The sequence below is a fragment of the Mycena indigotica genome (genome assembly GCF_014461135.1).
Source record: "Mycena indigotica strain 171206Taipei chromosome Unknown Mind.scaff0003, whole genome shotgun sequence".
NCBI lineage: Eukaryota > Fungi > Basidiomycota > Agaricomycetes > Agaricales > Mycenaceae > Mycena > Mycena indigotica.
In genome coordinates, this window is record NW_023503002.1 from 4,420,798 (window position 1) to 4,483,414 (window position 62,617).

The 62,617-nt window shown below is 51.7% G+C and overlaps 6 protein-coding genes across 6 annotated transcripts; 3 read left to right on the forward strand and 3 right to left on the reverse strand.

Annotated features, from left to right (window-relative positions):
* Nucleotides 1-2,100: 2,100 nt before the first annotated feature.
* Nucleotides 2,101-3,844, forward strand: MIND_00391300 (uncharacterized protein; the record flags this gene model as incomplete). Its single annotated transcript, XM_037360742.1, has 2 exons — nucleotides 2,101-2,329; nucleotides 2,379-3,844. The coding sequence occupies 2 exons, from the start codon at nucleotides 2,101-2,103 to the stop codon at nucleotides 3,842-3,844; spliced, it is 1,695 nt and encodes a 564-aa protein (XP_037223627.1).
* A 31,772-nt stretch (nucleotides 3,845-35,616) lies between these two features.
* On the reverse strand, nucleotides 35,617-37,652 carry MIND_00391400 (uncharacterized protein; the record flags this gene model as incomplete). The annotated part of the gene is made up of 9 exons (XM_037360743.1): nucleotides 35,617-36,070; nucleotides 36,122-36,262; nucleotides 36,309-36,418; nucleotides 36,475-36,625; nucleotides 36,677-36,754; nucleotides 36,801-37,053; nucleotides 37,099-37,176; nucleotides 37,224-37,548; nucleotides 37,593-37,652. 9 exons carry the CDS (start codon nucleotides 37,650-37,652, stop codon nucleotides 35,617-35,619), a joined length of 1,650 nt encoding a protein of 549 aa, XP_037223628.1.
* A 7,660-nt stretch (nucleotides 37,653-45,312) lies between these two features.
* MIND_00391500 (uncharacterized protein) lies at nucleotides 45,313-47,681 on the forward strand (the record flags this gene model as incomplete). Its single annotated transcript, XM_037360744.1, has 13 exons — nucleotides 45,313-45,401; nucleotides 45,448-45,492; nucleotides 45,543-45,695; nucleotides 45,754-46,135; nucleotides 46,187-46,304; nucleotides 46,367-46,420; nucleotides 46,472-46,646; nucleotides 46,700-46,790; nucleotides 46,844-46,950; nucleotides 46,999-47,203; nucleotides 47,255-47,399; nucleotides 47,447-47,610; nucleotides 47,664-47,681. The coding sequence occupies 13 exons, from the start codon at nucleotides 45,313-45,315 to the stop codon at nucleotides 47,679-47,681; spliced, it is 1,746 nt and encodes a 581-aa protein (XP_037223629.1).
* Nucleotides 47,682-48,688: 1,007 nt separating this feature from the next.
* Nucleotides 48,689-49,371, forward strand: MIND_00391600 (Zn(2)-C6 fungal-type domain-containing protein; the record flags this gene model as incomplete). Its single annotated transcript, XM_037360745.1, has 2 exons — nucleotides 48,689-48,862; nucleotides 48,916-49,371. Exons 1-2 carry the CDS (start codon nucleotides 48,734-48,736, stop codon nucleotides 49,369-49,371), a joined length of 585 nt encoding a protein of 194 aa, XP_037223630.1. The 5' UTR covers nucleotides 48,689-48,733.
* Nucleotides 49,372-53,834: 4,463 nt separating this feature from the next.
* MIND_00391700 (FAD-binding-3 domain-containing protein) lies at nucleotides 53,835-56,429 on the reverse strand (the record flags this gene model as incomplete). The annotated part of the gene is made up of 1 exon (XM_037360746.1): nucleotides 53,835-56,429. The coding sequence occupies one exon, from the start codon at nucleotides 56,427-56,429 to the stop codon at nucleotides 53,835-53,837; it is 2,595 nt and encodes an 864-aa protein (XP_037223631.1).
* A 21-nt stretch (nucleotides 56,430-56,450) lies between these two features.
* On the reverse strand, nucleotides 56,451-57,749 carry MIND_00391800 (uncharacterized protein; the record flags this gene model as incomplete). The annotated part of the gene is made up of 3 exons (XM_037360747.1): nucleotides 56,451-57,014; nucleotides 57,064-57,668; nucleotides 57,719-57,749. 3 exons carry the CDS (start codon nucleotides 57,747-57,749, stop codon nucleotides 56,451-56,453), a joined length of 1,200 nt encoding a protein of 399 aa, XP_037223632.1.
* Between the last annotated feature and the right edge of the window lie 4,868 nt (nucleotides 57,750-62,617).

Here is a 62,617-nt window from a genome sequence, read left to right on the forward strand (position 1 = left end):
GCTGCCGACATAGCTCGATGTGTTGGTAGAGGTAATTACGGCGAATGTCGCGGGTTAGCAGCCCAGGATAGCGGCAAGTCCCAAGATAACGGCGCAAGCAGACCCAGGTAGCTCCGCGCCAGTGAGCAAGTGTGAGCTTAGCGGAGGGCGCGAGTGTTCTGCAGCAATGTGATAGATGGTGGTGGAGCGGAAGAGAGAGGGAAGAATCCTGCCACGTGTCACCATCACTGTCGCCGCCGGCGAGCGTTGATGGCGACGATCAACGGCATGAATTCACAAGAAGAGGCTGGCCATGGCGAAGGAAGCCGAGGACAGTGGCGGTTGAGTTGGAAGAGAGCTGCAGCTGCCGCGTACTGGGGTTGCGGCTATGGTATATCGCCGCTCTCCTAGTTTGGCTGGGAGCCGCCACCTGTCACACCAGAGCCGCTACCACCATGTGGGAGAGCCGATACCAGCCGCCTCACCGCCGCTATCCAGCGCCGCTACCCGAAAGAAAGCGGCGAAACACAGTGTCACTTCCGCCTGCCGCCGCTACCAGCCGCTACCCCAACATTTGTCAAGACAAGTGCTCGCCAACGCAGGCACCGTTCGAGCCGCTAAGTAGTGCATTCGAAGGGGCTCGTCGAGCTCTATGGAACGGCCCATAGATCATGGTAATAAGGCTACTACTGACACAGATATTGTCTACATAAATTCTGGTAGCGCCGCCTCCCGCCGATTTCGCGCCGCTACCTGGGTTTCGGCGAATTCTTTTGGCCCGTTTTCGCCGGACTCACACACCTCGAGCTGTTCGCAATGATCCCCGGTGCCGCCGAGTTCTGCGCCGCTCTCCCGGGGCTGACACACCTCGCGCTAAACACGATGAAGGAGGCGGTAATCACGCAACTGCTCGCCGCGTGTCCCCAATTGGAGCTCCTCGTGATTCTACAGGACGAGGAGAACCCGATGGGCGTCCTGCCCGGCGCCCCCGAGGCACTCACACACGACCAGCGGCTGGTGATTACCACATACTTACATCGACTGGGACGAAGGCGCCCTCGACAGCTGGAACTACTGGGCCGTCGCGGAAGAATTCCTGGCGCAAAAGCGGAGTGGGGCTACTCCAAGTGTGTACTAGCGATATTCTCCTTCACGCAGTGGCTGATCGACAACAGAAACTCAATTCGTCGCGGACAGAGATGAGATATGAAATAATTATCCCCATCGACCATATATGCAGGTGCTACAAATCGAATGAAATCCGAGCCCATTCAATAACCATAAAACTCCTCAACCCTTTACCCTCCTGCGCGTCCTGCTCCCACTGGCACTAACACTCCCACGATCGCCCCCAGCCTCACTCGCAGACCGTTTCACGCCGCGCGCTGCTGCCTGTGCCCGCAGCGTCCCGTAGAGCCCCGCATCAAACCCAATACACTGCAGTCCAAAGCAGTCGACGCCTGGCAACTCCTCTTCGCCTGCGGGCAGTGCCTTCCGTAAAATCTCCCGTAACCGGTGCCGAGACATAATCGTCAGCCACGATGACCACAGAGTGCATCCAAGCCAGCTTATCATATGGGGCGGGACCGCTGACCCTGGCTTGTGCACTGACCGGAGACTATGCACCGTGTACACGCCCGCGTAGTGCACCGCATCGTCCCGTGTGTCTTCAATGACAATGTCCGGGGGCCGCAGCGCCACATGGCACAAACAGCTCCACCTCCTCGCCGACCATCAATCACGCTTAGCTGAGATGATCGATCGCTGACCGTGACTCATCGCACACGACTTGGCTCTTCCGCTCACCATGGCCACGTCATACCGCTGAAGAGGCGTTAGACGACGCACTACGGGTCTTCGTTTTGTTCTGCGGGGTGGAGGCGTAGAAAGGCAGCCCGCGCTGGACTCCACGAGCCACCACGGACTGCGTCGTCCGCGGCGGGGTCGCGGGGTGTTTCCCTCGGCGTGAGATTCTGTGAATGCATTTTCGGCTGGTGCGTCTGGGCCTGTGCGCGACGACGGGAGCGCCGGCGATGGGCCGACAAGCTGCGGCTGTCCGCTGATCGGATCAGACGCAGGCGAGCCAATGCGCTTTTTCTCTCTTTCTTCTTCCCGACGACCATGTCTTCGCCTGCGCCTGCGACGGGGACAACGGGCGCGCTGGGGACGGCGGGCGCACTGGGGATGCCGGGCGGGCTGGTGATCGTCGACGACGCGGACGCGGGGGTGCAGTATGCGCCGGAGAGCGGGTGGCGGGTGTCTGCGGGCGGAGGCGCGCGGGACCTCGAGTTCGGGCGGACGGCGCACTGCGGGGGGGCGCAGGGGGCGACGGCGCTGTTCCCTTTCGTCGGTCCGTCTTTGTCTGTATTCCGTGATTAGAAAGTGCTTAGGAAAAGCAGGGACATCCGTGGAGCTGTACGGCACCGTCGCGGCGAACGCCAGCGCGGGCGCACTCGGGTTTACACTCGACGGGAAGAGCGCGGGGGAGTACCCAGCCCCGCGCTCGCCCACCGCCGCGTACCACGAGCGCCTGTTCGCCTCGGGCCCGCTCGCCGACGGCCCGCACACGCTGCTCATCACGCAGACCGCCGCGGCCGCCGCGGACGAGTGCACGCTACGGCTCGACTACCTCACGTACCACGCCTCGGCCTCCCCGGGGGCCGGCACCGAGCGCCTGCTGGTGGACGACCGCGACCCGGGCGTGGTGTACTCGCCCGCGTGGTCCGACTTCGCCGGCGCACAGGACCTCCTCCGCACCAGCCGCGGGTCACGCGCGGGCGGGGCGAACCTGACGTACACCTTTGACGGCCGCGGCATCGCGTACTACGGCCCCGTGACCGTCCCCGGCGCGCGCGCGGCTGTCGTCCTCGACGGCGCCCCGCCGGCCGTCTTCGCCGCGGAAAGCGTTGCGCTGGGTAGCGTGCTCTACTACGATTCGGGCCCGATACCCGACGGGCGGCACACACTGGTGGTTACGGCGCAGACGGACGCGGCCGTGTGGGTGGATTACTTCCTCGTCGTGCCGCCCATCTCCTCCGGACCCAGTAGCACCGGCACGAGCCCGCCCGCCGCGAGCAGCAGCAGCGCTGCTGCGCACAAACGGAGCGGCCCGAGCGCCGGTGCGATTGCGGGGCTAACCGTCGCCTGCGTCGTGCTCGTCGCGTGTCTCGCCATCGCCGCGTGCTGGCTCCTCCGGCGGCGCCGGGCCAAGCTCCGCCGCCACGACTCGCGCACGCCCGCGGCCGTGGACGCGCCCGACCTCCCGCCGGTGACGCCGTACGCGTACTACCAGCCGTGGCTCTTCCGCCGGCGCCTCAGCCGGCGCGCGCCCGGCCCCACGCCCGAATACTACCAGCCGAGCGTGTGGCCCGCGTCGGTGGCGCCGTCGTCGCTTAAGCTTGCGGTCCCGCTCCCCGCGTCGCAGACGCACCCGCCGCCGTCGCAGACGCACCCGCCGACGCCGCCGGCCCCCGCATACGAGTACCTCTACCCACACTCCGCCCTCTCCCCGCAGCTGTCCGTGCGCACCGCGTCCACTGCGCTCACCGCCTCCACGGCGCTCACTGGTACTACTACGACCACGACGGCCTCCACCGCGCCGACGATCACGACCGTCGTCACCGCCGGCTGCGGCGCCGAGACGTATACGTACCCGTACCCGTACCCGCAGTCCGAGCTATCCACGCGGCTGTCTGTGCGCACCGCCTCCACTGCGCCCACCGCCTCCACCACGACCAGTGCAACCAGCGCCAGCGCCCAATTCGAAACAAAGGAGGACATGCCCAAGCCGGCCGGCCCTCGCGAACGCGCCTCCGTGCGCCCGCTCCCGCACCTGCCCGCCGTGCTCGATGCCCTGCCCGAGTGATGGGCCCGGGCCGCCCGGATGGGTTCATCTGGAGAAAGAAAAGAAAAATACAAGGAAAAAATAATGTTAATGGGCGGATAGACAGGGGACAGATGTTTTGTTTCTTTCATCCTTCGGTCTATATCTAGATGATTATTGTGTTTGTGCTTAATCAACTCTTGACACAGTGCTGATATGCGGGTTCGACACCGGATATCAGTTTAATGCTTGCCAATTCCTAATCGCTTTTTGTCTTTTTGATTGAACATAGACTCTGTGGCAGGTGACGGGGATGGGGATGGGGATGGGGATGGGGATGGGGGTGACCAGGCCGCTCGGGTACATTGCGTGAGAAAATTGTGTTCATGGGCCAGGATGGACATTCTGTGTCGTTTCCTTTGTTGGTATATATCTATCTTTTATTTTTTTTTCTACTGTAATCACTGGTAATGTCTGCATATCTCTCTACTGTCCCTCTAGATGCTCCTGCCCCAGATTATAGCAGTCCCTGTTCTGGATAGCAGAGAGAGAACTAGCATGTCCCGGTTCAGCCCCGGCGGTCGTGCTTATATAGAAATACTAGACAGGCTGGGGCTACGCCCCAGCTTTAAACGTTGCTTCACAGCTTTTGAAGATTGAATGTGCTAATTTTATTTATGAGTTCATGAAATCTCAAGGTCTACATGCCCTACCTACTAATGTTACCGCTAAGAACAATATCACAAATAGCCTTAGATTAGACTTGTTTATGGTGCAAAATCTTAGTTTTATATAGTTATACAGCTTTGTGTCCTAATTAGACTCTTTACAGCTTTTCTTACCAAATTAGGGTTTCAACAGCAGTGAACCCAAAAGTGGAAATGTGGAGTAAATAAATTGCTAAAGCTAATGCCAAACATGTGCACACATTCACATGACATCTGCTTAATATAAGAGTAATGTCTTGTTGTCTTTTGAATCAAGTAATGTTCACCTGTCGTCAATTACCTGATGATTGGCCTATAACAGAGTAGGCTATCCAAGCTTATGGGCCTGAAAGTATATAGATATAAGTATGAGAGTTGCACCGAGAGTTGTGAACTATATGAACTATAGATATTAGAGTGTATAGACTATATTTTCAGTGCCTTTATACCCATATAAGGCCCAAATCTTTCATATACAAGAAGGGTTTTTTTTTTACCCCCGGGGAACCCCCCCCCCCTCTCTTCCCTAGCCCATGTGCCTGATAAGGATCTTCAACCCCCCCTTGAGTCCTAACCGAATTTTCACTGGTTACACAGGTTCACAGGCAGTGCCGAAATTAAATTTTCGGCATTGATGTCACACAGTTTTCCAACACCAGATTGAATAAATTGTCACGGTACTATCATATTGTAGCCTTATGTGATCAACACTATGTGTGGTTAAAAGAATAATGCCCAAGTCTGGCCATGGTTTATGATGACCCTGGACGCCGGTTTGAACCGGCCCCGAGCAGCAGCAACCACGTGCACAAGGATTTGGCAACGATTGCTGACTCGCATCATTTCTCTTACGCGAGCCTTACAGCAGAAGAAACTCTCTACGGGATTAACCGGTCAAGATTGCCAGGTTTGGCGCTGATTCAGGCTCGGAGTACGAGTCCGTACCCCCCCTCGTCACCGCCCCTGCCACTTGACCCCTCCTCCTCTCCTCTTGTCGTCTTTGCGCCCGCTATGTCTACCAGAGCTGCTCCGGACGCTGACGTGCGCATGAACGCACTTGAGGCGAAACTAGACAACCTCACCAATATCCTCACCCACCTTGCTTCCCAGGCTTCCGCTGCCGCACCACCTTCGGCAGCTCCTGAACCGCCTTCGGCATCTCCGAATGTCCCCGACGCGGATGCGTTATTTGGTGACACTACTGTCGCCTCAAAACTGGTCCTTCGACCAAACCCCCCGTTTGCGTTTAACGGAGATCGCAAACGCGGCTGCGCCTTCCTATACGCGGTCAAAACCTACGCTCGGCTTGCCCCGGAGGCCTTCGTGGTTAATGGAGAGCCGAGCGAAGAAAAGGCCGTCCGTTACGCCATGTCTTATATGGCGGAGGGACCTGCTCAGCAATGGGCAGAGCATCATGGGAGTAAAACCCCCTTCCCCTTCCCTCTGTGGAACCTGTTCCTCTCCGAGTTTCGCCTACGGCTTGTTGAGGAGAATGAGCAGGACCATGCGCTCGCTAAGCTAGAGAGCGCGGGTTATCACATGGGGACACGGGACGTCTACGGATATACCGATGACTTCGAAGACTTGATGGACCTCGCTGGCTTCGAAGACGCGTTGGTTAAGGTAACCAAGTACCGCCCACGGACTTGACCCCTTGATCAACAACGGTATCACATCCTCGAATGACCCCCCCGACCTCCGTGACTATCTGAGCTGGCGCACTCGGGCTTTCCGACAATACGAAGCCTTAGTACGAGCGAAGCTTATCAAGGGAACGGCTACACCGCGGACCGCTTCGGGAGCTCCGCGCGGCACCTTCCCCATCGCCCGTTCGGCAACTCCGTTCCCCATCCGCCCGGTGGCCCCACCAGCACCACCCGCGGCGCCCCGTCTCGGTACCTCCGGCTCCCATCCCTATGGAGTTGGATCGTACTAGGGCTCGGGGCGCCCCTCGTCGAGCCTGCTTCAGATGCAGCGACCCCAATCACTTGGCTCGGGATTGTCCGCTCCCCGCCGATGTTCGCCATGCGGACATCCTTGACGAGGTGATCCAGCAACTTGGCGACGAGATGCTGGGAGAGCTGCTTGCGCGGCTGTCCGATACCGCGGCCTTAGCAGAGGCGCATTCGGAGGCTCCGGCAGAGGATTTTGTCCCCCGCGACGAGTGACTGGTGTGCCCTCGTTCGCATCCATAAATCGTTTCACTTGTTTGTATGATGAATCAACTCCCTTGCCCTACAACGAGCCTGAAACGAAAGACGCACCCCCTGCCCCCCTCCGAAGCCCCCCGTTCGGATTCGCCGACTTGCCTGGGAGAAAAAGTTACCTGGCAGCTATACCATCTCTGCCGCTCCCGGGGTTAACTCGCTCCACCTTCCTCTCGCACTTGAGTCCACTGCGAACGCGCTCAAGCTCTCCCTCTCAGGTCTGGTCGACTGCGGAGCCACCGGACTTTATCGATACAGAATACGTCAACCGAAACAACGTGCCAGTCCGAAATCTCTCAGTACCCATACCGGTCTACAATGTCGACGGTACTCCCAATGATGCTGGGTCTATTCGCCAAATCGCGGACCTCGTTCTACGGTACAACGGACACTCGAACGCGTTCAGCTGGCTGTAACCCACCTTGGGAAACAGGATTTGATACTCGGATACTCCTGGCTCAAGAAACACAACCCCGAGATCAACTGGGAAACGAAAGAGGTGAAAATGAGTCGATGCCCCCGAAGCTGCTCCACTTGCCGCGACGAGGAACGTACCCGAGCGCGCCGAGGTTCGGCGCCTCCGACTCCTCAAATCGCGTTTGCTCTCAGGCGCCTTCCCCACTGTTTGCGCTATCGATATTGCCGGTCCAGACGATGCTGACGACGAACTCGGAGCTACTTCAGACCCTCCGAGTCCCTCGCCAGACCTCGACGACGACGAGTATCTTGAAGACGGCGACCACATCTTCTAAACCTCCTTTCGCCCAATTGAGGAGATTCGCGCTGGGAGCACCGTGTCCCAACGCCTTGCAGAGGCCTTGGCCCGTAACTCGGCCCCCCTGCCTTCGGAAATTCCGGACTGGGCCAAGGATTTCCAAGACGTCTTTGACAAGGAGTCCTCCGACACGTTACCAGAGCGGAGGGCTTGGGATCACGCTATCGAACTTGTTCCCGATGCGACAGCTCCTATAGTCAGATCTATGCATAAGATATGGGTGGTGTCCAGGGAATATTATGCATAAGATATGGGTCCAGCTATTTATAACATATAATAGCCCTTAAATTTATTATTATTAGACTATTTAAGAGGATTATCCGTGATAGACTGATGGCATCTAGATATATACCTTGATGTGGAACCATTTTTGATTGCCATCAGTGATTCTGATGGCTATATAGAGATCCATCAATTGCATCCCAATTAGGATGATATTCTCTTTGCCCTATCACACAGTCCCCCTAACTACATACCGGGTCATCGGCCTGAAGAAATAGGACTTAAAGATATTATATATGATATTACATAAGTCATATCTGTCAATCCTGTTGTGTAATATCAGTTTTGATCTCCTGTCACAATTCCTGTCACAAGTCTCAGTTATAGGTCTTTGGTGGAACACCCATATCTTATGGATAGCTTTCTATGGACCTCACCAGCATTTTATGCATAGATCTAGCCATAGAAGGTGGACGCGAAGCCCGCTAATTGCAAGGTGTATCCGATCTCCCCCCTCGAACAGCGCGAACTTGACGATTTCATCGAGGAAGGACTTGCCACCGGCCGTATCCGCCCTTCGAAATCTCCAATGGCTTCCCCCGTCTTCTTCATTAAGAAAAAGGACGGAGGACTTCGGTTTGTCCAGGACGGAGCCATAGTGGTAGTATTTAGCCTAAATCCAGTAGGTGTACCTAGGAAATGCATTGCCTAGAATACTAGGTACAGCCAGAGACTAGGTACAGCCAGAGACTAGGTACAGCCAGAGACTATGTACACCTAGAACTTTAGCCTAGCAATTCTCCCTAGGCCAAAGCATTATTTTAATAGGAATATATATTATTTTTCTTTATCTGGTATCCTATTACCTAAGCTAGTGCTCCTATTTATATAATGTTCTTAATGTGGAACCATTTTTGATTGCCATCAGTACTTTTGATGGCTATATTACAATACATCATATTGTGGTAGCTCACTCGTCCGCGTGTAGTTGGCTAGAGTGGTCTAATGATGATGTGACTAGTGTAACTACGTGACATGATCCGTGAGGCTAGCCGGCCCGATATCCCATCACAATATTAGGATTATTATTGACACAGGCCTTCCCAAGTATATACCGGGTCATTGGCCTGAAGAAAAGGAGTTTAAAGTATTATATATGTATTGATTAATATTATAGGTATTATATAACCATTTATTCCATCATTGATGCTATAGTGATCCAGACACCCTGAGGTGATTCTAGCCTAGATCACTGGGTACACCTAGGCTGGGTACATTTAGTATCCTAGGCAATGCATTTCCTGGGTGCACCTAAGCCAGAAGGCTAATTCTTACAGCTATGGGTGCCAGGACTACTGCGCCCTCAACGCAATGACGATTAAGAACCGGTACCCCCTCCCGTTGATTAATGACCTTATCAACAGGCTCAAGGGTGCCCGATATTTCACTAAACTCGATGTTTGTTGGGGCTTCAATAACGTCCAGATTAAAGAAGGGGATGAGTGGAAGGCGGCCTTTCGGACTAACCGAGGGTTGTTCGAACCTTTGGTGATGTATTTTGGCCTGACGAACTCCCCCGCCACTTTCCAGACAATGATGAATGACATTTTCCAGGATCTCATTCTTTCAGGAGACGTTATGATCTACCTCGACGATATCCTTATCGCACATTCGGGCCTCCGTAAGCACCGCGAGATTGTCCGCGAAGTCCTTCGGAGACTCCGAATGCACAAGCTGTACCTTTGCAAGGAGAAGTGCGACTTCGAGAAATCGTCGATCGAGTACCTGGGGGTTATCATCTCTCACAACCACGTCGAAATGGATCCCGTTAAGGTCGCCGGAGTCTCCGCATGGCCTCCGCCCGAAAACAAGAAGGACGTCCAGCAGTTTCTGGGGTTTGCTAATTTCTACCGCAGGTTCCTGTCTTTGTGCTCACCAAGAAAGACCAGAGGTGGACCTGGGGAGACGCCGAAGCTGCCGCCTTTCAAGCTATCAAAGACGCGGTCGTCTCAGAGCCCATCTTAGCAATCCCGGACAACTCTCGGCCTTTCCGACTTGAAGCAGACAGCTCAGATTATGCGACGGGGCGGTTCTTTCACAACAATCCGCCCCGGACGGAAAGTGGCACCCTGTAGCATTCTATTCCAAAAGCTTAAATGATGTCCAGCGCAACTACGAGATTCACGACAAGGAGATGCTCGCGATCATCCGCGCACTCAAGGAGTATCGGCATTTCCTCGAGGGCGCTGCGCATCCGGTCGAGATCTGGACTGACCATAAGAATTTGGAGTATTTCCGAAAGGCACAGCACCTTAATCATCGGCAAGCCTGATGGTCGTTGTACCTTTCTAGGTTTGAGTTCACGCTACACCACGTCCCAGGTTGCCAGATGGGCTGCCCCGATGCTCTCTCCCGCCCGGCCTGACCACGGCATCTCCGAAGACAACTCGGATGTTACCCTCTTACGCCCTGAACTGTTCCACGTTCGCGCGCTTGAGGCCGTCACTGTCTCTGGGCCTGGCTCCGAACTTGTCCGCGACATCAAGGAAGCGCTATCGGTGAGCCTGACCTAGAGGAACCTGTCGCACTTGCGGCCCGGCAACTCTTGAAGGTCCGAGGTCAAGTTCGGGGCCCCCACTCATCACGTTCGGACGAGTGGGCCGTCTCCGGCGACCTCCTGTACTTCCGCGGCAAGGTTGTAGTCCCCAAAGACAAGGACCTAAGGAGGCGCATTATAGAGCTCTGCCACGACACGCGTGTCGCCGGACACGCCAGGCGGTTCAAGACCTTAGAGTTGGTTTTTCGCGCAACTACTGGTGGCCGCAGATGTCTCGCCATATCGGACGCTACGTCGCGACCTGCGACTTATGCTGCCGCAGGAAGGCCCTCCGAAGGCTTCCGCATGGAGAGCTGCATCCGACCGAAGTCCCACCCGAACATTGGCATACTGTCACTGTGGACTTCATCGTCGAGCTCCCCAAGGCCGTTTCACGATCGGATAGCTAACGGCGTCTCCGAGGCAAAGGCCGCGCTCGTTAAAGCCAAAGACGAGTATAAACGGTACTACGATCGGAAACGTTCGGACGCTCCGAATATTCAAGTCGGCGACAAGGTTTGGCTTGATGCCTCCGACATTAGAATGACTAAAGAATGCACAACATCGAATCACTAGACCCAGATCTTCACGACTAGCACCCCGTGCCTCGGCGCAAATTTCCTTCAAGCATCTCCTCGACCCTTCGTTGACCTCCTCCAACTCCGGATACATCTTCAGTATCTCCGCCTTCCACCCATCGAAGTCTCCTCCAGCCACGCTTCCTTCACATGCTTAGTATCGAGATACCTCAGCACCGTCTCCTTCTTTTCCGCGTCGTTGTCGATGCCTCCCTGCACGATGATTTGCTCGCACTCCTCTAGGAACTTCTCCAACTTGGCAGGAGTCTTTCCATCGAAGCTAGGACGACCAGAATCCCTTGTTTCAGGCACCTTGAACCGCACCGCTGCTCCTCCTTGAGCGTTTCTACCCCCACCACCTCCATTTCCTCCTGCGCCACCCGCGCCGCCTCCGTTTCCACCATTTCCGCCAGGTCCATCGTCCATGCTTTCGTTGTTTTGTTGAATCGGAGGTTCGTTAAGCCGATTCGTGTTGATTTTGCTCTCAGATAAGTCGGTTAGAGGCGAAGATGGTGTCAGAGATTGTTGTTCTTCTTCGACAGTCGCTGATTTTATGTTGGTTTTGCGCTTTGTTGTAGATTTCGATTGAACGCGCTTTTGTGTTGATGCTTAAGTCGGTCTTTTCGACGAAGATGCTTGAGTTTTTGTCGATTTTGTCGGGATTGTCCGATTTCGATCGCCTTGCGAGTTACGGGTAGTCCTCGGTTTCGCGTTCGCAGATAGTTTTGGTACGAATAACGGTGTCGGTCTCAGTTCTCCAACTCCGCGTAGTAGATTCGGAAAATTGTTCGGTTGGGAATCAGTTAGATCTCGCTGTTTCCCTTTTGGTGGTATTTTGATGTTCGATCCAAGCGTGTGGGCGCTTGCTTTTCTTCTTGCTTGTCACAAATTGCACGAAACCAAGTTTCAGCAATACTCGATCACCCCTCGCGGTGGGCTCCAGATGATGAGTGCGGAGTGGGGACAGCAAATGTGCTCTCTAACTAACCAAACCAACAAAAACAACCAAAACTCCACTTTTCGTAGAGAGAATGATGTATAATGTCGAGTAGGAAAAGTCACAAAACCCAAAAATCGTCAACTCCTTGTGCGAGTACAGGCCCCTGTGAACAGAGCCTTGGCACAGATGTGTAAGGTTGTAGGGTAGATACGAGTTTCTTGCGAAAAACGTTGATTTGTCGTGCCCCAAAGCGTACTATCGACAGAACTCAGCAATAGAGAAGCGCCAATACGATGCCCGGAGAGTTTATACTCGTTGGATCAGGACTAACTGCCTTAAACCCTCTGAGTTGTCTCGAGTCAGGAACTAACTGCCTTAAACTCTCGACCAGCAACCGAAACCCAATAAACAGCAACCGGAACTCTTGTATTCAGCAACCGAAACCCTCAACCAATAATCCTTCCGATGCAATAATACTATTTCGAAAGAGCTAGCAAGATAGATTGACGAGCTAGATCCCCAGATGCACCTAGTAGAGCGGGGCAATCCGTGAACCTGCCAAATACAAAACAGAGATATAAATACTAAACAGAAATTGATAGAATCAGGGAAAACCTCGAGTAAGAAAAGTCGTCCATGTGCATAATTGTATAGGTATCGTTTCGCCATACGGCCCAGAGTCGAAAATCCAGGTCCAGATGACTGGTATCGCGTGTATTGGAGTCAATGACCTGTGTAAATCTTCCGTGTTCGCGACCATCTAGTTTGTCCTGTGAAGAATCCCTCGATCTTGAGTAGGATAAGTGGATAGCTCTGCTTCCCAGCTTTCGATTGACACCCATAACTCGTATCTTGTGCATATGGCCTCAGCGGTGGTTGTCCCAACTCTCCTGGCGCATTTCCAATGTTCAGATCTGTTCCTCGACAGTGTTTTAGAGTCGCTGTTGATCACAGGTCCAGGCCCCAATCAATTGAGTAGGTTTTCGCCATTTAACCGTCCCTTGGCACTCTCGATCCTCCAGCATGATCCGAAACCACGTTCCAATGATGTCAGTCATCGATACCAACAGAGATAGGGGTGTCCCTTATCTAGGAGAAGTCGATCTCGAGTCTCCACTGAGCGCCAAACCGAATATGCCTTTTAGAATACACTCCCTTTGGGTATTTTGCATAGAATTGGATAGATTCTAGCGTAGAACGGGCTCTGCGAACTTTTCCTAGTCAAGATTTTGGAATCACTGAGAGCGATTTGATAGATTTTGACTGGAGTTTGACTGGTTCTTGTGCAGGTAATTCCCTAGCTGACCATTCGGGACTCATGTCAACTCTGAGACGTGCGCTGAGCAACAAAATCGACAAAAATAGTCGTTTCCTGGTCTGTCCCAGACTGCGGCTTATCACCGGCCAGTTACTGCCCACCGAATCGACATCGCGGGACACTGCACAAGGAGCATCGATAGTTCTGCTGCTGAGCCCCGCCAGATCTTGAGCATATCTCTCAGGAATTGGGCACGCATTTCCACAAGCTGTGGTCTAGCAGCGCACACCAGCAGCGCGTGACATTTGTCCTCGACCGCTCCCCGGCAAAGCCAGCACCATTGCCACTGTCGATTTATGTGCTTCCACGGGAAAGCATGATCTCTGCGGTATGGCCCATCATTACCTCTTCCTTCCAACCCCTCAGCAGCTGGGCCTTCTCCAGATGGTGGACCTCATTCCACAACCATGCTTCACACGATGATGCCACATGCCTCTTCCAGCATTGCCAATGCCACCTGCAGATCCCCAGCCCAGACCGAGGTCCCATTACAGGCCAGCTCAACGGCATCAACATAAGCATAGTAGGATAGTGTCTCTGGATCTGTTTCACCAAGTCCCAGCAGGTATGCGGCATATCCCAAGACCAGCTCCGCTCTTTGGTATTTGATGGGTTTGATTCCAGTTTCCATGTGTAGGAGGGCTACCATCGACCACACTGACAAGCACAGGAGCCGTCTAAGAAAGGCCAGCTGCACGGCCTCAAGCAGCCCGTACGCCTTTCGATCCACGTCCGGCATGACTTCTGCGCCTGCAATCAAATGGGGTCCACCCGAGCCATATACATCTTTAAGCCCTCCGCCGGCGACCACATACCGACATGTCACTCAGCCAAGAACGTTTTGCGCGCTATTCTTCACTCGTGTGATGCCTTGATAGCATAGTGTTTTGAGAAAAATTTTCGCTCTGTCGAGGAGAATGTTGTTTCAATAAATTTGAATTCCGACATGATCTTGATGTCTTCATCACCAATGTGAATCCGAGGCATTCGATAGGGTAATGTATTGTTGAAAAACTTGTAGCGGGACCACACACAAGAGGTGTCAGTTCAGTGGTTCACACCACACGAAGTTGTGGACAGCAGTGCAGCATCATCTGCATGGGCAAGGAAGGGGGACCACTTTCCCGCCAATCACAATGTTGTCTTTGTCGGGGGGAATACGAGATCAGAGAAGTAAATGTTCCATTGCCCGGGGGATGCCATATCCCCCATCAGCACACCGATTGTCAACTTGAATTGCTCTGAGAACTCCCCACCATGGCATACCAGATATTCCATTTGCCTGTCCAGCATTTGCAGCCAATCAAAGATGGGACCTGCAACTCCCTCTCTCCATAGCTTTGCCCAGAGCGTAGGCAGATCTGTTGCTGGGAATGCATTGTTCAGATTAAGAAAAACGACGTATAGGTTCTTGCCCTGTGCCCGCACTGTTTTAATTGCGCATCTAAGTATGAATGCATTGTTGCTCATTCGCCGACCCTTCCGAAAGCCGTTTGGCCCGTCTGGTATCACTCTTTCGTGTGTTGCCCACTCCTCTATTTGCATATCAACAAGATAAGTCAGAGCCTTTACCAGGCAGCATTCGAGCCCAACAAGGCGGAGATTCTCAGGCTTCTGCGGACTCTTGCCTAGTTTCTGTACTCCAATAAGTATGGTCGTGAGCCACATGCTCGTCCAGCAGGAAGTGCTCAGGCAGTACTTCTGGCGGGTTCATGCGCTTTGCGTAGTCATCTTTGATCTCCGCCGCTGACGGAATGGGGCGCGACTTCGGGTCTGTCCACATTTTGATTGTCCTCCACCATTTCCACTTGCCCTCCGAATTCATCAGTATCTCCTTATTCGCTGCTTGGAGCTCTAGCCTCTCGCTCTGCTTTCCTCCCTCTATGCAACACTCCTTCTTCTGGGAGGTCAGCCACCCTCACCCGGATGCGCTGTCTCTCCTGTTTGTCCACATTTAGCAACGGCGGAAGCACTTTACGCTCGCTCACTGTACCATGCTGATCAGAATTCATAGGCTTTTCCTGAGATGCGTTGATTGGGAGTGGTTGTGGGAGCGGAGTCAGGGAGATTGGCATCCGCGCCAGACATCTGGCAGCTTGTAAGTGCACGTTCTTTGGAGCTTCTAGGTTATTGACCCAGTGAAAAGTCGTGATTGACCGTCTCTACAACTCCGCTCCAAGCTGGACGAGATCAGGGTTTGCACAACCCCATCCTCTTATTGCGTGCCAACCTATCCAGTAGCCTTAACTAATTAAAGTACTACTATTATTGTTTTATATACAAATATAATCATTTACTCATGGGTTTACTCATACCCATAGGTATGGGTATAAGTAGGGCCTGTGATACCCAGGGGTTTACTCATATCATTCCCTAAATTATATAATAATTCCCATAGGTTGATTGACCACCGCTAGAAAACAACTTATATAGGTGGTATGCTAACCTTATATAGGTAGGATCTCAACCTAATATAGGTGCTTTATAGATTAGAAACCCAATTTTACTGCACTCGCTCAAAGCAGCCTATTTATAGGTCCCTTGTTGTTTATTATCAATCCCTTCTTGTTTCTGTGTACTTATCCTATCGATAAGCAAAGTATACATAGTTGCTGTTCTTAACAGCCCCAGCATAGCCGTAGAGCACTCATGTGTGGGTTCCACCCAAGCTATCAGGGTAATTTGGGAGACATATAAATTTTGTGCTGGTGTAAAAGTATTAATTTATGGAGATAAACTTACGACGGACAGTTTCTTTCCGGGGTATCTATCTTGACAATTATTTTGTTGTCGTTGTTGTTTATTGTGATTCGGTCCTTATTTCTGCCAGGATGAAGTCTATTGATACAAATCAACACAGTTGTTTTCCTTGACAGTCCTACTATAGATGCTAGTTAGAGCACAGAGCACAGATATAGAGTGCCCATGTGGGGGGTTCAACCCCAGCTAGCACTTTCATCTGATGAATGTGATTTTGTGTTGCCTTTTTGTCTTTTTAATTGATAGGCAACTCTTTTCACACATTCTGCTGACGTTGGGCTTAATAAGAACACAGTTTAAGCAAGACATACACCCAGTAATGTGCCATAGACTCAATGGGTGTCTGTCAGGAGAACCACCAATTTTAATTCCAGCCCAATTTCGATTCCGGTCCGACCCCCCTTCTAGCTACGGACAGTCAGCTACCTAGCAGATGGACTTGTCTGTAGATCCTCCTCTGCTAGAACCTTGGTCTTAGGCCTCCGGGGCTGCCCTTACAGCAGAAGAAACTCTCTCCGGGATTAACCAGACAAGATTGCCAGGTTCGGTGCTGATTCAGGCTTGGTTGGAGTACAAGTCCAACTCCCCTCATCACTGCCCCTGCTGGTGAAATCCATGCAGAAGTGCTAACACAGAATCCAATTGGGCCAAAAGACCACTATGACCAGATACTAATCATGTGTGCTTCCACTATATATAGCTGGTACACATATTTGCATGCATATATAAATGTTCTGCTGTCAGGGGAACCCCCCCACTTTGGCCCCCTTTGGACCTTCCAAGCACATCCGAGGTGCATCCAACCCAGCCCAGTCCATCCCAACCCATCCCAACCCATCCCAACCATTGCCTACAACCCCTTCACCCTTCACCCACACAATCATGGATCTGTCAAGACCCTCCCAACGATCACCTTGGGACAGAGACTGTGACACTGCTTAGGCCTTCTGCGCTCTACGTTAGCAGCTTCAGACAACCAGTATATAGTTGGCGCTGTAGGAGGCAGACCCTTTATAATTTTAAAATAGTCTGGACATCATTCCATTATAAAGTCTGTGTGACCAGTCTTGATTAGGATAGAATGCTGTGGAAAATCTCTCCACTAATTTGTACAATATAATAATAACTATTTGTTTTTGTGCAGGGAGTTTATTAAACTTTATAGGTTCTTTCAAGGGGGGGTTCAAGATCTGAATCATGGATATAGTGTCGGAAAGTTTTTTTTCCAACCCATGTGGGACTCCCCTCCTGCCATATAGGGTAATATGTTCCCTGATGTGATCAAAAAGTGGTATAAAAAAATTCAATCTTTGTAAAAGGTTTTGTTCAAAAGAAAGAAAGAAAAGATATGTAAGTGTATGTGTATATGTGTAGGTATGTATGTACCTGTACCCTTCAAGCACCTCATGGCAGGCCATATCAACAATACCTCCTATCCTTTACCTGATGTGGGCCTGTGACAGCCTCAGATAGGGTGTGCTATCCAAGCTCATGGGCCTCAAAGTATATATAAGTATGAGGTTGTAAACTATAGGGATTAGATTTTGTGTCTTTACACTCATATAAGGCTCAAATCTTTCATATAGAAAGGTTTTTTTTTTACTCCTGCACCATGTGCCTGATAAGAATCTTGAACCCCTTGGGTTCTTTAGGACTATTTCATATTTAATTCTGTGGTGCTAGCTTGACCTAGCATGATATGATCATATATAAATTGATTACAGGCATGAGTTATATACTCACAACGGGGTTTTAGTAAAAAAAAAAAAAAGTGGCCTGAAGCTGGACTTATTTGTGGCAGATCCAGGCCCAAATAACTGGAGCTAACTCTTACTTAAATCATGGGCCCCAATTTCGAGGCACGTGGCTTGGAAATTTCCAAATAAGGAACTCATACTCTGCAATGTCTATATTAGTTTATTACTTGATACTATATGCTAGATAGGCTATTGATTGATATCATCAATATACCTTAGTATTCTCATGTTCTATAGGAAATGCCTGGGGATAACCTGTGCAGGTACCCGTATCCGTGAGTACAGGTACCCGTTTCCCACAGATGCTGCAAATGCAGCTATTGGTTTTGAAGCCTAAATTACCTGCAGGTAGAGTACAGGTATTTATCCGCGACACTCGTGAGAAGCCTTACGGTATGACTTGTGATAATACTAAGACTTCTGCCCTGCACAGCATTGTTATCTGATTAAATCTCAGACATGGTAATTTGAATTTGAATTATTCGAGTCAGACCAGAAAACTAAGTACACTGGCTTGCAAGTCCAGTGGTGATAAAAGCCAATGTGGTGTGGTACTGTATGTATTCTGGTATAGACTGAGAATCCGCCAGTGTAGTGATAAGTTGGTGATAAGTACAGGGAGGTCGTGGGGACCCTGGGATATGTTCGGCGCTAGTGGTTACGGCAGACAGCGTTTGACGCGGCGTCGAGTCTTGGCGCGCCCCGTCTGTCGGTGTGCTGCGCAGAGGTTTGATGTGTGTCCATCCTCTTGTCGCGCTTTGGACAGCCGCCTTCAAACGGGCGTAGCAGTGGGGAGCGGGAGGCGGATCCGAGGAGGCCGCTGCGCGCGACGACGGGAGCGCCGGCGATCAACGATCGACGATCGGTGCGCATGCGCGGATTTGCAAAACCGCTTCCTCTCTCTCTCTTACGACGACGACGACTACGACAGCGATGCCGGGCGGGCTGGTGATCGTCGACGACGCGGACGCGGGGGTGCAGTATGCGCCGGAGAGCGGGTGGCGGGTGTCGGCGGGCGGGGGCGCGCGGGACCTCGAGTTCGGGCGGACGGCGCACTGCGGGGAGGCGCAGGGGGCGACGGCGCTGTTCCCTTTCGTCGGTGCGTCTTTGTCGTCATTACTTACCAGTGCGCTTACCCGAGGCAGGAACATCCGTGACGGTGTACGGCACCGTCGCCGCGAACGCCAGCGCGGGCGCCCTCGGCTTCGCTCTCGACGGGAAGAACGCAACGGAGTACACCGCCCCGAAATACACGGACACGGCGTACCACGAGCGCCTGTTCGCCTCCGGCCCGGTCCCCGACGGCCCGCACACGCTGCTCATCACGCAGACCGCCGCCGCCGCGGCCGCCGACGAGTGCACGCTCCGGCTCGACTTCCTCACGTACCACGCGAGCGCCTCGCCGGGCGCGGGCAGCCAGCGCTTCCTCGTCGACGACCGCGACCCCGGCGTGGTGTTCTCCCCCGCGTGGTCCGACTTCGCCGGCGCACAGGACATGCTCCGCACGAGCCGGGCCTCGCGCGCGGCCGGGGCGAACCTCACGTACACCTTCGACGGCCGCGGCATCGCGTACTACGGCCCCGTCACCGTCCCCGGCGCGCGCGCGGCGGTCACCCTCGACGGCGCCCCGCCCGTGACGTTCGTCGCCGAGCGGGTGTCGGGCAGCGCGCTGTACTACGACTCGGGGCCGATCCCCGACGGGCAGCACACCCTCGTCGTTACCGCGCAGACCGACGCCGCGGTGTGGGTCGACTACTTCCTCGTCGTGCCGCCGCTCTCTGGCGGCTCCTCTGGCGGCCCCAGCGGCACCGGCACGAGCCCACCTGCCGCTAGCAGCAGCGCCGCGGCCGCCGCGCACGGCAGGAGTGCGCCGAACGCCGGCGCGATCGCGGGGCTCGCGGTTGCCAGCGTCGTCTTCGTCGCGTGCCTCGCCGCCGCCGCCTGCTGGTTCCTCCGCCGCCGCCGACGCCGGCACGCAGCCGCGGCGGACGTCACGCCGGACATGTCGTACTACCAGCCGAGCGTGCCGTCCACGCGCGGGCGGCCGCGCCCCGCCTCCGCCTCCGTGTCGGCCGCGGCGTCCTCCGTGATGGTCCTCGTGCCGTCTGCGCTGTCGGTCCCCCTCCCCGCCTCGCCCCCGCCGCAGCCGCAGCCGCAGCCGCAGCCGCCGGCCCCCGCATACGCATACCACGAACCAGCCCAGTCCATCATCTCCACCGCGCCGACCACCGCCACCGCCTCCACCGCGCCGCGCCCCCCCACCGCGAGCACCAGCGCCGACACAGCCGACAAGCCGGCGCACGCCGCGCGCACGTCCATGTCCGTCGCGTCCGTGAGCGGCAGCGTGCGCCCGCTGCCGCACCCACCCGCGCCCGATGCAGATGACGGGCCCGAGCCCGCGTCTGCGCTGGAGCCGGCGCTGGATCAAGAGCCCGTCAGCCGCCCGCAGGTCGCGCGCAAGCTCGCGGGCGAGGCGCGCCTGGCCGCCGCGCCGGTGCTGCCGCGCGAGGGTGATCGGGCGAGTGATGGGGAGGGCGACAGCGACGGGCCGCCGGGGTACAATGAGTAAAAGTTGTCAGTGACTGCGATGGACAGACTTTTCCTTCTTTCTTTCCTTAAGCTTGATACATAGCTAGATAATTATTTCTTATTGTTGTTGTTTGTTGTTAATTTCTGCTTATTTCTGGCCCCTGGGTAGAGTGTTAAACAACCAAGCCCAGCTAGCAGATCAATGTCCTTTAAACATAGAGTGCTCATATGTGGGTTCAACCCCAGCTGTCCGTTTCTGTGCAATATATTGTGTTCGCTCTTTTGTCTTTTTAATTTAAGGCAGATGATGTGGCAGGTGACAGGAGACCATTGTTTTTGGCTTGACAAATTGGCATAGCCCCGCGCCGTTTGGCGTTGATGGGCTTTGGCGTTCATTTGAGTGGCCGATCAATTCCAAGCCAGACAAGCCGGCATGCAAGCCAAATTGTCGGCTTGAATGCCAACAATTTGGCGTGCGGGAAAATTGTACAAGGCAAGTTTTACGTGCCTAGCGAGGGCAGCTCGATGCAGTAATCTCTACCACTGGCACTCTTCTTCTTGGCGACCCTCAACTGCAACATATCCCAGTTCTCCAGCGTCAAAGGCAGTGTCTCTCCGTTGGGTATGCCCTCTTCCACGTTCTGGCCATCCAGCATGACTTGGGAGAGCCGCTGAACCTGAACGGTGATCTACTAGCCAACCTTGAAGCACGGCGTGTTTTCTCTTGCACACACGAGATAGACGAGGCTCTCGACGCGATGTTCGATGCATCAACCAGCGCGTGTACGGTCAATAATCCTCTCGCAGCTCAGTCCAGGTTCAAAGCTAATCACTCTGAGTTTTATGACTCACCCCGAGCTCCCGCTTACCGTTGTGTCCAACCACCACCTGCAGACACAATCACTCGGGATGCCATTCCCATCGTCGTAAAACGGACAGCACGTTTTGACCCTCAGGCTGACTCGAACGGCCAACCCCGCTCAGAAGGAGCCTCAGCCTCAGCCTCGGCCTCTTACCCGGAAGCGCGCCGCCACTTCGCCGGTTCCACTGAATTCCACCCGCACCACCCGCATCACTCGCAGCTCTGGAAAGGTACCTAGTTAGATGGTGTAGTAATCAGTACTCTGTCGCGTACATCCTTTTAAAATCGAAAATTGATCTACAATCATTTTGTTTGCGCCCGCTGCTTAGGGACATATATTACCAGTGGAAAGAGTACAAACAGCGATGGTTCAATACCTATAGATCCGCTCTGGGCCGAGAAAGCCCCGGACGATCTTCAACGCCATCACCTGCCAACGCCAAAGCCCCTGCCCCATCAACGCCAACATATATGGTCTGCAGGTGACAGGGATGGGACAGTGTTAATGCCTACTTATTCCTCTGCCATCTCTAGCTGATCCAGCCCAGCTCCTCATATGACTGCAAATGTCCTCTTATACAGTCCCTGTTCCAGATGCCACGCTGCCCAAAAACAGAATGTATCCTCGTTCAACCCCAGCTGCCGCTGCTACATATATGGTATCGAAATGTTTTTTGTTGGCTTATGATCGTTACACAAATCTTCAGCTCTTCACCACAGGACACGCTCTTGGCGCAGAGCGCATGGGCTGCTTGCAGGTCACACGCCAGCTCGTGGGCGGGGCAGCGCACCAGGTGGCCCACAATAGGGATGTTGATGGGCCACAAGGGGTATATTGAAAACCAGGCTTCCGCCTCCTCCACTCCACCCCTCTCTGTAATACATTTGAAAAGTGCCTGGTTGCAACCAGGGAATCAGCTTCTTATTTCTTTCATAGTCTATACTACAGTATCATTTCAATCACCTGACTGTGTTATGACACGCTCAGGTCCAGATTAAAAGGCAATTTTTGCTCCCACTGGCACTGGAGTTGCCTCTTATGGTGATCTGGACAACTTGTCCAGCAGACAGTTTAAGCGGCCAAGCACGCTACTGGCCCACATGCCCCAATGCATGCCACCGCAGGTCGGTCACCTCTGTCAGTGACCTCGTTCACCTGTTCCTGCATCCACCCAGGGCTGCGCTTCCAGACACCCCGCCCAAGACACACCCATAGGGTTGAGCACAGGGACGGCTGACCCTGACCCTGACCCTGACTAGCCCTAATCCTTCCGGGTACAGGTCCAACCGGGTCCGGGTTGACCCATGGGTTGCAGACATCGAAGCAGAAGATGTATTTAGGACAATAATTTCGACATAACATAGATTTTGCCATATGATATTGACTTAGGTATGGCATATGTAGCCTATTCCTTAAGATTTTAAGCATAGTTAATACAGTTTACTCATATGTCACCTGTCACGTGACTTGAGTGACATGTGATTTTTTATATCTCTTAAAAACTCACAAAAATCATGTTTAGATAGGCAATTGTTAAATCATAACAGCTTATTGGACCCTCCGGGTTGACCCTAAAAGGGTCTGGGTTTGGCTGGGTGCAGAAATTAGTGTACCCTGACCCTGACCCTGACAGACCCTACCCTAAAACCCTGCAGGTTGACCCTGACCCGTGCTCTACCCTACACACCCACGAGGCGTGCAGCAGCTTGCCGCATAATGCTAATGTGCCTAATACTGGGGCAATAGGTCACCAGGGTATATTGCCTAACAAAAAAAATATCCTTGCAAAGGACAGGTTTTCGTTTCTTCCTTAGTATATATTTAGATACTCATTTTCCATCTAGTTATCTGTTATTAATATTTCTGTATAGTCTATGAACGATCAAGCCCAGGACACAGTCACTATGCAGGCGAGCCAGATGCATAGATATAGAATCAGCATACCTAGGTTCAATTACAGGTATCATAACTAAATAGAGTTTTTGTTGGCTTTTTAATTAATAAGCACACCTGCAATGGACAGTTTTTTATTTCTTCCTTGGTATATCTAAATATTTGTTTTTCATGTAGCTAACCTGGGAGACCCACTCACTGTCTTGGCTATATATTCAGGTTCAATCCTAGCTATTGCTGTTAAGAGTTGTCAAGCTGCAAGTGCGAGGGGCTCTTTCCAGGTTAGGCTCACCGAATAACACCTCGTTGATGTCGCAAATAAGTTTAGATTTAGGCCAAGAGACAATAACAGCTAAGTATGTAGATGTGGAAGAGCTCGGGGCGCAGAAGGGTAGCATTAGAGTTGTCTGCAGAGATGCCGTAGTTAGGTAAACGTCAGAGAGCATAGTTTATAAGCTCCTGGAAAGGTTTTGGTGCACTACCATCTTATCTATAATTAGCAAGTTCCATACTAAAAATGTAGCTGGACTGTTTTGAGAGAGTTTGTGAAACCTTTTTAGTGCTCATTGTAAAGGTTAAGATTCTTTTGGTAAAAGGCTGCATGAGTCTTTTACCCTGTTCGGATCAGAGTATTAGCCACAATCTCACTTGTTTTCTATAGTTTCCTGGTCGCCTGTGCTAGGCTTCAACCCCATAAATGTTACTGTATTGACACAAAGAAACTCTTAGCTTGCTTTTCTCTTTAATAGGGAATCTTTGTATCTTAACTTTAAATGGATGAAGAATGGAATGTAGCTGAAAAAAGAAATGCTCTATTTTAAACCACCTCAGCTAGAAGTGTCTGCCGAGAGGCAAAACAGTCTGCTTTGTTGTCTAGGGGACAAAATGTCATTGACAAAGGCATCTATGGGGATTGAGCCATCCTTCTACTCTACCCTTATATCAGTCTGAAATTCAAGAACCCTATAAAGCCTTTTAAGTTCCTAAATCACTTTAATTTAATTGTCCTGGCTAAAGTAAATGCCTCAGTAAAGAACATTTATAGTATTATTATAATCAGAAACAATAATGTTGCGGGCCTGTTGTTATAATATACTTTGAAGCAAGCTTGGCCACCAAATGGAGAGAGTGGAAGGTTGTGCACTGTTTGTGATTTCTTATAAAGCAGAAAGTTAATAGCATTATGCATGGTAGGCATTTTCTCATTCTGAATTAATTAATATGCCTCCTATAAAGCAGTAGGTTATGTAAAGGAAATTATAATTGAGATCTTTAACTCTTTCTATAAGAGTGCAGACAGGATATGAGCCACAGTCCTTAAGTAATGTTCCTATAACTTAGCAGCCACAGACATAAAAAGGCAACCCTTTTCTATTCTATATAACCATTAATATGTGGATAAAGGAGTAAACATCCACAGCCTTAGTCTTTAGAACTTATGCTGCTAGGTCCTCTTGCCAGATATAAATGAACTGGTTAGGGACAATCTGCAAGACAAGCTCTTATTAGTATACTTAAATCAAACATAGAAGTTGTGCAAGTTTAGGTTCTAAAGTAATCACCTTTGTCTAATATGCTTCATCCTCATGCATCTTGTATGGAAAGTTACTTTTCCATATAACCATATCAATTAATATAAGTGTTCTTTGTAGGGGCAGGGTAATTACTAGGTAATATTTATAAGTAAAAGGTGTGCTGCTATACTTTAGAGTAATAGCAGCTTAACTGAGAGAGATAACTCCTCTCTTAGGCTAGGCACCACCTAGGTATAATGATCTCCCAGCTATTGCATGTTATATTATCTAGACAATAGTTATAGCTTGGAATAATTTAGTGCATGTTTTAGAGCCTATATGATTAATAAGAGGCAAGGGTTTCTATATAGCTGCAGTTAATGTAGCTAGCCAACTATATCACAGTGATTACTCTAGGGAACGTGAAAATGCCTTGTACAGTGCAGGGCACACGGATATAGTCTTTTAATTGTAGTAGGTTGTTTCACTAACTAAGCCTGCAGGCACTAATCAATAGAGTTGAGATGCTTCTTGAGGCTAGGAAATTGTTTTCAAATAGTTTAATATTTGGGGTGCTTGGTGCAAGGCCCTTGAGAAAAGGCACAACTACAGCAGTAATAGAGAGTTTGCGCAAGCCACTAGGGAGCCACTCTAGTGGCTAGCGTGAAGTGGTATGGAAATAGCTGGCCTATCAAGTTTACAGTTGATACCTCCTTTTTAATCCAGCTGGATGTAGTTGGGGGGATTCAGGTATCACTTCTATAGGAATATAATATATAGACATGTTATATCCCATGCATTTTTGGATATTCCAAGATTATCCTTGGAGCGCAACAGGGTTTTTATGTAATAAAGGTATCTGAGCGTTTCCTTTTAAATAGTTAATCTGCACACAGACTCCCTCAGACCTGTACAGACCCTCCAACCATCAACCCAGATCTTTACCCATTTGGACTTTGGTTTGTTTACCTATATCCTTTAGGTGTTCGCCTTGTTTCTTTTGCCTCATATATATCTTCTCGTTCCCCTTACTTACTATGCCTTTGTACTTATCCAGCAGGAAGATCCTGCGGACCTCATCAGATCTCCCTGCAAGGTCATATACCGCTTAGTATAAATACTTATACTCTACACTCCTGTACTTCAGTTTTGTTATTAATGTTTCTTGCCTCGCTCTCCGCTCTCAGCCGACTCTATCTGTATTCTAAGGCTTTATCACTTTTGGCTTCTCCAAACATATCCATTGGAGTTTACGTATTTGTTCAGACTTGCTTTCGCTGCAAGACGTATAATCGCTCACTCCGATATAGTGTTGTGATAGCCACTCGGTTTTCCTTTGGACTTTCCATTACTTCTTTTCGGTTCTTGCATGGCACTTAACAGGGCAGTATACTGTATTGAAATTTTTAGTACAACTTCTTCCCATAACAGTGAAAATTTAGGTACAACTTTGATTTTACTTAAAACTCAATGATACAACTGGTTGGTTTTCTGCACAACTTGCAACTTTTCATGCACAACTTCATGGCTGACAACTATTACTCTCTGCAGCAACTTGATAGGAATAACTTGCAATCTTTGAACTCCTTATTGTAACTTTAGACATGCAACTTACAACTTTAGAGATGCATGTGCAACTTGGCAATCTCTTATCCTGCAACTTCCAACAAGCCTGGTGCAACTTTTGTTTAATCTTGACTCTAATGTAAACAAAAGCTAGGAATTTCTGGCAGGGAGATTTTTGATGTACTTATATGATAGGAGAGTTTAATCAGACCATCATATTTTATCATTAATTGGAATCTGCTATGAGTCAATGAAAGCCCAGCCTATTCAGGAGCAAGTATAAAGCCTATACAAGGTTAATTCTCTCTGGTTGTATGCTTTAGTTGGCTCGTAATCTGTTATAGTCAGAAAATGCAACAAATTTCTGCCAGCCCTTTCTGAAAGTGTCAGATGAACCTCCTGTTCTAATCACTGTCACTGCCTGGTAGTTGTCCAAACAATCCCCCTGGACTGGCATACCAAATGATGCAGGCATATTCCTCACTGGCAGAGTAACAAATTACTCTTGGTGTCTGAGTGCAACTTTGAAAATGCAAGATACAACTGTATTAGAACAGTGTCAGGGGATGAGGGTCCAGGTGCCTAGTTGATACCAAAGCCGGGGGAACAGCCCCACGGCCAACTACTTAAGTACAGGGCTATCTGCGCACGGACCAGTCACGTGATCAGTCACAGCTGTCACATCACATGCTCCCCTTACAAACAGGGTATGACGTTCTTGAAGACTGTCTTGGTTTTGAGACAATATGTTACATGATATCGGGACAACTATTGGCAAGTATTGATCATAACATCCCATAGGGGAGGGGGGGGGGGAAATTAAGTTGAACCAGTTCCTATGTTATGTGTCACAAAAATTTCTTGCATGTCACATGATTTTACTGAAATTTCTGTCCTAAAAAGGCAATTTATGCCATTTGCGAGCACCTCCGGCACTAAAAACTTTCACACTGCACCCTAACTAAAGTGTGGAAGTAACAGCAAAACACCTTCCCATAGGAAAGTAGCAGGTATTCTGTAAACCCACTTTGTATTCAAAGCCAACCTCAGACTTACCAGAACCCCCCCAAACTTTTAGACATTTTCTAAGGAGTCACATCCACCAATTTGTCAATGATCAAGAATTCTTGGGGGGGGTCCCCAGGGGGTAAAACAACTTTTTGTATATGAAAGATTTCAGCCTTATATGGGTGTAAAGACACTGAAAATATAGTATATACACTCTAATGTCACAACCCCCCATACTTATATCTATATACTTTCAGGCCCATGAGCTTGGATAGCTCACCCTGTCACAGGCCCATCATCAGGTCATTGATGGGAGGTCAACATATTGAGGAGTTGATCAAGGGGGGCGCAAGGTGGAAATTACATACATAGGGCTGAAAGTTTTTTTTTGCGCCCACTGGACCCCCCCCCTCCCCCTCCTGCCTTATATAGTAATGATCTCCCACGAAAACGTGACTGATGCGATCAAAATCGCATCAAAATGATCGATAGAGGTCTTGAAAATGGAAAATGTGATTAAATTAAATTGTAACTAGGCTATTATAATGTTCCTATGCCTTTAAATGAACTTTCATATAAAGTTGTATTGCTTCTTGCATCATGATGATATGTTGATGCTATCAAAGACTGTGACAAGTTTAGTCACTTCACCAAAAAAACTGGGTTTCACTGCATTCAAAGGTATCAAATGGCATTTAACATGGAAGATCTACATATGAAAGGCCTCCTAAGGCCTCCTAAGTACCTCTTGAAGCATCCCTACACCAAACACAAAATTTTTTTTTTCTAGGCTCTGGACCCCCCCCCTGCCCCATAGCCGTGATAGGCATCTTGCGCCCCCCTTGGAGTTGATATGGCCTGCCATGTGTGCTTGAAGGTTCTAGCTACATCCATATCTACACATATACACATACACATCCATAAAACTTTTTGCAAAAAAAGACTTTCACAAATATTGAATTTTTTATCCCAATTTTTTTTATCGCATCCGTGGTCACATGACACGAATCGTGGGAACATAGTGCCTTATATAGCAGGTTCGAAAGCCCCCCTTGCTTATTTGACAACACTAAGTGTGGTTAAAATAATAAAGAGGAACTCTTGTTTGTCACAATCTTAGACGCTGGTTTCAACCGGCTCCGAACCAGCAACCACGATATTACCGACTTGTCAGTGATCCTTTCGTTTCAGGCTGACAGCCTGACTAATGGCTCGCATCTTGCCTCTTGCGCTCACTACATCCAGCCGCAAGCGGCCCTCCTCGAGCGCTTCTTCCTGCATCTATATAGCCCGACATCCATCAATCGCTCTTAGCCGACATGATCGATCGCTGACTCATCGCACACGCACACTTCTTGTCTCTTACGCTCACGACGGCCACGTCACGCGTTTACACCACCGAAGAGGCGTTAGAAGACGCTCTCCGGGGCTGCCCTCCTTCCGGGCCTTCTTGGTGGCCTATTCTAGCCTGGCGAGAAGGACGCTTCTGGGCCGCGGCAATTCGTCCTCGTAAAATTTCTTCTCGAGCAGGACACGTATAAAGGCAGCCCACCCTGACTCTGCCCTCCAGCGCATCCCTATTAGCCAACAGCTATGTTCTACGCTCTGCCGCTCGTCGCGACTCTCGCCGCCGCCGCCGCCCTCAAAACGCCCGCTCGTCGCAGCCATGCGGAGCGCAGCCTCGCCCTGCGCCTCGCGGCGCGCCAGGCCGGCGGGGGCGTCATCACGGACTGCGTCGTCCCCGGCGAAGTCGCGTTCACTTTTGTGGGTGTCTCCCTGCATCTTGCAATGGGTATGCTTATGACCCACGTGCAGGACGACGGGCCGTCTGACAACATGTGCGTGGCCGGTATCTTATCCGTCCTCGAACGCTGACGAGATTGTAGGCGCCCGCTCGTCGACACGATGTGCGCCAAAAACGTCCCGATGACGCTCTTCCTCAGTGCGTCGTCCTTCTCGTTTTCGCCGTCTACTCACGTGTCATCGTTATGCTAGACGGTGACAACTGTAAGCCCTCATCTTGCTCTCTCGCCCGGCTGATCGGTGGCGCAGACAAGTGCATCTACAACAAAACGTCCGTCGCGGACCTGAAATACGCCGCCGCCCAGCCGTGCGTCGAGATGCAGGCGCACACGTGGTCGCACGCGGACCTCGAGGGGCTAGACGAAATGGCCGCGACAGCCGCGACATGGCCGCGACACAGCCGCCGCAGAGCCGCCGCAGGGCCGCGACATGGCCGCGACATGGCCGCAACGACTGTCACGCTCCATTGCAGTTGGCCGCAAGCTTGCCAGTGGCCACACAAATGACAAATGGTAAGAGAATACTTGCTTCAGCTGTGTGGCTGCCAGGCAATGTCCCAGTGCCTCTTGTTTCATTGTTTGTGCGCATGCCAGTGCCAGCCTGACTCGGAGTGTGCTTCAGGTTGGCCACAGGGACATAGAATTATTTAGTAGGCCAAAGTATGGCATCAACCAGAGCAGGTTGCAATTTGCGCAGGATTTGTATGAGGTGCAATATTAAGAGATCATGATATCGCCACGCCGGCGCGCGGTAGCACATTAATAACGTGGCTACATTGAAATGCCAGTGTGGCCCAGACTTTCAGATTCATTAATGAATTGAATTTGTCGGACTTCCAGAGAGTGTTGCGGTGCGTGAAGGTTGATATTCGACAAAGCAGGAGCACGAAAGACTCAGGTCGCGGCTGTGTGACTGATGTAGCGGCCCTCTCACTGATGTTGTGACATGGCCGCAGCACAGCCGCAGCATGGCCGCGACCCGGCCGCTGCAGGGCCGCAACAAAATCTTGGATGGCTGCGGCCATGGAGGTACAGCCACATGAAGTTGGCCGCAGGGCCGCGACATGGCCGCCGTACCGCCGCGACATGTTAATACTTAAGTCATTTCTCTGCATCAAAACGAGTCGTAATTGATTCATTTCAGCACTACATGTCCCCTTGAACCAACCTACACTCAGCTCTATACTCTGCTGTGGCAGCCACGTCCGTACGGCCGACCTGCGGCCGTGTGGCTGTGCAATCGCGGCCCTGCGGCCGTGTCGCGGCCATTTAGCGTGGCCCGACCTCGAGGACGTGTCCTCGACGCGCATGGACAACGAGTTCGACCTCCTCTTAGGTAGGCAGTTCCATCCCGCCGGCCGCCGCCGCTGACGTGGATAATAGATGCCTTTGCGAAGATACTCGGGTTCAAGCCGGCGCTGCTCCGCCCGCGTGAGTCCTTCACCGACCTGTGGGTACCACAGTTTGATCTTTTTTCATAGCCTATGGGAACTGCAATGACACGGGCATCGCCGCCGCGCACGCGCGCAATATGTCGGTCATGACGTGGAACCTCGAGTGCGTTTTTCTTCGGTTGTGTGGCGTTGATCAGCGTGACCACTTATGCGCACAGCTCGCAAGACTCTATCGGCGCGACGCTCGACCAGAGCGAGGGCATCATCGACGACGCGCCGTTCGACACGGACGGCACCGTCATCCTCCTCGAGCACGAGCCCGGTGCGTCACTCCCCGTTCCCCTTGCATTCAATACTCAGATTCCCGGCAGATGTTAACGTGTACGCCCCGTTTGTGAACATCCCTGTCCGCTTCGATTGATGGGCTTGCTAGCACCGCCCTTGCGGACTACGACATCGCGCGCCTCGTCGCGGACTACGGCTACACGCCCGTCACCGCGAGCCGCTGCGCGGGCCTGCCGTCGCCGTACACGTGGCAGGGGGCAGATAGATTTCGCCGCTGCGCGCCGCCTACCTGCCGCGAACCGCTGCGACATTTACCCCCATCGCCGCTTTCCCATGTCACGCTTCCGCCACCGTCACAAGGTGGGGTAGCGGCTGGGTAGCGGCGAAGTGCATGTTTTGACACGGATGTGCACTTCGCCGCTCACCCTCGATGTGCGATTGGGCTGTACATGACAACGAGCAGAGTTCAAGAGGCGCCACTTGGGCCGCGTGGCTCCAATCATGGGTTCCGCTCCAGCGGTGCCCATCACGACGTCGTCTGCGTCACATCGAGCTCATCGCCGTCACACAGCGGGAGGCGGCGAAGTTGCTAATTTTTAGGATTCACTCTTGAGTCTTCGATTCTTTACAGCGGTCACTACTAACCTCGAACAGCTCTTGAGCATTGCGGTACGGCTTGCTGCTGCTTCGCCGTTGCCGCGGCGCCGCCATCACGCTGCACAAGGGCGGCGGCGGGGTAGCGGCGAAGTCCTTGATTTTTAAGATTTGGGATTTTCATAGCGGCTGGTGGCCCCGGAGGTTCAGTACAAGATAGTGAAGACCCCACTATCAAATTCGAAGCCGTTGCTTCAAAATTTACATTTTAAGTAATGATGAACTTTTGAGGGATTGAGAATTAGAACATAAATACAGCAATATCCTTAGTTCTGTGTAATCCAATTATGAAGATATTTATCCTCAGATCATGTTCTTGGTATCCAGTATATCCTCAGTAGCATATAGGATTATAATATGTAACTTATCATATATTGTACAATCCCAACGAATTCCAATGTACAAACATCCGTAGGAGGCGGCGTCAAACAGGCGCAATACGGCGACGCCGGGAATGTGATGCACAGCCGGGGGCGAGAGGAGGAGAAGCGTAAGTGCCGCACCACCAACGGTACGGCGCGCGGGCGGGAACCCTCCGAATCGGGCTCACGCGCGCGCAGCTCAGTTGTCTACTGGCAGTATCCGCAGGCCTGCACATCACAAAGTTCCTTTTGTCCATGCCCAGCAATCAGCTACTGAAGCGGCGTGAGCCAGCTACCCGGATGGTGGGGAAAGGCGAGTCGGAGGTTGCGTGCCGTGGACAACGGGGCCATGGGCGTCGGGCTAGCCAAAGGATGTTTCCGAAGCAGTGGTCGCGGCTGCGTTTTGCTCGAGACGGGTGCCAGGTATTGTCTGTGGACGTTAATATATGGCAAGAGCGACCCGCAACGAGGCGTTTGACCGATGTCTTAACGCTGAAGTCGAAAGAGTCGACGGCATAACACGGTGAGGCCGGAGGGCGCTAACGGCAGCGCGGAAGCTTGGACTTCCTGTGAAGTGTGCAGACGACGGCAGCAACAGTGAGACATCGGTCACTGGAGCTGATTGCTGTGGTAGGAGCGGCGCGGCTCGGCATATGCATGCTAGGTGGAGCATTGTGAGCGAAAGAACAGGTGGATCTGCAACGCTAGGCGGGCTGGAAGCGGCAGAGAGTGTGGCCGTGGGCTTTGGCCGCCAACATAGAAGCTGCTCGGCGCGACGCTGATATGAAGCCAGGGAAAGGTACAGTACAGCGACTCAGTGCGGGCGAGTCGCGTAACTCTACTCGCGTTGTGACACTCGTTCACATGCGGCAGAGACCGTGGGCGGGGGCGGCGAGGAGCTGTGTGTGGTCAACGCGGGCCGATGCTGCTTAGCACTCGACGCAACTCAGCACTGGCCAAACCAGAAGAGCCGCCGCTACCGCCGACCAGTTGACTGCGGCCTGCACCTTGCCGCCACCCGGGGTGTGTATAGAACACGGCAGGGCGGCCGACACAGTCACGCAGCCACGGCAGTGAGAGCCTGAGTGGCGACTGCAGTAGGTGAAGGAAGCGGGCAAGACTGTGATGGTCGTTGGGCAAACACTGCGAGTGGATTGGCATAGAACGCGCAGAACGCGCAGAATTGAGTCCCACATAGCTAGCAAAGTTTGCTTGGGATCAGGGAGGAGAAGTGTGTTGCCGGCTGCGCGTCCGTTGTCCCAGTGTACGACGAGCCGTATAAGATCGCTGATTGGTGGTGGTGGAGCGGAAGAGAGAGGGAAAGATGTGTATCATGTGTCATTTGACTCATCGTCACAGTTGTCACTGTCGGGGGCAACGTTGGCCTCGATGACGAGCAGTCACTCCCAAAGTTCCAGCACTGCCATTCAACGGCTGTTGAGGATTGCGGCAGTATCTAATGTTGTTCCGCTGTCGCCGCGGGCGCTGCTAGCGCGCCGCACAAGGGGTAGCGGCAAGGTAGCGGCGAACTACTCAATTTTTGTCATTTGAGATTTTTGTAGGAATCGGTAGATCTAAACGTCTAGTATACAATAGTGAAGACTCTACCTCGTAATTCGAAGTTGTTCCTTCAGAATTTCCATTTTAAGTAATGATTAATTTTTGAGGGATTAGCTTGACACTATGTTAACAAGGTTATATATGCACCCCATTCCCTTACAAACATATTAGAAATGCTCTCTGCCACCCATCTAGCACTGTGGAGCTGTCTGCTGCTGCTTCACTCTCGCGACAGCGCTGCCATTGCGCCATACAAGGGGTAGTGGCGAAGTACCTAATTTTTATGATTTGAGATTTTGGGTGGTGTTCGTAGCCCTGTACATCTAGTATATAATAGTGAAAACCTCATCATTAAATTCAAAGTCCTTCCTCCAAAATTGGCATTTTAAGTAATGATTAATTTTTGGGGGATTGAGAATTAGAGCATGAACACCTGAATATTCAACACAATACCGCCATTGCGATGCAGATGCGGCACATAGGATTTCGAGTATTGAACCGATAGCCTTGCAGACTCAGAGAAACTCAGTATTTGCGAGTATCTTGACCCTGGCTCAGAAAAGACTCCATATTCTGCTCTACGCTGTCCATTTGTGTGTCTACAACTCTCCCTCTCCTGGGTATTTCATGTAGCGCTTGCAATCCTTGACAAAGCCCTCTTCTTGATTGATCTTGATCTGGGCGCGATGTGGGTGTAGTAGAGTCAGCTTATGCTCAGATTTCCGGTCACGAAGCACCGACCCTTCATGCCGAGGTAGCGGAGTTCATCTCGCCGCACCCACACAGGCTGTATCAGGTCCTCGATCGTGTCTTGTTGCGGATAAATGCAGTAACGTCCCCGAAGCCTGTCACATAGATGACCACGTCTGCATTGACCGCGTTAAGCTTAATTGTGCCGCTGATGATGACGCCGTCCGCCCGCGAGCACTGGTACATCGTCACGTCCACGCCCTGCTCGACGAGCGTACATGCGCCGCTTCTGCCACGCCACGCGAATACCACGTGCGGCAGTGGCGACTGGGTGTGTTATTCCACGCGGCCCACCGGAAGTTGCCTTTGCCCCGTCGCCCTACAGCTGAGTGGCGCAGCGCATCCAGGAAGACGACCGCGACCAGAAGAGCGGGTGCAGAACTTTCAACAGCGGCGGGGACGGCTCGCGCTTAGTGCCCGAGCAGGTCAACGGGTCGGGAAGAACTTCGTCGCGGGCACCGTGACAAGGAACGGCAACCCGAAGCCGAACAAGAACGACAAGAGCCAGCCGGAACTTGAAGGCGAGTGAGGCAGTGAGTGGAGTTGCAAGGCATGTTGCCAGCAATGCCGACATAGACGAGAACCAGGAGGTACTAAGGTTGGCCCGTTGCCAGTTCATTGCCACTCAGGCCGCGTTGGTGAGTATGCGTACGAGGGATGATGTGGCGCAGCGCAGAAAGGGCGGCTGACACGACCAGGAGCAAGAGAACGCAGGCCAGACCGTGGTAGACATGGTGGAGCGAAAGAAAAATTGATCTTGCCACGTGTCACCGCTGTCGCTGACTCGCCGGCGGCGAGCGTTGATGGCCACGACCAAGCGACAACAATGACGGCGACGCGACACAAGAAGAGGCTAGCAATGGTGGTGGTGGAAGGAGGACGGCAGTAGTTGAAAGACAGCTGCAACTGCCGCTTACTGGGGTTGCAGTACTGCCATATTGCCGCTCTCCTCATTTGGCTGGGAGCCGCTACCTGTCACACCAGAGCCGCTACCACTATGTGGGGGAGCCGATACCCGCCGCCTCATCGCCGCTAACCAGCGCCGCTACCCAAAAGAAATCGGCAAAACACCCTATCACTTCCGCCTGCCGCCGCGACCAGCCGCTACCCCGACTTTTTCTAAGACAAATGCTCGCCAACGCAGGCACCGTTCGAGCCGCACAGTAGTGCATTTGGAGGAGCTCAGTGAACTCTATCGAATGGTGTATGAAGTATGTCATTATGTGCACTACTCGCGGAGATATTGTCTACAAAAAAACCGGGAGTGCCGCCTCCCGCCGATTTCGCGCCGCTACCTGGGTTTCGGCGAATTCTTTTGGCCCCGTGGCAGGGCACGCCGGGCACCGTCGATGTGCGTTTCGCTTTCTCCCCCGATATGTCTGCCATGCTGATTGGGGCGCTAGCATACGTGGTCGTGCCCCGCGCTGTCGACCTTGGGCTAGGATAAGGCGCACTAGTACTGATGTACGTAGCAATCGTCTCGTACCTTGGACGAAACAACGACGAAATGTTTGTGTTAGTCATGGAATTGGGGGCTTGGGAGAAGTTAATTAAGAGTGTGAACGTGGACAGAGAGTAATACTACTACTGTGCCAGCGCTACCACTTGCGGCATATCGTCCGAGGCATCTAAACTGTTTGCTGTTAACCAAATCTCCGCAGTGATAAGAAACAAAATGTGGAGGTCAAAGAATAAACTTGAACAAATAACCGCATCTGCTCTCATCTGGGAGATCTGCACAACTCCCAATTCCAACGAAGCCCCATGGCCAGATCTACGCCCGCATACGGAGCTGCACCATCAGCCGCCCCGCATGCGTGACATAGAAATCATGCATCGTGTCCACCCACGCCTCGCCCTCCGTCTCCAGGCCGGCGGCCCAGCGCATCTCGTACCGTCTGACCAGCATGCTCGCCGCCATCAGCAGCTCGCGCCACGCGAGGCGCTTCCCCGCGCAGTTCGCCGCACCGGCTGAGAACGCGAGGAACGCCGCGCCGTCCACCACTCCGCCGGCATCGGCGCCGGCGCCGGAGGGCAGCCAGCGCGCGGGGGCGAACGTCTCCGGGCCGGGGAAGAAGTGCGCGGGGCTGCGCTGCACGACGTAGCTCGGGAGGACCACCTGTGTCCCCGCCGGGAAATGGGTTCCGGCGATCACGCGCGGCGGGCCGGCCGGGACGCGGCGCGCGCCGCCAGTGGGCACGGGGGGATACAGCCGCAGGGTCTCCTGCCTAGGACAGATACGCATCAGGATGGTTGCTTTGGAGGCAGAAGGGACGCACAAAGAAGCAGTGAGGAACGGCAGGTCGTCGTGACGCTCGGCCTCAAACAAGGCATCCCCGTCGCGGTCGGGGTATACCGCGTCGACCTCCGCTTGGACGCGTGCATAGACGTCCGGGTGTGTTAGCATGCACCACACAAATCTGCACGTACAGCTTAGCCTGGGGAAATAATGGACTGTGAACTTACGTGCTGAGCGTCATCGCCGACGTGTCTGAGCCAGCTACGATCGCTAGCACCCCGTCGAGCACGACTTCGGGCACGGTGGGTTTGATTTTCTCGTGGCCCTCCTCGTCCATCTATATCCCAGTCAACAAGCGTTTAAAATCACCAATGAACAAGTGAAAATATGAACCAAGTGGTACCAGAGGTCCTTGTCCCCCTTTGGCCCCGCCGCCATGCGTCGCTTCGCGCTCTGCCTAGCAAACTGCCGAACAGACTGCACGGCGGGGAGCAGGTTCACCGTCGGGACGATCCACGGGATTTGCGCCATCAGGGAGCTAACTCTGCAACGAACAATCAGCGGGCGGCCGAAGAGAAAAAACAGGGGGACGCACTTGACGCCCATCTTTATCACCGAAAACGTCCCGTCCACGTCCTTCCCATTGCGCATCAGTTCAAAGCCGCCGCCAAAGCTACAAACATCAATGAAATCATTCTGAGTGCAATGGTGCGACGCACGCCATATCGCCCATGAAGTCCGCGGTGAAGTACATCAGCCACTGCGACACATCCACCGGGGTCTCCTTGTGCGCAAAGTCATCGAGGCGGTCGCGCAGGCCGCGGACACGGCTGGATAGCGTCGACTCGAAGCCCCGCAGAGATGCAGTGCTCATCCCGCGGTTCCAAATCCGGCGCCGGGCCGCGTGTGTGTCGCCGCGCAGGCCGATGAGGCTCGCAGTGCCGAGCGATTCGTCGCCGAACACGTCGTAGTCTGGGGCTGTGAGCAGAGAGGGACGGAGACAGACGGAATGCATACATTGGCCTTTCTGAAGCCCGCCGCTGCCCAGCACGGACTTGACTGCATCGGCGGTGGCAATGGACACTTCGTTGGGACCTGGAATAGTGAATCAATTACCACAACAGAGGTATCAGGCCACAGACCTATGCGCACGACGTCTCCGTATCTTTCGTGCAAATGTTTCAACACCAAATGTCTCGCGCCACTCATCTGGAGGCGCACGCCCCACAGTTTGCTCAGCTTCGCGAGCGGCGGACCCGGCACGTGTGCGAGCGGATGCCACGGCGAGAGGCGGTAGAGCGCTGTAGAAAGCGCCAGGGTGGTGAAGAAGACTCCGGTTGTCGCAAGGACGCTATGCAGGGTATACAGGAAGGGCGGCGCGAGCAGCAGCAGCGGCTGGAGGAGCAGACAGAGGAGCGGATAGTGTGCCGTCCGGGGCTCGTAACGGTGGAGGTATGCATGGTTTGCCTGCAGCAAGTGAGCACAGCAACTGCGCGGAGACAGAAGCGCACCAGGCCCAGCGCCGCGGCCGATAGAAGCAAGGTGTGCGAATTCGTGGTGGGATCCGCCATGTGTGCAGAGCGACAGGGCACCTGTTCTGCGTGGCCTTTATACGCCGCGGAGCGACACGGGCTGACGTGACGCCACCCGCGTGCGGCACCTTCCGGACAGCCAGCGAGTCGCCTGCCTGCGCTTCGGCCGACTGTGTGCGACAGTCCAGGTTGCCGACCGCACCCGGGGGTCGTCGGGCAGCTCCCCCGGGCCCGAGCCTCCCCAGCTACGCGGTGGAATCGCAAGGGCCCCGCATGACGTCGCCAGCTTCTGCCAGCCAGGCGTGAGTCAGCAGCACCAAAAATACGCTACGTCCAACGCACCTTCTCAAGAACATTCCCTCGGGCAACACCTGCCTCGGCCGAGCCAACAGAAAAGCATGTCGACGGCGGGAGAAGTGCCGGGGCGTCGTTTTGGCCGCTGGAGCTTCCAGGCGGCACTGAGGGACGCGCGTGGAGTGACAAGCCGCGTGGTTGAGCTAATCGTAGGCTCCGGCGAGTGCGCACCGGGTGTGCCATGTATGAGGGACAGTGGGAGGAAGAAGAGAAGAAATTTTGCTCGGTGACGTGGCCGATCGTGATGTGACGCCGTAACGTGATACGTGACCGAATGTGTCTCTGTCCACACTCAGGAGGCACAGCGAGAACAGAAGTAAACAGTACAGACAAAATAACGGGCGGGATAACTTTGGAAGGGAGTAATAAACTGGAAATAAGTAGGCAGTGACGAGAAACAATGGAGATATCTGCGGGAAAATGATGGAGGAGGAAGGCGTGGGAGAAATTAAAAGGAGCCGCGCTCTTCTGAACACCCGTCGGATATGCACATGCAATGAACGGGACAAAGCCGCCTTGAAAGCGCCCGAGCACCTGGTGATAACACTCAAGTTAGCGGGGCAAAACTGGACGCATTGGGAATTGAACCCAACACCTCCCGCAGCGACTAGGGTGCCTCCAGGAGAGCGCCGATGCTAAGCGGGCGTGATAAACCAACTACACCATGCGCCATGGAAGAAGGTCAGCATTATCATGCCAGGTCGGTTGAAGGCACAAGAACTGCGGTTAGTAGAGGTACAGAGCTGAAGTGCACCTGAAACAGACACAAATTCTCAGAACAGGCTATATATACCCTGTAGACCACTTGGGATAGTAACTGGTAGATTATCTTTACTAATGGCTAGTATAATAGTGGAGCACAGGATCAGATCTGGGTACATGGCCCTATAGTATTTGCATCAGCAGCTCTCAGTTACTTCTTTTTTATCTATTGATGCACATTGCTCAGGTATATCTTCTTCACAGCCTATAGGTAAGTTTGTGGTAGATAATAGAGGTCCACACAAGAAATATAAGCTGTCTATTTAGTAGATGGGCTGTTACTGGATGCCCGTACTTGAGGGTTAGCTGCCTTATCATTCATTTGCTCATTGGATGCCAACCTCCAGCTAGTACATTTATTAGGCCCCCACTCAGAATTTTGCCTGTATGCTTCCCTGACTGTCCCGTTTGCTCAGGCTTCATGCTACTCATTTCTTTTTTTTATTTTTATTTTTTCTCTTTTTTTGCAATATGCACAGATATCTACTACCCTTCTAAATGTGTTTTAAGGGAAAAGGATTTTATTATTGGGGAGAATTTAAAGAAAGGTTATTAAGAATGATAGGAGAGGGTTTGTCAGAATCCAGGGCTTGTATTCTTCAGAAGTGTTCCCCTCTTTTGTTTAGGCGGGGTGTGGTTGCAGTTCCAGCTGGTTAGGTACGATTCGAGTCAGAACCAGGCTGTAGGGGGGAGAGGAGGCAAGTCGTTGAGGTGTTATCTCTTGGCCGCCGATCTAGCACCGTGGGCTGGGCAGGTGTGTTCCATGTGCCAATGGTACTCATCCAGATAAACTTATTGCAGTTTTACCCATTTTACAGCAGGCTCCGTTTTCCTATACAGGACTCTGTACAATGGGGATACAGGTTGCGTCTCAATTGTATGGCTGTACAGGTATGAACTCGTTCAAAATCTCTGGGTCATGCACTACCCTCCGAGTGGCGACATAGCTCCCACCACAATTGCGCTTGACACCAACACACTGTACACCTTGCTCTCGAACAGCACAATACTATCGAAGTTCTTTGCCTGTTCTACTTTAGACTGTCCAGAATGCCCAAAGCCCTATGTCAAGATTGCAAAACTAGGCAACCTGGGCTTCACCATGCTGATGCATTGCTTTCACAGACGCACTTCACCCTGAACTTGGCAATTTCTGCCTTGCTACCCACCACTATCAAAACTCTGTCAGGTGCATTAGTTGTTGTCAAGCATGGTGGGACTGTGGATGGCTCCACGCTCCATGCCATCATTCCCTTGATTGACCTTGATGTAGAGGATGTCCCCCTTGTTAACCACATTGTACAACGGTCAGTTGATGTATCACCGTGACACTCTTCAGCGACTTATGTGTTTCATATGGGTCGTCCATATGCACTCCTTTAGAGAAACAGAGACCTAGTCCTGTACATAGCGTATATTCTAACAATTTGACACTCATTGTGCTAGTAATTGCAGGATCGGCAACCTTATTCAAGCATCTCTGATTATCTACCAGTCCGGGGGGAGATTACATACAATTCATTTGTCAAGTGGTTCAGCCACTGAGGTCTTTAAGCTTCCGACAAGCCACGCTCTGGCGATAAAGAGCATCTAGGTGTCAGGGGATGAGGGTCCAAGTGCCTAGTTGATACCAAAGCCGGGGGAACAACCCCACGGCCAACTACTTAAGTACAGGGCTATCTGCGCACGGACCAGTCACGTGATCAGTCACAGCTGTTACATCACATGCTCTCCCCTTACACCAACCCCTCCTTAAGATCTGTCGCCTCGACGGATAGGCGGAGTGTAGGGTTCTGCGAACTCGTATTCGGGGTCGAGGAGTCAACGACAAATCGAGATTCAGACTTCGGAGATGATGATATACTACCACTCAAGTTAGAGGATGATGTCGACTCGCTTCCAGATCTTGCGGATACCGGCGACAGTCTGTTTTGCTTCGATTTACCCGGTTGCAGATAACTGGGCTTAGATATGTCAATTCTGACCGCACTTTCGGACGATATCGAGGACGGTGATGCATACGACAACCTCAGTGACAAACAGCAAGCAACATATACCAAGTCATCCAAGGTGCTCAAGACTGCGATATCTAGGGTGCATATTCACTTGTGTTACTTTCCATTACTTATACAGGCTTTTAGATTCAAAAGCTGGCATTCTTCATCGTGAACTCGACGACTATTACCCTGCCCGCCTGGCAGAGAGCGTGTCACGAGGAGAAGATGTGTGTTTGTCTCATTCCGTGGGATGTGCGCACCCGATGGAACTCAACGTACAACATGCTCATTGTTGCCCTCGAATACAAGGACATCATCAATGCTGTTACTGGGGATTAAAAACCTGAACTGCCAACCAGGTTTTTAAGAATGCAACTACCATATTTTCGGCCGACAACAAAAGCACCATTGCGAACGTTATTCCCACCATGGATAAGATTGATGATCTCATCACAACTACTGTTGCGTCCGGTGTTGACATCCAAATCGTTGACCCCGCAATATGCAAGGCACTGCATCTCGCGAAGGCCACCTTTAATAAATACTACTCGCGGTACATGGTTATTCAATTGATCACCGCAGAACTGACATCATTCAAGTTCTCCACCCCAGTCTGAAGCTTCAATACTTCAGAACACGCAACTGGGATCAGGACTGGATTGACATGGCCAAAGATCTTGTCGAGGACGAGTTCGCCACCTACACTTCAACCAGCACCGACTCAGATATCAAAATGGTTGACCACACAAGTGTCAGAGGCACTAGCAGTGGTGCTGTATGTTTGCCGCTTCCTCATTTATTCATTGCTAACTGTCAGGGGAACCCCCGCTTCGGCCTCCTTCGGACCCTCCGAACGCATCCGAGGCGCATCCGACCGGCGCCCCCTCGGACACTCCGACCCACCCCAACCATCGTCCACGGCCTCCTTCGCCCGCACAATCACCGATCCGTCAAGACCCTCCCAACGATCACCTTGGGACAGAGCCTGCGACGCCGCTCAGGCCTTCTCCGCTCTACGTCGGCAGTTACGGACGACCAGTATATAGTTGGCGCCCTAGCAGGCAGACCCTTAGAGTTTCTTCTCTTTGGATCCTCCCCTGCTAGGTCGGTCCCTCCGTGTATTTCTGTAGCTTTTATTCACGCTTTGGATCCTCCCCTGCTAGGCTTTCGTCGGAGTCTCCAGGGTTGCCCTTACAGCAGAAGAAACTCTCTACGGGATTAACCGGTCAAGATTGCCAGGTTTGGCACTGATTCAGGCTTACGAGTCCGTACCCCCCTCGTCACCGCCCCTGCCACTTGACCCCTCCTCCTCTGCTCTTGTTGTCTTTGCACCCGCTATGTCTACCGGAGCTGCTCTGGACGCTGACACGCGCATGGACGCACTCGAGGCGAAACTAGACAACCTAACTAATATCCTTACCCACCTTGCTTCCCAGGCTTCCGCTGCCGCACCACCTTCGGCAGCTCCCGAACCGCCTTCGGCATCTCCGAATGCCCCCGACGCGGATGCGTTATTTGGTGACATTACTGTCGCCTCAAAACTGGTCTTACAGCCAAACCCCCCGTTTGCGTTTAACGGAGATCGCAAACGCGGCCGCGCCTTCCTATACGCGGTCAAGACTTACGCCCGGCTTGCCCCGGAGGCCTTCGTGGTCAACGGAGAGCCGAGCGAAGAAAAGGCCGTCCGCTACGCCATGTCCTATATGGCGGAGGGACCTACACACCAGTGAGCAGAGTGTCATGGAAGCAAAACCCCTTTCCTCTTCCCTCGATGGAACCTATTCCTCTCCGAGTTTCGCCTTCGGTTCGTTGAGGAGAACGAGCAAGACCTCGTGCTCGCCAAGTTAGAAAGCGCGGGTTATCATATGGGAACGCGGGACGTCTACGGATACACCGACGACTTCGAGGACCTAATGGACCTCGCCGGATTCGAAGACACGTTGGTTAAGGTGACCAAGTCCCGCCATGGACTTGACCCCCTGATCAACAACGGCATCACGTCCTCGAACGACCCCCCCAGACCTCCGTGACTATCTGGGCTGGCGCACTCGGGCTTTCCGCCAATATGAAGCCTTGGTGTGGGCGAAGCTCATCAAAGGGACCTCCCTGCGGACGCCTTTCGGGGGCTCCGCGTGGCGCATTCCCTATCGCCCGTTTGGCAACTCCGTTCCCCATCCGCCCGGTGGCCGCACCTGCGCCACCCGCGGCCCGCGCCCCCGTCTCGGTACCTCCGGCTCCCATCCTCATGGAGTTGGATCATACTAAGCTTGATAAAGAAGAGTCATTTATGAAATGATTAATATATCATATTTCTTGGTTGAGGAAACATGTATCTAAATATGTATATTCAATACATGTTTAAGAGGGAAAAGAAATTTTTGAATTTCCCGTGTGTCAGCAATATATCCTCTAATTCTTTCTAAATTCAGATAATTTTTTCACTAGTATATAGGTAGTTATATTGTCTTGATGTGTTCTGATATGAGTATAGTCTCATATCTTTATACCATACTGTTATACCACTTTTCTGTAGTTTTTCTGCTTCAAATTTGATCAAGCACAGTGATGGCCTGATATTTGAAACTCAGGTTAGTTGATCTTCTGGTTGTCCAGTTGGGCTATTGTAACGCATAACACTCAGCGCGTTGTTGCATTTCAGGTGTGTTATGGTCATGTGATGGTTGTAGTTATACAGACGAGTACAGTAGTCCGCTGGTTTCCTTCCTCAATCTGGATGTTATTAAAGCCCCAGTAAATGTTGAGTTTGGTAAAGTCCAAGTCATGTGCACCAAAATCAGGGCCATAATTTATGGAAGAATCGGCCCCCAGTTATTTTGGTCCATATCTGCCACAAAAAAAGTTCAGCTTCACACCACTTTTTTCACCGAAACCCCAATGTGATTGGGATGATCATCACACTTATGTCATTGTGTGGGAGAAAGAAGCACCCTTGTGACTATCTTGTCACACTTCTTCTTCTTCTTCTTCGCTCTCTTCTCATTGCCAACCTGTGTACAAACGGTACCTACTAGTACTCCTAAGGAGTAGTCGCAAAGCCGCCTACTCAAGCACTCCGTGTAGCTCGGATCTCAGCAACACTTTACTCTTGACAACCACGGTGCGTGTTTCCTGCACGCTGCCCCCTTCACGGTTCACCCGTTCCTTGACAAGAGCGAGCTCGGCACACAAGATGACTGAATCCCGCGTTTCCATGCCTTCAACCTTCCCCGAATCGTGTCCTTCCATGCTTTCCATCGCCTGGGGATCAAAGGGCGTCCCAGAGCGCGTCATCACGACCTCCAAATCATCCGACACTACTTGGGCCCCGAGCACGGCATTCAGATCGAGTGCGGCGGCAACGACGGCTGCAATCCTCTCGCCCACAGCTATTCCGACCGTCTCTATGGTCCACGTCGGGCTCCACAAACCAAGGAACGCTGCGAGGCAAGAGAGAAGTTGCGCCCGCATATCGTACCTTTCCGGGGCAAAGAGAGTCCTAGCATGTTTTCGTGTCGTCACTCTCCAGTGAGATGCTGTTTTTGAGTCCTCTGAATGCGCCGGGTGAGTTACATCAAGTCACTTATCGCACGGACTGACCATTCTTCCATACCTCCCTGAACAGACGCCGAAACATGTGATCCATTCTACTCCCTCCAACTCCAGAGCTCCACGACCCAACCAAGTGATAAGCCCAGTCAATTATCACAGCCTGCAGCAGCATCTGGACGACGATATCTGGGACATTCGAAGACTCCGTACTCGCAAGATACTTTGCCAGTTCATCACCGACGAGGCTGAACAAGTGTTTTCCGACATTCTGCAGGAGTGTGTGCGGAGGAGTTGCTTGTGCGCGCGGATATGCTTCAGAGTCGGATAGGGCCGCCGCGATCTGGAAAATCTCGGAGTGCAGATCGGCAAGTTTGCGGGTGACATCTGCAGAGGAGACACGGTCGGGAGCGATGGTAGCGCTCCGAGCGTTGAGCTCCTTTGACAAGTCAAGCTCTGCGCGTAGCCTCTTGACGACACTCTCCAAATCGGCAATCCGCGTCTGGTCAGCGGAGACTTGTTTGCAATGGGCGGCCGCCTCGATCGCCTGTGTCGAGTCGATTGCTTCAGCCAGTGGCTGTTGCTCGGCGTGTCCACCTCCTTTGTTTGCGTCTTCATTCAGCACCACAGCACGATAGCTGCGAGGACCTTTCCTCGTGCGGATCCCTAGGGCAGTCGCCGTTGCCAACTCTGTCGACGGTGTGCTGGTTTCGTTGACCATTCCCTTCTCTGGATTCGCTCGCTCCTGACTGGGAAGACCGACGAAGCTGGAGACTTGCTGGACGATTTGGACCGCAGACTCGACCAAAGCCGACATGTGGTGGTCTGGGGGTAAGTTACACGAATTTGTGCTTCTTGACTTGAGATTCATTTCAGGTGTCTCCCACGACTCAATCTCGATCTGATGCAGGATGCACGTTTACTTTGTGCTGTATAACCTCAGGCTTAAGCTGAGCTCCACCGTGCTTGTTCCTCGCCGATATACCTCCGATTAAAAGCGCGTGTCCGCTTTCGACAGGTTTCTGTTTTCCCCGTTCACGATGCCGGCTCGCCCACCTTACAATGGTGACCAACGCAAGCTCGTTCTTGGAATCGACATAGGGACAACATTTTCGGGCATCTCCTACTGGTGCATTTTCCTCACAACGCCTCGGATGGAACTAAGTAGCCGTCAGCGTGCTCGAGCCTGGTCGGGAGCCAGATATTGTACCGGTGACAAGGTGCTTTCGACGATCAGATAGTGCAGCTGGTGATTCATCTCTCAGCGCAGATTTCCGCTTCAGCCGACCCTTGGTGGAGACTCGAAGGTGCCCACCATTGTCTATTACGACAAGCGTGGTCAGGCAAAAGCTTTTGGTGCTGAAGCTATGGACGAAAGCATTAGAGAGACGGCTATCAAGCAGGCATGGGAGATGGTATCGTGGTAAGTCGTATCTAGTGTCCGAGATTGAGCACCACTGGCATTACCTGACGCAATTCAGGTTCAAGCTTCATATGCGACCAAATTCTGTGGCAATCACCAGTCCAGGGCGCGACTTTCCACCGCTTCCCACGAACAAACTTGCGGTGGATATCTTCAGCGACTTCCTCCGATATGTGTTCCGCTGTGCCCGAACCTTTATCATCGAACATATTCCTGGCGGCGAGCTAATGTGGACGACGTTTGAAGACAGCATTGAGTTTGTGGTGACACATCCCAATGGCTGGGAGGGCGAGCAACAGGCCGACTTGCGCCAGGCTGCAGTCAACGCGCGCCTCGTGCCCGATAGCTCCCGAGGGCATCGAAGACTCCACTTCGTGACGGAGGGAGAAGCAAGCCTTAACTTCTGCATCGTGAATGGACTTGCGACTAATCCTTTGAACGTTGGTATTTCCCTTGCTTCATGGGGTGGATATGGCTGAAGCGGCTTGAAGGCGGGGAAGGGAGTCATAATCGTCGATGCAGGAGGCGGAACCATTGACATCAGCGCTTATCGTAAGACCTCTTCGCCGGGTAAACGCTCCACATTTGAGGAAATCGCCCAGACCGCATGTAAGTCCCATTTGCCCCCCTTCATCCGACGCTCCCCAGGCTTCTTACCCGAATTTTCGTAGGTCTCATGGATGGCTCTGTTTTCGTCACAAAGAACGCTCGCGAGTATCTGAACGGTCAGTCCACCGCGTAATCTGCAATTGCCCCATTCATACTTCTCATTTCAGTCGTGTTACGCAATTCCAAGTACCACGAGGCCGTTGACGAGATTGCGGAGTGCTTTGATCAAACCACGAAGCTCAAGTTCAGAGAGCCGAGCGAGATGTCGTACATCCGTTTTGGGACTTTGCGGGACAAAGATGCGGCGTTTAACATTTTTAACGGGCAGATGAAGCTGCCCGGGTATTTCCCGTTGGATGTCACCATACTCCTGGGTTGACTAACATCCATTTTAGAACCGTCGTTGCGGCCTTCTTTCAACCGTCAATTGACGCAATTGTTCAGGCCATTGCCATTCAACAGTCGTCGGCCAAAGTTCCGATATCGGTCTGCCTTTCCAACTCTCCTGTACGAATAAGTACTTAACCAATATTGAACAGGATGTTCTCCTCGTTGGTGGGTTTGCCGCCAGTGATTGGCTCCATTCCGAGCTTAAGCGTCGACTGGCCCCCATGAACCTCGTTGTCTCGCGTCCAGATGCCCATGTGTGCGTAGTATCTTACTTTGCGATCTAACTCATCAGTTCTTCGCCCAGAAACAAGGCTGTTTCTGATGGCGCAGTCTCCTTCTTCATTGACCGTTTTGTCAAGTCACGGATCGCCAAGGATTTCTATGGGATTATGATGTATACCTCATACGATGAGTATGACGTTGAGCATTGTAGGCGCTCAGAGACACGATTTGTGAACGACGCCGGACGACTGTCCATCGGCGGCCAATTCCGCGTGATTTTAGCACGAGTATGTATCCCTTTCCCTCTCTTGGATTGGATTGACCCTCAATCTGATCAGGGTACTAGCGTCAGGGAGACACAAGAGTTTCGCGGGGCTTTTTCGCGCTTAGCGACTGAGGTTTCCCACCTTACTTCAATTGAGGTGGACCTTCTTCGATATCAGGGGAAGAACTCCAAACCACGATGGCGCGACGTGGAGCCCGGTCCGTCCTGATATCATCTCGAGTGATGGGTTGTGACTCCTTCGCAGAGAAATATCAGACAATGTGCGGCATCCACGCCCATACACACCAAGCCGCTCAGAGCCTCCGCCCTCAATTTGGGCCCAGGGGAATGTACTACCGATTCAGTTTCGAGGTGGTGTTTTCGTTCGGCACGACAGAGTTAAAGGCCCAGATCGCGTGGAAAGAAGATGTACGTGTTCCTTGTCTTTACTGTACTTGGGGCGCTTCTCATACAGCTCTCAGGGCGTCGAAAAACGGTAAGCATTTCTAAGTCTAGCGCTGGCGGTGCGTTGACGACGTGGACGCGACAGTGGGCCTGCGGAGATCTTGTACGAGCGGCAGATGTGAATGGTCGAGACAAGGGCACACAGAAGAAGCGTGTTTGTGAAAAGCAATGGTATTCTTTCAGTTAGTTGGGTCGTCCATAAGCAAGTGTGATACACGCGCCTGCTGTGCTGACTCTACTTTCCGGTCGGTCTCCAAACGGTCAACACCTCGCGGCTCTCCGTCCAATGGCCAGCGGGCCTCGACCAGCAGAGTGCTCAACCAAATGTACGCGTGAAGTAAATCTCGACCACAGTGTATCCCGGGGACGTCGGGCAAGGCGCGCGTTGAGGATGAGAGAGAGAGAGAAAGTGACTCCATAACCACGTCACTTCGCTTGGCATGATTCACGGAAGCAGACAACCATCTGTTGGCAGATCACACACAGCGACGATCTGCGGCACTGTCTTGACTCAAGCGAGCGGCGTGATACACTTGCACCGAGCATTCTTGTCTGCTCCCAGAGACGCTAGAGTGACGAGGACGCCAGCAAGATGGGAATATGTAAACCGGCTTTGGAGTCTCGTGTATCCCAAAGATGAGGGGAAACAACGACGCAAATCCGGTTACGGGGACAAATTGCGTCCTCGGGATTGTCGGGGGTAATTTATCAGGTGCTGTGGACGTTGCACCGCCTCGCACATCCGGCGTCCCCGCGAATGTCGGGTCTGCAAAGGCGGCAAAGCCTTTTCGGCCTCTTTCCGTCCCTTCCGAAGTCTGTGCGCACAAGCGCTCGCAGCGCTGGCGAGCAGGAGTGTTCACCTAGGGACAAACTACCGAGCATGTCATCTTGCTGAGGTAAGATGGGCAATGATTCGACGCTTGGAGTGTAGGATCAGCACATAATCGACCGTCGCTGCAGGTCATTGCTTGGTCGCGCGAGCGACGTTAGTCAACTACGCGGCTAGGGCCTGCTTCGTATCCGTCGAGCACGGTATATAGAGTGGGGGCTTCGGAGGAGGGGGATCGACACCACCACCACTACTATCATGCCTTCCACTGGCACTTCTACCCACCACCGCTCCCATTCGAGCTCCAGGGCCGCTACATCCGACGACGCGCCGAAACGCGCTCGCACGGCACAGGCATGCATCAATTGCCGTCGGCGGAAGCGCAAGGTAACCATTGACCCACATGTCAATGTCATGCATTCTGACCAATACACCTCAAGTGCACGCCATCCGAAAACCCGAACAACGCGACATGCACCCGCTGCGAATCACAGGGCCTTGTTTGCGAGTTCCCCGCCCCCGACGCAGACGAGGTAGCGCTGGCGCTACATCTCCAGCTTTACCCACCGCCTCTCCCGCCGGTGGCCGCGGGATATCCGCGCGCGGCGCCGGCATTGACATATCAGCACACTTTCGACATGCCATACGCCGCGGCGGCATGGCCTCATGTCGCTTACGGCAACAGTTTGCCGTACACCGGCCCGCCACCGGCGCACACGCGGCCGCGATACTCCGACGGAACGCCATATCCGAATCTCGCGCTGACGCCCGGCGTGGCGGCTCCTTTCAACACCCAAGAAGGATATGACGATTCCGAGATAAGTTACGCGTACGGCACTGATGCCTTCCCGCCGTCGACGAGGCCGGAGTATTGCACCCCGAATGCCAGGTATTGAGCACTGTTTGTACCTTCAATGTAATTATTCGAGAAACGCCAGTATCGCAAAGTTTTCGCGTCCTTGATTGGCAGTTCGAGATTGCTCCTATCTTTTCCGAAAGCAAACGTACGACAGTGACTTGTAGTGCAGCCTACGCCACTTCTATGTCCGTCTCGAGGTCCAGCGGCTCCAGGAGCCTGCTCAGGCCCCGCTCTACGCGCGCGATGTCGTCATCGTCGACGTCCAGCATCAGCACACGCAAGGTCAGCAGTGGCATCTCCTCCGGCTGTTGAGCGGCGGCCCAAGCGCGAAAGAGCGGCACAAATGGCCCGAGCGTCCGAAGGACACTGTCGGGGTCTGCCGCGGGCGCGTCAATCTTGAGTGTCAGCTCGGCGAGCGCGGATTCCCCGTGCTGCAGAAGCGGTGTGAGAAGGCCGAGGACCCAGGCGCCGGCCCGGGGTGTCCTGCGGCGGGGAGAGGACACGTCGAAGTGGATCTCGAGGGTGTCGAGCATCCGGAGGTTGTCCAGCGCCAGGCCGCAGGTTTTCGCTGTGATCGGTTAGGGAAGATTTAGCAAAGAAACAGGGTACGCACTTTCTTCATGTTGGAGGTTGATGGTCAGCGTCTGGAGGGCCCGGGCGTCACGCACGAAGCTGGCCGCGTCCTCGCATTTTTTACTGGGGAGCGGGAGCTTAAGGCCCTGCAGGGCCGGGATGTGCAACAGTGTCGGCAGATGTCGGATAAACCGAGCATCGTCCGTGCGAATGGTCAATGAATCGAGCAAGAGGGTACCGGTGCCCGCGCTGTCAGACTGCGGGTCGTCTGCACGTTTCAGGTATACATTGTGCGCCAACAATTGTCCGAGCTGTGTGCGGCCTGCGAGTGCGTCGCGCAGTTCAGAGAAGACCGCAAACTGGATGCCACGGAGGGTCAGGGACTTGAGCGTTGGCTGCACCATGATGTGCGCCAGGGCCGCTTGTGCCGGGGGCGGAAGCAGCGTCCACTTGAGGGGCTGTCTCGGCAGTCGTAGGCCATGCAGCTCGGAGTCCAGGACCAGCGTTGTGAGCCTGTCGAAGCGACGCAAAACCCGTGGGAACGCCTCGTCGGCGATCCAGGCAGGGACACCGGCGATGGGGCCGCCCAGGTCGATCGTGAGCCGCTGGACATACCCGCTGATCTGCGGAGATTGTGTTTGCAGCGCGTCGAGGCTGGCGAGCGCGAGGTGGTCCTCTTGCCACGCACGGGAGGAGGGCAGGAGTTCCAGGGAGGCGAAGAGCTGGCGCTGAGCTGGCGCACAGAAACTGCGGGAGACCAAGCAGCAGGCCTTGAGAGAGCGGTGGTCGGCGACGATGGGTACGATGATATCGACGAGCTCCTGCGGGAGTGCGAAAGTGGGGGAGGGCAGCGAGAACTCGGACATGGCGGTTACTGGGTAACAACAGCCGTGATGAGTCACGCTGATCAATTGATACCGTTGACGATGTCAGTTCCGCGGACTTCGCAGCACATTTGATTGGCTCAAATCGATGACGGCAGTGCTACTCAAGGTTGACGCCGTTTTGACCGGGCCCACTCGCGGCGGAGGGTGCGCAGTTCGGGGTCTGCCAGCAGGCGTGACGGCCCGGGCGGCGTTCGGCGACGACGGACTTGCCGGTGGCTGAACCGTGAGGTATAAAACAATGCGTCAGTCCTGCGTTGTCTTCGTTCTTCTTCACCCTCCCTCAGCGGACCTTTTCAGATCTTTCATTCACAGCGCCGGTCGCATCTTCTCTTCTCTCTCATTCAACTATGCAGTTCCGCCTCTCCCTCGCCGCGCTCGTCCTCCTCGCCGCATCACTCCACGCCATCGCCGCGCCCGTCGGGCTCCGCACCCGCCGCGATGACAGCGTCGCCGCGCTCGACACCGACATCATCGAAGACGCAATCATCCATGACACCGATTACGACGTCGACACGGCGCTCGATACACGCGCTCCGCGCCGCGGCGGCCTCGGCGTCGGCCGCGTACGCCCCCCCTTCTACTCACTACTTAAGCCCGAAGCACTCACTCAAACCCCATACAGGCCCGTCCCGCCGCTCCCCGTCCCGCCCCGGCCTCCGCTCGGCCCGCCCGCCCCGCCGCGCCAGCGCCAGCGCAGCCCGCCTCAGGTTCCACCTCCGGCGTGGGCACCGCCATCGCGGAAGGGGCCGCGGACGGCCTCCTCAGCGGCGGGCTCGGCATCCTGGGCGATATCATCCGCGCGAAGGGGGGCCCCGGCGCCGCGCTCGGCAACGGCCCGACCGCGCCGTTCGACGGCACCGTTGTGCTCCCTCCCGCGGACCCTGGGGTCATCACGCCGCCGGAGGGCCTCGTCCCGGTCCCGGTCGGCGCCGTGGATCCCGGGACGATCAATGTTCCGCAGGGGCTCGTCCCGGTGCCGGTCGGGGGTGTCCCGGACGCAGGGAGGATCAGCGTTCCCGGCGGGGTTGTGGGTGGCACATTTTGAAGATTTTATAATATGTAGAGAGAGCGTGTGAATGGGAATGATGTTGTCCAAGTGCGTGGCTCTGTACCATGTCTTAGCCAGTGTACAGCCCAACCCTTAAGCTTCATCCTCAATTTTCCTGCAAACACCGGCACACACAGTCATTGCTCTCGAAATCACACTAACTAGTTTAGCACTGCCCTGCGCCCGTTCGCCGCGGGCCGCCCTGCCTGTTAAGACTCAGTTTTCATTGTTCCACTTTTCCATCCAAGGGGAAGGTAGAAAAAATTAGGGAATATATGCACTAAAAAATTCAGGGGCACCGGACCGACTGACCGTGACGTGCATGACAACTCCCTATTTAAAATGCATTCGGTAAAAGCCCAAACACGGTGTTTTGGGTTTGATGCTGGGGTTTGATCCCAACTGTCACAGACATGGTGTGTGTTTTTCTTCTCAATATTATGTGTTTGGATGTTTTTACTTTGCGAAAGAATTGATGCACTGAGAGATGACCTAAATCCAATATTATCTAGTGACAGGTTTAATTTTTGGCCCATAAATTTGGCCGCGAAAAAGGATGCATTTAGGTATCAGAGTCATGCCTATAGGTGTGGTAACTACAGAGAAACAAATCACCTACTTTCCTATCTCAAAACAGTATGATCATTCCTGATCGGGGTTGTGCTAACACTTTTGCAAACTGCAATAACACCTTCTCAGGCACAAAAAATTCCTTTTACTCTATTGTCTTGCTAGTTCCCATGCCTACAGTGAACGGGCATCACATGATCTGGGAGCTACTGGTGCAGATTCACTTCCGTGATGTGCATGGGCGCAGTGGAGGAAGACGGTGTATGGAGGCAATTTGTGAGGAGCCCGAGAGACCCCTGCGCATTCACAGTCACATACATTCAACAACTCACGACTCATCAGGGCCTGGGAGGGCCGGGCCAGGCTTAGCCAGGCCGGGCTTGTGGAAACCTGGTGGCCCAACCAGGAAACACTGAGGCAAACCAAACCAATACAACAGAATCTTGCTGTATTCGAGGACTATGACAGGGTACAGAGGTGAGTGACTGAAGGACATGTGATCTAAAGGTAACTATGTAAGCCAGGTTTATAGCTTGAGGGCTTGGGACTCTGCGGATGATGATGATGGCGGCAGTCGGCCCGCGGCAGCCGATGGGTGGTGATGATCCCGAAAGACAGGGGCCCATTGCACATCGCTGGGCAGGGTGGCATGTTGTGACTTGCAAGCAAAAGGGAGAAGAAAGGGGCTGTCAAGATACCTATCATGGATATAGGGAGGGGGGGGAGGGGGTCCCAAGCCCTAGAAAGAAATATTCACTGCTTCTTATATCTTAACTAAATATGGCTAGGGACACCTCAAAAACAGCTATAGTCATTTATTGTGTATGGATATCTTCTAGCCTATAGATAATCAAGCCCAGCTAGCAAATCAACATAGGCACTTTTCCTGACATACCCAGCATAAATAATATTCAGAGCATAGATGTAGTGTTCTTATTAGTGGGTTCTATCCCAGCGATCTATTAGGTATGATAACACTTAGATTTTATCTAGACTTTTTATGTCTTCAATTGATAGGAAATCTTTTGTAAACACTCGGCTTACATTTACCTTGATAAAAAAAAAATCAAGCTAAACATAAGATCTAAACTTAATAGGCTTTCTACTAAATATAATTAGTGAACTAAGTTGATCAGAGAGATGGCCAGAATTTTCTTTTTCTTCCTCAGTATATATCTAGGTATTAATTTCTTATTACACCACCAACCCATCCACAGGTCAGTACAAGTCTGACAGGTAAGGTCAGGTAGAGAAAACGGTGAATATCACTCAGACATCAGCAGACATCAGTTGGATGTCTAAGACCTGAGCTCAGGTTATTATTCACATACTCTTGTAGAGACATCTACTTAGACATCAGTATATAGTTTTGACTAAACATCCAGCTGAGTATTCATTGATTGCCTAAATAAATCATAAATATTATACTGCATGAGCCCTTGCTTGTGCACGGGTAGTGCGTTCACTGTCCCCCCCCGGGATCATCCTCCCTTGTGGAACATAGTCAACATCATTGTCAGAGTCGTCCTCGCTCTCAGAATTGCTCCCAGGATCACTGTCCTCTTCTTCCATCTCTGCTGCCGCCGCCTCTGCTGCTGCAACAGCAGCCAAGCGCTTCTTCTCGGCAACCTTAGCCCGCCTTTTTTGGTTCTGAGCTGCAGTATCTGCCTCTGTGCCTTGCTGAGCCTCTGTTTCAGCCGCTTCTGTCGCCGCTTCTGCTGCTATCCTTTTCTTCTCGGCTGTCTTGGCCTTCCGCTTGGCTGCGGTCTTCTGCTGGCGTGTTTTTCGCAGGTCTTGTGCTTTCAGCGCAGTGACACGATGGAAGGACTCCCGGTCATCATGCAACAACTTCAAACATGTGTACTCTCGAGGAAGAATTCGTCGAATCTCTGCAAAGTTGTGAAAAGCAGCCAAATTCAAGACAAATCGGTCGTCATCAGTATGCTTCAGCAGACTTGTGTCCCTGATTGTATCCTCGCGTTCTTGCCGCTCCTTGCCCCCAGCCACAGGTTGACAAGCTCCGCGGCGACAATCATGTGCAACGGAGCACACAAACTGAATTGCTGGTGGATTAAGAAGGACATATGATGTCATTCCGTTGATGATCTCTGGTCCATTGGGTCGGCGTATGACAGGCCACTTGAAGTCGGGATGGACAATTTCTGTGCACACGAAGCGCTCGAGCACAATGAGAACTTGTTCTGCAACCAGGATTTTGGTGACACGACCGAGAATATACTCCCCAGGCGACGCAAGCGCAAAAACCCAGCATAAGGGTCTTACGAGATCTCCATTCTTTGCTGCAACAGTGAGGGCAGAGCGCCACCGGCTATTGGGAGTGGGTAAAGGACCCAGCTGGTCACGCCAATATGGTGAGTAACCGCTTCCTGCCCAATCAACAGTGGGTTGACGCTTTTCGGAGATCAATTGAACAGTGCCGCATTCAACGAGTTTGGGCGACACCCAACCCAGATGCCGCTGGAAGACAGGTATGGTGACCAGAAGCTCCTGTACACTTTCGGCAGCACAGACCCATTTGCCGCATTGCTGGTTGTACCAGTAACCACCAGCAAAAATGTGCTTCACACGCTCAATAGATGCCAGTTTTCGCGCGATGTCACGGCTGGGGGCTTGTCGATTGCTTCGAACAGAGCAGGCCCGGAAAATGGCATTGTATGCTTCAAATGCTTCGGTTGAGAAACGGATGGCGGGGCCAAAGCGGCGGATGTCGTCCGGTAAGTGTGCCAATAGATGGAGTTTAATCTTGACCAAGATGCGAAGTGGATCAACGACATCAAAGGCATCCAGTAAATTGGCAATACCAATGTTGAGATCTGCCAAATAGCTCTCCATGTCATCAATCTCGGGTATCCAAAGACGGGCGCCAAGATCTGCAGCCGCAAGAATAAGAGAGAATTGCTCCGGTGTGCATATATCATGTGTATGGAGTGCGAGAATTTGCATCAGCGTTTTGAAGTGTTTTCCGATGAGGTTATTTCGGTACTGGATCATGAACGCAGCACGGATGGGAGGAATTGAAAGTCCAGAGATATCGGTTGACTGTAACCGAATAGCGAGCAGCTGTCTGTGACTGTCGGACCATTGGGCGGTATTTAGAAAATGCCAGATGTACTTCATTACACCGAGCAGTACAGTGTGTAACAGCTCAACCGGTGTGTCCTGCGCGGGATCGAGACCAGTGATATCGAGCAAAGGATTCATTTTATCACCTGGTTGGTGCTGCAGCCACTCGGACACTTGGGTTGAAATCTCAGCGGTCGTAATATCAGGCTGCTGGTCCTGAATCTGAGAAAAACGGGCCAGCGACTTGTCAATCCAATATTGTGTCACCTTGTCTTTGGTGCCGGTTGCCATTTGAAGCTCCTTGATTGACTTTGCATCACCCCTGGTGGCAAGGTCAAGCTGGGTCTGCAAACGGTCCCTGATTTGACTTGCGGTCCGCTTAACACCAGTCGACAGATGGCATGCGTGGTATATTTCGGGAGAGGTTTTGTCAATGGTCGTCGCGCCCCATGCACACTTGCGACACGGGAAATTAGCATTGCAGCCAATATGACTCGCTTCTATTGACTGCTGGGGATTGTCGGCTGGAAGTCCTGGGGCTCGTACAATAATGGCAATATTCTTGTTGCAATGGGAGTCGAAGCACTGGATCGGGTCTTGCTCTGTTGACCGAATGATATCACGAACTGCTGCAAACTGCTCTCCCGCCGAGGCATGTTGCGAACTTGAGACATGGTGGATATGAAAGTCTTGCTGCAGAAGACGACCCGGAAGGGCAGTATTGCGAACACAGGTGATGAGATGTGGGTCATATTGCTTTGAGACATTGCCTGATGCGTCGTCTTGCCATACTTCGACCATCAAGACCGCCAGGTCGCAATCTTCCCCATGAGCTGTTTTGGCCTTTTCACGCAGGGGATTGGGCATCTCCGGCACACGCGAGTGTGATTCAACGGTCCAACTCAGTTTTGAGTCAGCTCCAGTCTCCAACATCGTCAACAATTCCAGATAATCCTATTCAAGATTGTCGACAGGAAATGTTATCAAGGTATTGTCTGTAAGGTCCCACTGCCCATCCATATTCTGGGCCACGACAAAAGCATCTGTGTGGAGAACCCCGTTGCGTATCACAAGTGTCAGCGGAATGACATATTGCCCGTCGAAGCACTGCGCGAGCTCGTTAATGAAAAACCGCTTATTCCCGCGGGAGAACATGGGAGTTAGCTGTGATGGAGTAAATTCCTTCCAGCGGTCAGCTTGCCAAGTCTCGGAGACGGGCATGCCAGGATCGACTTCCTCTGGGTAACATTGGATCTTCGAGGCAGTCAACGGGTTGGCCAGATCGCGAGCAATAGTTTCTCGGATATTGTTGACATAGAAGATATTTCCCTGATATGATTGGACGCGTTCAGGTTCGCTCGCACATTGAGCTTGCAGCGATGCTTGAAGCTTTCGAAAGGATTTAAGGCTGGGCACATTTGGAACGCCCAAACATCGGGCGAACGTCATGATAACAGAGAGTTGAGCATTTGTGAACCGACAACGGGGCAGATTGTCAAGCAGATCAAGAAGCAGGGACTGTAACACAGATTTAGAGAGCATTGAATTTGTGGAGCAGTAATCTTACCGTCTTCGTGGGGAACGGGAACAAGTCAGAATCTTCGTCGATTTCGAGCTGATCGTCGCTGTCATCTTCGGACGACATCGGATCAAGCGCTTCTTCACTCTCACCCTCATCTTCGTCCTGCTCCAGCTCCCCTCTGGCCAGAGCCGCCGACAGCAGCCGCTGGTATGCGCTCTTGAGCGTGTCCTCTTCGCTTGGGACCGTTTCATCCGCCAGTCTCGCGTTTTTATCCGCCTCTCGACACCGTGTCATTCGCTGCAAATCTGCTGCATTATCCTCAAGATTCGGCATGTCCAGATCCATTACAAGCGCATCCAGCGGCGAAAACATCGTCTCGATGATGGAATGTTGGGCTGAAACAGTGGAAGGTTGATATTGGTCAAGAGCAGCGGCGTCGTATGCAGTGTCCACTCGATTGGCCTCAAGCACGTCTTGCTCAATGCGCTGCTGGTGGCTCCGAGCGCATGCCTGATGTGTTCGCGTCTGGAGGTGCGTCTTGACACTCTTTTCCATTATCCACTTGCCAACGGAACCTTTCCCTTCCTCACGACAGACTCGACATCGCATTTTTGTGCCGTTGGCGGAGATTTCAAAGTTTTCTCGTTCGGCTGGCGCATGCATTTCAGCTGGACTACTGCAATAAACTGAGAGCTCATACCTTCGGGGAGCTGCCATCGGGCTTTGGGCATGGTGGCGGCGAGACGAAGGCAACAAAGCACAACCTCCAAGTCTGTGGCACGGTCACAACAACTCTCTTTTGCTCTTCCACCATCCACGAACTCGCTGCACCATGTCTCACCAAATCTCACTTGCTGAACTCCAGAGGCAGGCTGCGCAGCAACGCTCGTCAAGTACATTCCGCGCGCACCCCCCATCGTCTCCATTCCCATCCTTCGCCACCCTCAGCAGCTCCAACGCTGTGGGGAGCCAGCTGTCTACTCCTGCCGCTTCCGAACGCCTGCACCCTCTGGCCATTACTCGTGAACAAGCGCCTCTGTCGGTTGCACAACGCGTTGCATTCGGAGGCCATATTCTCAAGAAGGCCAAGATTAAAGACGACTCAAGGCTTTTGCTTGCACGGACATTCTTCGAAGTGGGTGGCAACCACGTTCTGCCATCGTAACCCTCACCATTTGCAGACTACCCACCCGGAAGAGCGAGAAATCATCCAGTTCATTTCAAACCTCGCCTTCCAGGAAGAGATGTCGAATCATGCCGTTCAAACGGGCGGAAAATTGGACCCCTTCGACAACTGACACGGTATAATCTTGAGTACCTGTCCCATCCAACTCCTGAATGCCTTCTCACAGGCAAAAATCCGCAAATACTGTCAATCGGTGGTCCTTCTGCCCGACCTTCAGTTCTATTCCGGTGCTTTGCACCGTGTTGTTATAGTGTGTCAGCGCAGATACTTCGTTACTCATCGCTAATGCTTTCCCAGAAAGTCTTGACCTCTTCGACGCGCCATGGCTTCCCAACGGAAGATAACGAGACGGCATACGATCTCTTCGAAAAGTTTGTTCGGCGACATATCACTATTGCGCTTTCGGCGGTGAAGAGCATGGTAAGATCACTTACATTCACTTGTGCCTTTGAACTGACGCTTTCAGGTCCTGCAATCTATGTCCCCAAAAGAAGGAAACCCCCTCTCCATGATTGCTCTCGCCACCAAGGTCCTTGGTCTTGCCCCCGACATTCCATTTACCCTTGGTGTATTTCATCGCCTATCTCTCATTGTGAGTGGCCTCTCGCTGTGTTGGATACCCAGCTGATGTATCCTTTCTAGCGCCGCGAACTGTCGAAAAATCATTCAGCGCGGTCATTCTGGGAGAAGGTGGATGACGAGTTGGAGAGCCTATATGAGCTTCCGGCCAGCGATTGTATTGAGTACAGATCTGAACATCTCTTGTTGCGCCCTCTAATCGCTTGCCCAGGGCTTTTCATCTTGGTTACACGATGGACCGCGAACAATATCCACCAGCGCCAGGCGAGCACTTCACTTTCCAAGAGGTCATCGGCGGAGCCTCAAAGCGATGGCTTCAGGACCTGAATCAGCATGCGAAGAAGGTCACCCGGGTCACTGCAGCTAGTCGAGGAACCAAGCGGAAACGGGTACGAACGGATGAAAGTGAAAGTGACGAGGAGCAGGATCTGCCGGGAAATACGGATAGTACTACCACGACGACCGTGGACGGCTGAGCAGGAAAACACAGACGATGACCTCTTAGCACAGTACAATAATGAGCCGTAAACAGGATATATGTATATAATTCAAGCATTTTGACGGATTCTTTTGGGCAATTAAGGAAGAATAATAAGTGTATTCTGGTGTATTTTTGATTTGACCCGCTACTCTACAAGACAACTATATGACGTCCAAGGTATGTTTTGCCCTGACATCTAATGGACCTTCGTGATCAGACTGACGTCTTTGAGATTTGACATTCATAGTCTGCTCAGATATCTATTTGAAGTTGACTGGATGATCACGCTGGATGTGACTGGACATTGCTGCAGGACATCAAGCAGATGTCTCGATACCTTGGTGGTGTAGTGTTGTTATTCTATATTGTATCTGATGCTGGGGGTAATAGGCCGCTAGGGTATATTGTATGGTGTCCCAAAAAACACTCTTATAAAGGACAGTTTAATACATAATATCATCCCTAAGAGTAGTACTATCCACAAATTGGGGATGGTACTATAGGTGTTACACAACCCATGACCATGGTCCCATCTATGCAGCTTTGGGTGCATCCATGGCTGTGTGGATAATACCATAATTAGGTGTTAGTTTGAAAGAAACTGATGAGGCTATGTTTACACATTACTCTATCCAGAATTTAGATTGTTGGCAAACACCTCTGCTTATGTTCTTGGTATTGCCTCCACCCCTTGGTGACTTATAGCACCATTTGTGGTACCTGCCACATCACTGTTCTTGCACTGGATGTTATAGCACACTAGCGTGGACCGGAGGTTCCAGTGAGCATTATCACATAGTTAGTGCTGACATCCCCGCTGCATAGTTGGTACAAGCGCACATGCATATGCCCTTGCTGGGTCTTGTGGTCCAAGTTGACATAATGATATATAATGGTCTACTATAATCCCCACCCATTTGTAATCATACCACATGTATTAGGGCTAGTCAATCCTAAAAGGCCTTAGGTGATATATAATATAGGATGGAACAATATGCTAGAGGGGCAGGGGCACCACTTTCTAAAAGGTAGACCATACCCCTACTAGTAGATATACTCAGATTCCTCAGACTCACAAAGGTCATGCTACGGTAAGCTCATCATCTTTGGGATAGATAACACTGATAATATCTGCTTTTCTTCACGTGCTCACTACTACTAATACATATTTAACTATCTATTCTGTTTTTCAATCCTGGTTTAATATGCTAATTTGTAATTTTAAATATATACCTCTCAACAGTATGTGCAATCTTCACTCACTTGCCATCTCTTACCCTTTCTAGGTATAGCTCTGCTGGCCACGGAAACATCTGAGCTTTTAACACCTGCGAAATTGATCTAATTAGGTTTTATTTACTATCATACCTATTACATGCTTATATGTGCTATATACTATTATATAATTCCTGTCACGGCTGTTCTTAGCCACCTATACGTTAAGTATAGACTTAACAGTTCAGTCAACCTTCTGTCTTATGAGCAATAAGTTTAGAGGGAGGAAGTCATGCAGTGATTATCTAAAAATTATATTATACTTCTTAGTGCCTCTCCTCACCCCCCTCTAACAAAGCAAAGATTATAGAGATATTCTTTACATGTATCTCTAAGGAGCTAATTGGTTTAAAGTAGAAGACACTTAGTTAAATGTATTATGTCATGCCTTCCTATAAATAGAAATTATATCCTATGTTTATGCATTATTATGTCTTCTCCTCCCACTGTGTCCCCTAATAATAGGCATGTGTATTAGTGAGACCCTTTATCACTTCGTATCATCACTCCTTTATGTTTATAATTCTTCTCCTAATTATAGTTGCCTCTATTCTAACAAAGACAACTACTATAGTATCAATTATGTCTTTTTATTCTTTCAAAATAACAAAATGGCTATTCTAATTAATTACAGTGCTCTTTATGTCCTCTATTATCTAATTTGTTTACTAAATTTCACAGTGTTCTTAGTTAATAGGGATTCCAACCTCAGCACTATCACATATATGTTTTACTTAGATTTTAACATTAATCTGTAATGAATTTTTGTATACACATAAAGCAGCATGGATTTTCCCTGCAATTTTATCATGTCCTTAATTAAGAGGTTGACACACCTTATAATTACACGGTTATTCAGCTCATTCCTAAGCATAGTATGAAACAACCTGCCTTACAATCACAAGACAATTAAGTAGGAACTATATTATTATAAAATTAAGAAACTAAGCACTGGTTATTTTATTACGTACCTAGTTATATCCTTGTTGTTCTCTAACAGCATTCCCTTGTCTTTCTAGGTTTCTTATTTTTATAACAAATATCACATTGCTTAAACATTCTAGATGTCTACATCATCTGCGATCTGACTTTAGGGTTTCTCTCCTGTTTATGTTATCTTGACTTTAAATCAGTAAGGGGGGTAATGTCAAACCTTGAGTTTAAGAAACCTTTTTCTTCGCCATTTAAACCTTTTATTCTGGCCTTGATTAATAAGATAAGACAAGGAGGAGATAAGATGAACGATAAGATGATGATTAAATTATCAGATGTCAATGCTAATGTTGATTGACAGCGTGGAGTTGGACATGAGGCAAACAGCACGTAAAGGCATAGCTAAAGTATGATGTTATTGCCTTTTATATTAGGTATGGTAAACATATGAAATGTCAACTGCAATAGGGAGCCTAGGTGTGCATGTTAAAAAATGGTCAAAAAGCAGGTTTATATAGTAAGCTTGATTATACGCTGGTAAGAGATAATAAGGGGTCATCTAAAGGTAGAGGTCAGCAAGTACAATCCTCTGCCCTTGTAAACAGATAGCAATAAGGAATTAAACTACTTTTAAAATTATCAAAGAAGATGTAACTAAATATTTCAATTAGAAGTGAGGGTATAGGAATTGACTATAGTCAATAGCTGGTCCTAAATGATCTTTCTATTGTGTTTTTATAAACGGTTCAGGTGCGGCTCTACAGCAAGGCCTCTATAATAGGTTACATTAGGGGCAGGCATAAAAGTAGGTATTCAGAGGGATCAAAGGGGTTTAATTATTCATCATTATTTATAGCATAATACACCTGTATTATAATTTTTAAGAAAATCTTTGTGTTATCACATACTAGTGAAGTTTTATACCTCTGAAATTATTCATTATTATTCATACTAGAAGAGACTTAAACCAAAAAAAAACAAGTGTTAAAGCTCAACATTATTTATCCTTTTATCCTACAATTATTTATTATCATAGTAAACAATTAAGACACTGTGAACTTACCGAGTCCCATGTGTTGCAATAGACCAAATAACTTATAATGGGGACTGGGACACCTAGGTGTTTGATTAGCCGGCAGGATATG